Source organism: Saccopteryx leptura, chromosome 1, assembly GCF_036850995.1.
Source record: "Saccopteryx leptura isolate mSacLep1 chromosome 1, mSacLep1_pri_phased_curated, whole genome shotgun sequence".
Lineage (NCBI taxonomy): Eukaryota > Metazoa > Chordata > Mammalia > Chiroptera > Emballonuridae > Saccopteryx > Saccopteryx leptura.
In genome coordinates, this window is record NC_089503.1 from 288,961,888 (window position 1) to 289,033,976 (window position 72,089).

Below are 72,089 nucleotides of genomic sequence, written 5' to 3' on the forward strand. Positions count from 1 at the left end.
TCCAGCTAGTAGAGGGAGTCTGGAATATCGTTAACTGAGGATCCAGGCTACCCTGATCAGTTTCCATACATTGATCAATGGCTAAATTTAACATTAGATCCGCCACAATGGCTAAAGGCTTGCTCAGTACAGAAAGGGTGATACATCTTCCTAGTCTGGCCAGACTTATATTTAAGACAGAAAAGAGATTTGAAAGAAAAAATTAGAATTCACTTAGGAAGAAATCAATGTATGTATTACAATAGGGAATACAGTCAGGAAAGTACGTATTTCTCCAGCCTCTAGGAGAGAAGGCTGGCAAGTGAGTGATTTAGGTGAGGGAAGAGAAAAAAACCAATCAGGTACGCGCGGTGTGTGGAATGATAGAATGGGGGTGCGGCTGCGGAGAAGCAAATGTGGACATGCCTCCTCCCCCCTTAGCCACGCTCCTGCCCTCGCCACCACAGCGCACTCAAGTGAAGGCAAACATCAGGCAGAAGGCCGAGCACCAAAAGGCGAGCCCCACCGCCACCTCCAGATGCATGGCTAGAATAGGGTTCAGCTTGCTGTGTGCGGGGCAGGGGAGAAAGAGCAATAGAGAAAGGATGAAATAACTAAAATACAAAATAGAAATTGATTTCAAATGTTCCCCTGCGGAGAAAACAAAGGAGATTTTGCCTATTTGGAAAGTACAGAGTAGGAATAGTATTAAAAATCAAAACTTTGCTTTTAAAAAATCTTAAAAGAGAGAAAGAGAATTTAGAATTTAACAAACCGTAGGACCTTGCTAGTTAATTGGCAGTTTCTTAAATTAAATTGCAGTTCCAAAAGAAGTAATAGAAACATAAGTAATAGAATTATTAGAATAAATTCTCCGTGGGTTGGGGATGATGGCTTGTTGCCCTCCGCTGGTGCAAAAATGAGGGAAAAGGTTCTAAAACTCTCTTACGGGCCGAGGGGGTGGTAGGATCTCTGCCAAGCCTCTCAGGACATGGAGTTCATAAGGAAGACCCACTGCATTAGCCATAAAAGACAAAGTTGTAAAAAGAATTTTCAGGGAATTGTGGGAAAAATTAAAAACCTCATATAGGCTAAAGCAGCTCACTATTGGGAAAATAACTTTGTAAAATTTGTATTTCAATTAGCTGCTCAAAGCAAGGCAGTTAGTTTACAGGTGGCAAATTGATTCAAGTCCTCCTTAGGAGAAGTCTTATTATTTTGCTAAGGAGCTTGACTACAAACTGCAGAAAGAAAATAAAAGGCAAAAGCCGCAGACTCCACTTTCAGTTCTTGGAGTCTGCCTCCCCCTCAGGCGTCATCCCGCCCCTCATGATTGATTCAGTAGTGTAAATTACTGTAGGACAAAAGAAAGTTAATATCTCTTTGCCTGCTGGGTACTTTGTACCAAGAATCCCTTATTGTGTAGAAAGTAGTTTCCGTGTTAAAATGTATGTGTTATTTTAAAGGCCTTTTGTTAATTTTTTATTTGCTGTTTTATAGCCCTATAATATTAGAATCTTAATTTAAATATTAGAAATTTTTAATAATGTCTTTTTATGTAATATTTAGTTTATTATCATTTTACAACAATATTGTTTTATGCTAGGTAATATAAGAAAAAGAAGTCATGTCCTGGAACTCTTGTGAATCTATTTTATCATGCTTTTGTGAAATTTATTTTGAATACTAATGTATTGAGTCATTTAGCAGCAAAGAGACTCTGGAATTCTAAAGGAGGCACCAAAAACTTGTTTTTCTTGATTTAATCTATCTACTAACACTGTTTTGTCCTTTTTCAAGAGTTTATATGAACAAAAAGGACCCTCAAGCTCCTCAGTGAGATCTTCTGAGCATGGCTTTTAAGGTCTATAATGACCAAGGTAGTAACAGAAAAGGCAGATAAGGCCCAAAAGAGGTCAGGAAATCTTTTGGCATATGCTCTTAAAGGCTCCAGCTCCCTAAAGGGCTTCATAGGAATCCATCAGGCCCTACTTCAAGAGTGGAAAGAAAGGTCATTGAGCAAAAGCCTAGCCTGCCAGGCTTCTCAGCCCCACCGGAGGACATGTCTTTGCTGTGGAAAAAGGGACACGAGAAGGTAAGCTGCCCCCTTGCTCCATGGAGGGAGGGTTCAGTCTCTTCCAGCTCTTTCCAGCTACCTGTGACCTGTCCTTGCCCAGCATACTGGGAATTGCCACTAAGGCTAAAAGGTGCCCAAGACCTGCCATTGGCCCCATCTCACAACATCATTCACGAGCCTAAGGTGTTTCTTCCAAGTAGCAGGTAAACTGATCTCATTTCTTGTGAAAACAAGGGCCATTTACTATGCCTTGCCTGAATATTTGAGTTTTATTTATCCCTCGAAGATCTCTACTGTGGGTATTGACAGTCTGATTTTATTGCTTTATTTAATGTATAGTGTCTCCTTTATTCTTCTTGTCTCAATGCCCCATGCCTATTGTAGGCTGGGACCTGCTCCTAATTCCAATTAGAAGCAGTGGTCATTAGGACTTAGACTCTAGCTGCAGAGTGTAGAATGTGACCACAACTCCAATTCCTTGTGGATTTTTCCTGAATATGTGTAACTCCTGTTCTTTAGAACATTTCTCAGACTAAAGTGGAATTAAATTACATTGGAAAATAATATAAAACAATGAGAATGTCAACATAGACTTAGTTAAATTACGTTAACATGTTAAGAACATTTATAACTGTAAGAATTTTTTTGAATCCTGTTATATTAGTTAAAATTTTATTTTTGTTTAATAATCTAGTAGGATTTAGTCACTTTATTGTATTAAGATGCTTGTTATAGTATTTGTTAATGTTAGCTATTATAATTTTATTGTTACTTGTATATTTTTCCAGTCTGCCTCAAATCAGAACATAGTAATTCAAATGAATAGATGCCACCCAGAATCAGTGGGAATTTGAGACCCTTATGGCCAAAGGTTTATTTGAAACCAATTAGAAAATATTTAAAAACAGGGAAGAAAGAAATTTTCTCAGGTAAACATTTGAAGATAAACTTTAATAAATTGATTGACAGTTGTTAGGAAATTGCTATACATCAGGGGTCTGAAACCTATGGCTCATGAGCTAGATGTGGCTCTTTTGATGGCTGCATCTGGCTCGCAGATAAATCTTTAATAAAAAATAATGATGACGTTAAAAGTATAAAACATTCTCATGTATTACAATCCATTCATTTCCTACCGCTCATGTTCATGGTTGCGAGTGGCTGGAGCCAATCACAGCTGTCCTCTGGGACAATACCACATTTTTATTGGATAATGCATAACGTTCATGGGTCATTGTATGGCTGTCATGGAATTACATTTTAAAATATGTGGTGTTCATGGCTCTCTCAGCCATAAAGGTTCCCGACCCCTGCTATATATAGTTCTTTTCAGGTTTAGCTTGCCCATTCTAGTATTGGACCTGCATTCCTGTCCACAGTCTCAAGGCTAGTAGGAAAGAAACTCAATATTAATCAGAAGCTAAATTGAAGTTACATTGTGCCTACAGGAACCCAAAAGGTTCAGGGCAAATAAAATGCATGAATCAAATAATAACAGAAACATGACCACTCTTTCCCAAGTACTTGCAGGATTTACAGGTTATTCAGCAAACTGTTCACAGGACTGTCCAAAGGTGCTTCTAGCAGATTCAGTACATCACCCAAGGACTAACTCCCACGCAGACGGGACCACACACCGTGATCCTGACGACTCTACTACTGCCAAAAATAGAAGGCATCAACCACAAACAGGAAACTGGTTGGTCTACCAGTTGGTGAATATATGAAATATGGTGAGTATATGAAAAAAAACTAAGGAATCTTTTTAATCAGACTTTGGGATAAAAGGGAAACTAGGGTAAAACGAAAGCCAACTTAATTGTCACTAAAGTTAAAGGTTTTAAATGAAAAGTTCTGACTAAAAGTAAATTGTTATAATGGTCGGTTAGTTTAAGTAAATTGCAAAAGGTTTGTGCAGTTTATAAGAAATGAATCAATAACATTTTATTTTTAGTGAACTGTATTGCTATTAATGCAGTCTGTTAACTATCTACTACATGTTATAAGTTAATATTTCTAGACAAAAGCCTTATGCTCACAGTAAATTAAGTCAAAGATTTGACTTAGGAAATAAAATCAGTGGGGAATGTTGTAAAGTGCCAAAAGCTACAGAATTAATATTAATATTTTAGGAAATTTAAAGAATATTTTATTAATTTGGGCTAGGTGTGCAGAAAGGTTTTGTAAGTGTGATTTCTATGGTTGTGTGATTAGCATCAAAACTAAGATGGCCAACGGCATTTTGTTGTAAATGCAGAAGAGGAAGGAGACTTGGATTCCCTGACCTTCCCCCATACCCATGGGAGGAGGGGTGAATAGCTAGCCAGGTATGGGAAGAAAAAAGATTAAATTAAAATCTTTTCTTATGCTGATGAATCATTTACAGGCATCTGTCTCTATGGAAACCACCCCTCCCCTCCTGAAAGCATGTAGTTAATGTATATATCTCTAAACAAAAGGTATAAACTTATGCCATGATGTCAGGTTTTCTCGCCTCCCATGTATAATGAGGAATATATAAACAACTCCTGAACTGTTTTGGGGGGCTGCACAATTTGTCTCTGTTGCCCTGTGTCAGCCATATGCGGCCGGAGTATTTAATACATTTCCTCCTTTAGTAAAACTTTTAAAAACTCATTTGGACTACATGTCTCTATGAACACACGTGGATTTGTGGATTTAGCTACTTTACAACAGTAGTAGATACTTCCCATATGCACCTTGACCAGGCAAGTCCAGGGTTTCGAACCAGTGACCTCAGAGTTCCAGGTCGATGCTTTATTCACTGCACCACCACAGTTCAGGTCATTAACCATTTTAAAATGTACAAGTTAGTGGTATTTAGTACAGCTCATTCAGTTTTAAAACAGCTCTGAAGGAAATAAATATTTTAATAAAGAAGACTAGAGAACTGAAGTACCCACATCTCTAAATACTCAGCTGTACAGTGCACCCCAGTCCTTGTGTTCTAACGATGCCTTTTCTACTTGGTGTGTTATACTGCTCACAAAAATTAGGGGATATTTTGAAATGAATATGATGTTATAAAAAAGAAGCATTTGATTTTTTTTATTAAACACAAACATCAGAAAAGCAAATAACAAGTCAAAGAAAGTTGTTTGAGTATGCAAATGAGATGCAAAACTAATTTTTATTTCATTGGTGAAAATGCGAAAAGGCTGTAAATACTGAAGTATCTGCACGTTCCCTGATCCCCTAATTTTTGTGAGAAGTGTATCAATCTGAGCAGACTGCTCACCAATTCAAGTTATTAGTGACTTATATTTGTGCAATTGAACTTGTTTTAGGTGTTAATCTCTAATTGGAATTCCTTTATTTTTTTTCTTTTGTGTTGCCTGTGATTGTAAATTCCCAGTAGGCAGGTAACATAACTACTTTGCTCACTACTGCCTCCCTAGAGAAGAACCCAGTATGTAGGCTACTTAAAAAGCATATGCTAACCGGCAACCTTTTCATATTGGGATGACACTCTAACCAACCAAGTTATCTCCCTCCCTTCCTCTCTCTCTAAAATCAGTTTTTTTAAATACCATATCCTAATGATTGCTAACGTAGCTCTGGGATTTTTATTTCCACTTATTCCTCATTGATTCCTTCATGTCATAGCAGTGGTCAAACTATCTGGTACACCTAGCAAAAACTTGGGGCTGCAATTGTCCCTGGAAGGAACTAATCAAGCAAAATGTCAAGTGCTGGCCATTTTCAGCACCAGTGACAGCCGCTGTTGTGGAGTCGGACCTGAGATGGCGCTGTTGCACTTTCTCAGGACCTACCAATTTCACCTGGACTGACGTTTCCTTTATGCCTGACATCAACCTGTCAATCATGAGGGAAGGAAATGAGTGTGTAGATCCGTAACAAGTCCAGCTTTCACAGTTTCAGCAGAGGTTTCCGGCTGGCTAGTGTGTGGTGAGCCCCTGAAACCTCAGTGCCCACAGACTTTCCTTGTGGGAAAGCCCGCCCAGACTCCATCCTTTGTGGCAGCCACGCCCCTCAGGGGGAAGGAGGGACTGAAAAGCATTTTCGTGAGGCTGGCACACCTTGCCCTATCCAACCTGAGTATATCTTTTCTTTTCTTTCCTTTCTACTCTTTTCTTCTCTTCCTCTTTTCTTTGCTTTCCTCCCTCCCTTCCTCTGTCCCCCTCTCTGTTATTTCTTCCCTCCCTCCTCCCTTCTTTCCATCCTTCCTGTCTTGCTGGGCCAGTTCCATCTGAAACCAGAGTGGCTGGAGGAGGGTCATGGTAATGAATGGGAGTTTGGGGCTAGGAAGGGTGGGAGGAAGCAGGGATGCAGCTAAGGGTGGACTTCCCATTAAAGAAGAAAGAGAGGGAGGCGGCTGAGAGTGGGATGGTTGTGAGCGGCTGTTTGTATTTCATGTGAACCAACAACTAACCAGGTGAATGAATTCATATTTCTTTGGAACAAGCAACTTGTGGGTTTTGCCTTTAATGTTTTTATGACAAGAGCCTAAACCTGCCTCAGTGATTTTGGCAAAGAGCAGCAGCAGCCGGGAAGCCCAGTGATGAGGGGCCTCCTGTGTATTCCTGGAGGGGGCAGTCAGGAGCCGGGAGGTAGAAACGGGCATGGGACAGGAGTTAGTTGTCACAGGGCTATGTGGTTATGTAGATGTGTGGCCTTGGGCTCACTGCCCATAGTTCCAGCTTCCTCATCTGTAAAGTAGGGTCACTGTGACATTTAAGTGAGATAATACCTGTAATCATGCTTAAAAACTGAACAGTGTAATATGCCATTTCCTTGTTGACCAAATTTCTGTTTTCTCTTTGTCTGTATCCTTTCTTATTAGTCCCTCAACCTCAGCCCTATTTTTTTTGTCTCCTTTCTCTCTCTCTCTCTCTCTTTCTCTTTACTGTATTGTCTCCTTTTTTTCCCTTTCATTATTGTGATTGTGGCCTCCTGCTATGATTTTTTTCCCTATCAGAGTTTCTTTTATATTTTATTTATATGTTTGTTTATATTTTTAATTTTTTAAGTCAGAGGAGGAGAGATAGAGAGACAGACTCCTTCATATGCGCCCCGACTGATATTCACCTGGCAAACCCTGTGTAGGGCCGATGCTCGCAACCAACTGAGCTATCCTCAGTGCCTGAGGCTGATGCTCGCACCAACTGAGCCACTGGCTATGGGAGGAGAAGAAGGAGAGGGAGGGAAAAAGAAGCAGATATTCTCTCCTCATGTGTGCCCTGACCATGAATCAAAGCTGGGATGTCTGCATGCCAGGCCAATGTTTTTCTCCCATATTTTATGCCAAGTTTTCTTCCCCCTTCTTAGACCCATCAGTCACAGAAATGAAGGCTACTGTACTGTGTAGCACACCCGTCCCAAACTGCAACTGAAAACAGCTTTGTGCTGTCAGCCTCATTTACCTTCCTCAGTACACTAGAGTCTCCATTCAGCTAGGGGCCATCTGGGTTTTCAATGAGACTTGACAAAGTATTTGATCTAGTGAGAATCATATACCCTTTGTACAGAGCCTCCATCACTGTACTGGTGTGCTAGGGCTGCCATACAAAGTAGCACTGAGTAGTTTAAACAACAGAAACTTATTATCTCATAGTGCTACAGACTAGAAGTCCAAAACCAAGGTTTTGGCAGGGTTGTGAAGGAAAGAGCTGCCCCAGGCTTCTTTCTTTGGTTTGTACATGGCTGCCTTTATGTTCATAGGTATGTATGTGTCTGTCTTCAAATATTCATCTTTTAAGGACACCAGTCAAATTGTATTAAGACCCACCTCAATGACTTGGCTCTTTCGATTACTTCAATTATGCCCTAATTTCCAAATAAGATCACGTTCTGAGGTACTGGAAGCTAGGACTTCCAACATAGGAATTTTGGGGCAGCACACTTTAGCCCATAACAACGACTAGTTCTCTAAGTATGCACATACTCAAAGGTAGTTAGAGCATCACATCTATTTCAGTATTCTTCTGCAGAAACTTGGTTTCCTCATGTTCCTCAATCCCTCTCAGTCAGCTCCTGCAAGCATGTGCTCCTACTGGTGCATTAACAAATTACCACAAACTTGGTGGCCTCAAACAATCCAGATGTTTATCTTAAAGTTCTGGAGGCTAGAAGTCTGAAGTGGGTGGGTAGGTAGGTCTGTGTCCCTTCTGCTGGCTCTAAGGGACAATCTGTTTCTTTGCCTTTTCCACCTTCTAGAGGCTGCCTGCATTGCTCAGTTCATGACTCCCTTCCTCCATCTTTAAGCCACAGCAAGTCTTTCTCACATTCCATATGTTGTCACCAACACGTCTGCCTTCTTCCACATTTCAGGATCCTTGTGATGACGTTGGACTCAATAGGTAACTCATAATAACCTCCTTATTTGAGGTCAATTTATTAATCCATCTGCAATCTCAATTCCCCAGTACCAGTTTAACACTATTAAAAACCAATGTGTATTCATAGTTCTGGAGATTTGGACATAGACCTCTTTGAGGGGCTATTATCTGCCTGCCACACTGAACTTTCAATGACTGGGTTTTCTTTATTGAGTTTGTTCTGTTTTCACTCTGAGGAAATCAGTGTTTTACTTTCTAGGTGAAGTAAAAAAATTATATCCCTTTAATAGAGAAAAAAAGCATCCAGCCTAGTGATAGAACTAAAATGGTAGAGCGTCGGCCTGGCGTGCAGGAGTCCTGGGTTTGATTCCCGGCCAGGGCACACAGGAGAAGCGCCCATCTGATTCTCCACCCCTCCCCCTCTCCTTCTCTGTCTCTCTCTTCCCCTCCTGCAGCCAAGGCTCCATTGGAGCAGCCCGGGCACTGAGGATGGCTCTGTGGCCTCTGCCTCAGGCACTAGAATGGCTCTGGATGCAACAGAGCAATGCCCCAGAGGGGCATAGCATCACCCCCTGGTGGGCATGCCAAGTGGATCCAGGTCAGGCACATGTGGGAGTCTGTCTGACTGCCTCCCTGTTTCCAGCTTTGGAAAAAAAAATAAATTAAAAAATAAATAAATAAATAAAAATGTTGCTCCATTGGGCAGAAACCTGGGTACCAATGATACTTCTCATGTAATACTGCTAAAAACTACTCCCCATCCCCACTTATATCATACTTTTAGCATTACCTAATTATTTTAAATAGGTTATTTTCCTATAAAAATTGATTTCTGATACAGTACTATCTTTACAGGTGAATTTAGCTATTTATTAACTGAAGAAGCATACAAATATCAATATGTGCCAGACACCAGTCACCCTAGGTGCTAGGGCCATGGCAATGAAAACAGAATACAGTGATGAAGAAAATTGTCCAAGTCTCTAAATTCTTGTTCTCGTGAGGGTTTCTTGCTTTTTCTTCTAACTCAGTCATTTCATTTTTGGTTTCCCACCAACCCAGGTTGAATGGTCCTAGTTCCCCAACATGCCATCTGACTTTAGATGTGGCTACTGCCCTGTGCCTACTTCTTTTATTTTTTATTTTTTTATTTTTCTGAAGTTGGAAACGGGGAGGCAGTCAGACAGACTCCCGCATGCGCCTGACTGGGATCCACCCGGCATGCCCACCAGGGGGCGATGCTCTGCCCATCCAGGGCGTTGCTCTGTTGCAACCAGAGCCATTCTAGCACCTGAGGCAGAGGCCATGGAGCCATCCTCAGCGCCTGGGCCAACTTTGCTCCAATGGAGCCTCGGCTGCGGGAGGGGAAGAGAGAGACAGAGAGGAAGGAGACAGGGAGGGGTGGAGAAGCAGATGGACGCTTCTCCTATGTGCCCTGGCCGGGAATCAAACCCGGGACTCCTGCACGCCAGGCCGACGCTCTGCCACTGAGCCAACCGGCCAGGGCCTGTGCCTACTTCTTGTCTCGCCCCATCAAGGACCTAAAGAAGCTGACTGTACCTTTAAGGAAATTATTGTCTGGTTGGGCAAACTAATTCAGTACTGAATAAATCGGTTGCATATTCCGTGCTCTATACTGGCAAATCATTTCTTGGACACAGTTTCTAACTGGGGAAAATGAAAGAAGGAAATGAATGTACACAAAGGAAAAGCAGCTAAATGCTCAGATATCAGTGTAGAGTGGAGAGCGTTTTATCCTGAGGAGTCCAGGAACCTGCAGTCTGCTTTAAGCTCTGGCATTCCTTTTGTGAGCTAAGATCAAGGCACTCACTTCAGTGTCCTTAGTTATTTTATTATTATATTTTTTTCTTTTAGAAAATAAAGGGTTGAGGTAGACTGGGAGATCTCAGGGAATTCTCCCAGGCCTAAGAAAAAGATGAGTCGTTTATTTTTTAACCTCTCATAATATCTCTGAGTTTCCTAACCAGAATAGTAATAAGGAGAAAGGTTAGAGTTTAGTCAACCTCTGGATATGGAAAGAAAAATGGAGATGGAGTGAAGGCATTCTTATTCATCCCAGACTTGAGCTTCTTTTCCTGAATTTACTCATGTGGACTTCTCCACTTTCCACTCCCTACAACTCCAGCTGAATTGGGCAGTGTGGATTCCAGCTTTGTCATGCTGTGAATACCACATCCTAACAGGGAGTCTTCAGGCAACAGAAGACTCCCCCTTTTGTTTCCACTTTCTATAGCTCTCATCAGTCTCAGCGGTATCTCAGCTTCTAAGCATTGTCTGACCCCCAACTCCATCTGTTTTCTCACGTATAATAATAAGCCTAGACTCTGCAGTGGCAAGGCATACTGAGAGCCGATTCTTTACAATTGCCGTCGTCAAAGCAACTTGAAGATAGTGATTGCATTGTTCAGTCCTACGCTTTTATACTTTTGTGGACTAAATTACTGGCAAACATTAGAAATGAAAAGGAAACCCATTTTAATGTTTTCTTCTACAGCAGTTAATATCTTACAGCCTCAGTCATAATAAGCTGAAACCTATCTTTATGTATTTAACAGTGGTTCTTTTTAATTATTATTAAAAGAGGTGAGAAGGCAGAGACAGAGTCCCACATGTGCCCCAACTGGGATCCACCCAGCAAGCTCCTACCAGCTGGTACTCCACCCAGCTTGGCATCAGCTCCATTACTTGGCAACTGAACTATTTTAAGCCTGAGGCTGAGGCCATGGAGCTATCCTCAGCGCTCAGGGACAACTTTGCTTGAACTATTTGAGCCATGCTGTGGGAGGGGAAGAGCAAGAGAGAGAAAGAGAAAGAGAGAGAGAGATAAAGGTGGGGAGGGTTGAAGAAGCAGATGGTTGCTTCTCTGGTGTGCCCTGATCAGAATCAAACCTGGGACATCCACATGCCAGGCTGATGCTCTACTGCTGAGTCAGCCAGCCAGGGCCTACCAGTGGATCTTAAAGTTGACAGGTAATAAAATACATACAAATATAGTGCTATTTTTAGAATATTGATCTAAATTAAAATGACTATATGTATATAATTTTAGGCAGTGTGAAAATTCTACTAAGAACAAATTGTAACAGATGCTAAAGGCTAAGAAAAAAATGTTTCAAAATGTACATTTCAAAGGGTATATAATACACATATGATACTCATATTTTAAGCCAGATTGCTTTCTGGAGAACGCTTTGAAATTATTAGCTTTTGTCTTATAATCAGTCGTTGAATGACCTAACCAGTTATACGATATTATTGGGTCAATGCAGGGTGTTATGCTGAGCAACTCCAGAAGGTACTATTTATGTTATGTTATGTTCATGTGCTATCAACTGAATGATGAAAAATATTTGCCCCAGATGATAATTTGGAGTTCACAGATAATGATCCGAAACATGGTTGTTTTTTTTTCTGATAATAATCAGCTATCAGAACCTATTGTATGTTGAAGCCATGCCTAGTTTGTGTCTTTATTATCAACTTCTTCGAAGTCCCTTTTTAAAAAATAATTTAATGGGGTGATATTTGTTAATAGGATCATATAAGTTCAAGGTGTACATCTCTATGATACATGATCTGTATGTTGCACTTTTGTCCCTCACCCAAAGTCAAATCCTCTTCTTTCACCATATATTAGGTCCCCTTTACCCCCCATCACCACTATTGTCTGTGTCTATGAGTCTCAGTTTTCTATCCCACATATAAGTGAAATCACATAGTTCTTAGCTTTTTCTATCTGACTCATTTCACTTGGCATAATATTCTCAAGGCCCATCCATGTTGTTGAAAACGGCATATTTTGTCTTTTCTTAGGACTGAGTAGTATTTTATTGTATATATGTACCATATATTCTTTATCCAATCCTCTAATGAAAGACTCTTTGGTTGTCTCCATGTCTTGGCCACCATTGAAAAATTCTGTGATGAACATGGGGGTGCACATGTCTTTGTGAACAAATGGTTTAGGAGTTTTGGGGTAGCTACCCAGTAGAGGGATTGCTGAGTTAAATGGTAATTCTATTCTTAATTTTTTAAGGAACTGCCACACTGTTTCCCATAGTGGGTGTACCAGTTTACATTCCCAGCTTCACATAAGATCTGACACAATAAATTACATGGAAGAAAACACAGATACTAAACTTATGGACCTTGGCCGTAGAGAACATTTTATGAATTTTACCCCAGAGGCAAGAGATGTAAAAGCAAAAATAAATAAATGGGACTATATCAAACTAAAAAGTTTCTACACAGCAAAAGAGACAGAAAACAAAACAAAAAAAGCAGTCAACCGAATGGAAAACAATATTTGCGAAGTCCCTTTCCAGTCAAATAAGACCGACTGGGCCCGGGCAGGGAATGCTCCATTTGATCTTTGTGTCACTGCTCAGTGATGCCCCTTCAGCTGACGCACAAATTTAGGGCTGCCTCTGGCCAGTTAGAGGAAAAGACTTGTTTATCTGAGTAGTGAAAGTGACAGACTTGGCTTGTGGTTCAAGGGAGGAGGGGGACTAAAAGAATGCTGAAAATCTATTATGACTGCCGGTTTCCCATCAGATTTATAAATAGATGCCACAGAGCTAGTCAGTCTGGTCTGAACCTGCCTGCCTTCTATGTCTGTGGTTTTTTCCTGATGGTCTTGTTGTCTGACCCCTTTAGCATCCTTTGGGGCTATCTTAGGATGAGTCAAAATGAGTTCTCCGGGAGGATGAAGAAAGAAGCAGAGTAGTCACAAGAATAGTCTTTAAAGTCCTGCATGCCAGCAATGAAAATACTGTACAACTTAAATATAAAGTTTCTCATCTTCAACCTTGGACATATATGGGGTAGATTTCCAGAGGCTAGTCCAGACACAATTATGGCCCAAAGTTCTGACAGGCAGAAGAAACTATGAAAGTATATGCACATTAGAAATTTCAGGAACGAAGATCTTTCTCCTTATCCTCATCCTTACACAACTTAACTACATAAAAAGAGACCAACTATCCAGACTATCTCTTGAATGATGAAAAATGGTAGTGAAAGAACCAGGCAGGCATTTAAGACACAAAATACTCATCTTAGCTTAAGTGCTAATTAACTGTTGGAAGACACCTAAATTTTGCAACTCAGTTTCCTCATCAGTAGGTTAGGTTTTTTTGGTTGCTTTTAAAGGGCTCTCTGATTGTAGAGATTTAGAATTCTATGACACTTGTAGAGCACGACTTGCATTCATACTGTGCTTGTCAGGCAGAATAAAAAATGGAAGCGTTGGCTGCTGTTTTTATTGTTTCTTTAGCAGGGAGGTATGGCTAGAGTGGCACAGAGATATGGCTACTTCATTTCAGTGTGCGGAGACAATAGCTCTTTGACACCGAAAGGTGAACTCACTGTCTTTGCATCCCTTCCTGGAGCCAAGCAGCTTCCATAAAACACTGAGTGACCTCGATGTCACTCCCTACCTTCCTTGTCCTCACCCATGTTCTACTCTCAGGATGGTCTGATAATGGATTCACAGTTAGGAAGTCCCACATCTGATTAGATCTCTGATTTATTTTTTTACCTTGGGCAAGTCACCTTTTCACTTAGATCTTAGTTTCTACATGCAATATGAGGTTGTTAAAACAGCCATAGATTATTTTGAAGTGGCTTTCTATTATAAAGTTAAAGATAACTTTGAAGGATAATTCAATTTTGCAGAATTAAAAAAAAAAAGAAATGTTGAAAAACCAAATGTGATTTTATAATTATCTATAAATCTTCCTTTCACCATAACTACTTTTATCATTCTAAATCTACTCTTCTTGGGGTGATTATTTTTAATTCATTGAGAATTAGAGGCAAGCTGACTTAAAAATGAGAGTATGAACTTAGGTTACCTACAAACTGATTAGCAATAAAGATTTGATAGTATCAGCAAGGCCATAGGTTGTGAGTTTATAGGAATTCAGATAGTTTGTGAGATAAATCACTCACAAAAAGAAGTTCAGTGAACACTGAATAGAACTTTCTCTGCTAGATGAAAATCCCCATATATTCATACCTGAGTTATGGGGTTCAAAATTTTTATATTGGGGACTGAAACCTTATGGTTTTTATTTAAACTTTAATCAGATATATTTTGGGTGCTCAGGGAGCAGTAGTCTCTGTAGGTTAGATATGTAGAAACATGTATGTCCCACCAATTCATGGCAACCTGAGAAATTTACAACAACTAAAGTTTGTCAAAGAAAATGAGCTGGGTTCTGAAACTCAGAGCTACAGAATGTGGTGCTCTGTGTACTTAGCCAAATCTGAGAAAGATCAGTGTGGCCATGGCACTAGGTGTAGATAGCATGTCTGGCCAGCCTTTGGGACGCATGTATTGTCCAACCTGTTCTAGAACTGATTTTCTTAAAGACAGAGCAGTCTGTGATATCACCAAATTATACACAAATTCTTGTTTGATCTTTAAAGGCTACAGAACTATAAATGTTATTATCAATAACAAATGAGACTTATACACTGAAACTATAAAATATCATGGAAATAAAGAAAATGTAAATAAATGGAAAGACATACTGTGTTCTTATGTACAAATACAACCCTGTTAAGCTGGCAGTATTCTTCAAATTGATCTATATACATATCTCCACAAAAATTCTAGAGGGCTTCTTTTTAAAATACAGAAAGGCCAAGCTGATTCTAAAATTCATATAGAAACATAGGGGACTTAGAATATCAAAAACAGTCTTTAAAAGGAGAACAGAGTTGGAAGACTCATACTGAATAATTTTTTTTTGTACTTTTCTGAAGTGAGAAGGGGGGAGGCAGAGAGACAGACTCCCATATGCGCCCAACCGGGATCCACCTGGCATGCCCACCAAGGGGCGATGCTCTGCTTATATGGGGCATTGCTCCCTTGCAACCAGAGCCATTCTAGTGTCTGAGGCAGAGGCCACGGAGCCATCCTCAACGCCTGGGCCAACCCTGTTCCAGTGGATTGTTGGCTGAGGGAGGAAAAGAGAGAATCAGAGAGAAAGGAGAGAGGGAAAGGTAGAGAAGCAGATGGATGCTTCTCCTGGGTGCCCTGTCCAGGAATTGAACCCAGGACATCCAAACACCTGGCCAATGCTCTACCACTGAGCCATCTGGCCAGGGCCCATACTGAATAATTTTTGAGCTTATAATAAAGTTACAGTAATCAATTGACCAGGTGGTGGTGCAGTGGATAAAATGTCAGCCTGGGACACAGAAGACCCAGCTTCAAATCCTCAAGGTCACTGGCTTGAGTGTGGGCTCACCTGGCTTGAGCGCAGGGTTGCTGGCTTTAGCATGGAACCATAGACGTGACCCCAAGGTCACTGTCTTGAGCTCAAAAATTGCTGACTTGAAGCCCAAGGTCACTGGCTTGAGTCCAAGGTCACTGGCTTGAGCAAGGTGTCACTCGCTCTACTGGAGCCCTCCCCCCCGCCCCGTCAAGGCACATATGAGAAAGCAATCAATGAACAACTAAGGTGCTGCAACAAAGATTGATGCTTCTTATCTCTTCCCTTCTCTCTATCTGTCCCTGTCTGTCCCTCTCTCTGTCTCCCTCTCTGTCTCTCTCACTAAAAAAAAAAACAAAAAAAACAAAACAAAACAAAAAACACAGTAATTAAGACTGTGCTATTGGCATAAGGATACACATATAGATCAATGGAATAGAATTGAGAGTTCTGAAAGAAACTCATATGCTTATGGCTGTTTGATTTTTGATGGGGTGCTAAAACAATTCATTAAGGGAAGAAGAGGTGTTTTTTTTGTTGTGTTTTTTTTTTACAGAGACAGAGAGTCAGAGAGAGGGACAGACAGACAGGAACTGAGAGATGAGAAGCATCAATCATTCGTTTTTCATTGTGCGTTGCAACACCTTAGTTGTTCATTGATTGCTTTCTCATATGTGCCTTGACCGCGGGCCTTCAGCAGACCAGGTAACCCCTTGCTCAAGCCAGCGACCTTGGGCTCAAGCCAGTGAGCTTTTTGCTCCAACCAGATGAGCCTGCACTCAAGTTGGAGACCTCGGGGTCTCGAACCTGGGTCTTCCGCATCTCAGTCCTATGCTCTATCCACTGCACCACTGCCTGGTCAGGTGAGGAGTTTTTTTTTTAACAAGTTGTGTTAGAACAACTGGATATCCACATGCAAAAGAATGATGGTAAACCCCTCTACCTCACACCATATGCAGAAATTAACTTAAAATGGATCAAAGACCTAATTGTAAGAACTAAAACTATAAAATTCTTAGGAAAAAATGTAAGTATAAATCTTCATGATTTGGGTTAAGCAATAGATTTTTAGTTGCAACACCAAAAGCATAAGCAACCGAAAAAATAGATAAATTGGATTTCATCAAAATGAAAAATTATTGTGCCTCAGAGGACACTATCAAAAGTGAAAAAAAAAATTTTTAAAAGTGAAAACATAACACAAAATGGGAGAAAATATCTCAAGTCATATATCACCATATATTAGTATTCAGAATATATAAAGCAGTGGTCCCCAACCCCCGGGTCACGTACCGGTACCGGTCCATGGGCCATTTGGTACCGGTCTGCAGAGAAAGAATAAATAACTTATATTATTTCTGTTTTTATTTATATTTAAGTCTGACCAATGTTTTATTTTTTAAAAATGACCAGATTCCCTCTGTTACATCCATCTAAGACTCACTCTTGATGCTTGTCTTGGTCACGTGATACATTTATCCATCCCACCCTAAAGGCCGGTCCGTGAAAATATTTTCTGACATTAAACCGGCCCATGGCCCAAAAAAGGTTGTGGACCACTGATATAAAGGACACTTACAACTCAACAATAAAATACATATAGACAGTGATGGGATTCAAATAATTTAACAACTGGTTCTTTGCCCTAATGACCATTTTAAGTATAAAAAAAGATACACCAAAAGGTAGTTTATTATTTTGTGCATTTAATCATTAAATAAGAACAATAAAAGGTACACAAAACTAGATTATGTTATAAGAAAGAGTTTTAAAATATTAATGAAAAAATATTAAATAATACCTGACAAAACACAATAAAACTGTTATTTAAGATATTTCTATATTGCATAACACAAAGCTGAACCAAATAATAGCTTGTCACCCATTGGTTGTTTGGCACTTTTTCTCTTTATGTTATATGTTGGTTTACTGAAGTAATGAATGCGAGGGAATTAAAATGTAGTATTTCATCAAAGGTATAATAAATTTTATGAAATGAATAAATGTTGCAAGCATAGTTTCATCATATTTTCTTCACCTATGGACAGAGTGAATATTAGTACAGGCACTTAGAATACGCTGTTGCTCAGATGAACAAAACAAGGGATGTAAATTTGTGATTTCCACATTGGACAGCTTCCCAGGCCCCTACCTTAGAGAGGACCCTGATACAAGTGTCATTTTAACAACGAGTTTGCTGAACTCAACAAAAATTAGGTATCGATTCTGCTGAACCAGTGTGAACCAACTGAATCCAACCACTGCAAATAGCCCTATTAAAAAATGGGAAAAGGATTTGAAGAGACATTTCTCCAAAGAGATATACTAATGGCCAATGAACAAAGGAAAAGATGCTCGGTATTATTAATCATCAAGGAAATGCAAATCAAAACCACAATGGAATACCCATTTTCTATCAGTTAGGGGGAGCTATTATAAAAAAAAAAGAAAAAAGTTAGCAAGAATCAGTAGTGTATGTGGTGAAACTAGACCCTTATATGTCGCTATTGAGAATGTAAACTGGTACAATCTCTTTGGGAAATAGTTGGCAGTTTTTCAAAATTTAAACAGTTACATATGACCCAGCAATTCCATTTCTAGGTAAATATCCAAAAGAAGAAAGAAAATATATCTGCATAAAAAAGTAAATATTTGTACATGCATTATTCATAATAGTGAAAAAATGGCAACTATTTTAATGTCCATTAACTGATAAATGGATAAACAAAAAGTGGTATATCTATCCATACAGTGGAATGTTATTCAGCCACAAAACAGAAAGAAGTGCTGATTTATGTTACAACATGGATGTGATGGTTAATTTTGTATGTCAACTTGACTGGGTTAAGGGATGCCCCTCTAGCTGCTAATACATTATTTCTGGGTGTGTTTGTGATGATGTTTCTGGAAAAGATTAGCATTTAGACCAGTGGACTGAGTAAAGAAAGCATGCTCTTATCAGTGTGAGTGGACAGCGTCCAAACTATTGAAGGCCCAAACAGAACACAAAGGCAACCTATGATGTCCATCTTCCTGCCACTAACACTGGAGCTCCTGATTCTCAGGCCCTCAACCTTGGACTGAATGGTGCCGCCTGTTTTCTTGGTTTTTCATCTGGCAGGTGGCAGACTGTGGGACATCTTGGCTTCCAGAGCCTCATGAGCCAATTCCAATATTAAACCTCCTCATTTTAATATGTATACCCTATTGGTTCTGTTTCTCTAGAAAACCCTTCCTGATACAGTGGACAAAACTTCAAAACATGTAGAGGTAAAAAGAAGCCAGATACAAAAGGCTGCAAATTATATGGTTTAATTTATAAGAACTGTCCCAAATAAGCAAATCCATAAAGACAGAAAATAGATAAATGATTGTCAGGGATTGGGTGGGGAGGGAAGTAGGCATTGGGGAGTGGTTGCTATTGGTACCAATTTTCTTTTGGAGGTGATGAAAATATTCTGAAATTAGATAGCAGTAATGGTTACACAATTCTGTGAATATACTAAATATCACCAAATTGTATATTTTAAAAGGGTGGATATTATAACATTGAATTATATCTCAATCAAAGAAACAGAATCAATATTAAAGATAATTCTAACTAAAAATAAAATTATGAGAATCTACCTGGGAAGCAGTATAGTACAATGTAAGGTCACAGATTCTAAAGCCACAGGACCTGGGTTGAAGTTCCAAATCCTTGCTTACTGGCTCTGTGGTCTGGACCAAGGTACTTAACCTCTGTGATCCAGTCTCTCTATCTACATGTAAACTGTTTGGAACAGTGCCTAACACATGGCGAGTGTTGTATAAAAATGTTTGTCACTTTAACTAGGGGCCATAAAATATAGAAGGTCACAGTGAAAAGCAAAAACCAGTATCAAGGAAGCTGTACTGAGCATAAATGTCAGTTAAGGAGGAGCTGAGCAGGGTGGAGTTTAAAGCTGATTGCTCCATTTGGTTTATTGCTTGAACTCTGCTCCATTTGACTAATGGAAAGAGACGGAGTCAGTAGAAAAGGAGGAAGAAATAGTAAAGCTTGAGGATATAGCACCTCTTACCAATGTCCAGGAAGAAGGTCCAAAAATCTATTAGGAGAGGCACACAGAGGAGGAAACCAGAGTAAGGGATGGTGAACAGTACCCAATATTGATATCTTTGTTGTTCAATTTAAATGAAGATTAGGCTTTTGAGGGTTTTCTTCTGGATTTTAGACACTAACCTTATGATCTTTATTCTGTCCTGTCTTTATTGGAACCTTTGTTTCATCTTCATTTCAAAAAGTAGTATCAAACAAATATTTTTGAAGCTCATGCCACTGTCACATTTTTATTTTCAGGACAAATGAAGAGCCAAGCAGGATGGCAGTTTTGGACTTTTTTTTTTTTTTTTGTAGCTCTTGTTTTTTTTGTTGATAGGTAGCATACAGAGATTGTATTATAAGAACCAGTCACATACCCATTTTGAGAGATGGATATAAGGTGTTGAAGTCCCATTTAAAAGGGTAGAGAAACACTGTTGTCCACCTTTCTTCTCATTTTACACTTCTGAATTCCCTTGTACGAAAATATATTTTGTATGTATGCTCTTGGTTTCATCAGTGTTGTGCTTTCTCAGATATTTCCCATTGAATATCAATAAATACCTTGTATTTTTACTCTTTATATACTTCACAAGTCTTTATATACAAACCTCTTCTAACATAGAGTTTTAATTGGCTTGCTTAAGGTTACACACAGGAAGTTGCTGACCCAAGGCTATAACCGAGATCTCATTACTTGTTTGCATGTATTGGGACAGAATTATTCCCTTTCACTGTACACTTCTTCTAGAAACTTCTTTTTCTATTTTTGAATTTTTATAAATTAATTTGAGCCAAACCAATGACATATGCTGGGGAGCAAGATCTCAGATGCTTCTGAGAATAACAGTTTTCCAGTTTTTTTTATGTATTTGTAATTATAGAGGGAACTAAGGAAGATGACATGGAGGGGGAAGAAAGCAAGGTGGGGACTGGATTACAGAACAGATAACAACATTATGTTCTCTCTTGAGTGTAGTTGTTTCAAAGGTATGTTAACCTAGTTGTGTAGAAACAATGGACAGGGCTTGCTTAAGGCAAGGATACCCTTTTTAGTAAAGAAGTTATATGCTGGGGGCATGACTACCCACCATGACCAGCCCAGTTAGGAATTTATGATCAGATTGTGCAGTGAGGTTACTTTCCCGTAGAATGCCTTTATTTATTTATTTTTTCATTCGGTTCCCTTTTTTGGTCATAAATCAATCTGGGGGCTGCAAGATGACCAATCTTTTGCTGAACAGTGTGGTCTCACAGCACTAGGAAGGCTCCTTTCACCTCCTAGACTGCCTATTGAGAAATAATGTGGGTGAGGAAAGTATGGCAAATTCCTGGGCAGGAGACAGCTGAGGTTTAAAAGAGAAGATTACTGTTAAAAACAAGCAAACAAAAATAAAGTGAAAATTGTTACTTGGATCTCATTACACTGAGGTTCATGCTAGCACAGAAATAGTATTATTTAAAGTTTATTTGGCCCTGGCTGGATAGCTTTGTTGGTTAGGGGATCATTCTGATGAGCAGAGGTTGCCAGTTCGATCCCTGGTCAGAGCACATAAAATAACAGATTGATGCTTCTGTCTCTCTCTTTCCTCTCTCTCTAAAACAATCAGTCAATAAATTAAAAAAAATAAAGTTTATTTGATCTCAGATTTTTTTTCAAAGTGCACCTCATTTTACTTTTCTCTACATGCATTAATGTTTGTCTCTCTAATAATCATTAGTGGTGATATATGAAAGGAGAAAAAGTATGATCAATAAATGATAGAGCAATAGATTGAGTTGGATTGAAATACTTTGAAATACCATAACCTTAACCACAGCTTAACAAATCCCCCAAACATTTGCTATAGGAAAGCTTTAACTGTGGGAAGAGAGGATCTTAAAAAGAGATAGCGATGGGCATGGGTTGGTAGGGAAAACGTGGTGATTTTATCTTGGATCTGAACTATCTTAATTCTGAAAGGTCCTTTTACATGTTTTATCTCACTTGTTTTATAAAAGTGTCCCTGGTTAGTAGTATAAGGAAGGATTATGATGACCAATTATGCTATAGATTAGGAATTAAAACCCAAGGAAGTGATAAAACTGGCCCCAGATGACATAAAAACACAGAGGTGAGGGGCTGCCAATTTTGCCAATTTAGAAGCTTTTTAGAGCTTGGTGAATTTCCTCTGCATTAATTTAGAAAGGAAGGTATGAGGCAGCGTTCCCTAATTTGGCTACACATTGAAATTAAACCTTGGGGGCGTTAAACAGATTCCTGTACCCAGTTCCCTTTCCCAGAGTCTGATTCTGACCTAGCTGGTGCATCCTGGGCACCAAGACGTGGACAAGGCTCCTCAAGGACAGCCACACTGGTTTCAGTTTGGGGAGTTAGAGTCTAGGAGGAGAAGTCCCAAATCTGCTACATCCAGTTTTATTGTAAGTGTGTAATTTAATTTTAAATTAAAAAATTACAAAGTAATTTATAAAATAGAACAATAGCATGACAACTTAAGATTTAAAAGAAGCAGATACTATGCAGAGGAAGGTGAGAAAATGATAGTAGAAGCCTACCTAAGATTTACTGTAAGGACACATTAAACTTAGATCCCAGGAAATAATTCTCTTATTCCCGTGTGATATGTAGACATATGAGTATTTTAATTATGGTATTATGTCATGATGTTGATGCTGCACAGGATGAAGTTCTCATCCAAAGAAGAGGTCATTTGAAGATGTCATAATTAGAAAAGTGATAATAATAATTGTTACAAGAATATTTTTATTCCCATAATTATTATAGAAATAGTGACATTTACTATGTGCTAGATATTGTTCTAAGTATTGTGTATTTTTTACATTGACTTTTCATGGGATAATACTGTAAACCCATTTTAATAGATGAGAAAACTGAGGTTTAAGAGAGGTTAATTGGCTCAAGTGTACACAGCTAGTTAGTAGTAGAGATGGTGTATTGAATTTCAGAAATGGACTGTGCTATGCTTCTGAAACTTGTAACAAAAATGTAAAGTAAGCAGAATCTTAGGAATATGCATTTTTGGCCATTATTGTGGAAGATATAAAAGATCTTAAGGAAAGAAGTGTCTGAAAACAGCATCTCTCCCACATATAAATTAAGAACAGAGAAAGTAAAAGATGAAGACAGATGGCTAAGGTTGGGCCAGCTGTTGGGCCATGGTGTGTTTATATTAAGATAAGGAACCAGTTATAGTAGAATTGCAAACTTCTACTTAAGGAAACACTCACCCACACACCTCACACACCCATATCTACTTTCACGCACACACATGGGTTCTGCACTTTTTGCTCATTGAATTTGTTTTCCAATTGTTCTCTCTTAGTATTAGCAAGTCCTTCACACTTTCCTTGCATTACACATGTTTGCCAATTCTTCGAAGGAAAGCAACACTTTTTTGAGACTATTGTGGTGGAGCAGTCATAGTTAAAGTTGGAGAACCTAAGTACAATGTAATAATCAGGAACACTAAGTTGGAACCCTTGTTCTGAAAAGTAATTATAGTACACAAATGCAGTCTTGCTTAGAAGAACATGTAGCTATTACCACTGAAGAGCACAATTTCATTTCATCAATTTTCACTGGAATCCTTTGAGGTAAGAGGGCACGATTATCTTAGTTGTATAAATTAAGAAACCAAGGCTTTATGAGGTTAAGATGAATCCATCCTGCATTTCTGGTCCTTGTGTTCTTTGTTCTATACCAGAGTTTGATGGAGATGATACATTAACTTTGTTCCTGGGAGTTCCAACTTGGCTGTCTCCCAGGTAAGAAAGGTAATGCCTTTATCAAGCAATAGGAAGAACTAAACTCCAGGCCTTCACCTTGATTTTAGGCCAAGAGAGCTTTCCAAGAAGCCATAAATCTTGATTTAGTGATTCTCCCTCATGTTTAATTCTTTTTTATTAATTTATTGATATTTTTTTAAAGAGAGTGAGGGGGGTGGGAAGGGAAAGATAGAGAGAGAAACATTGATTTATTGTTCAGTTTATTTATGCATTTGTTGCTTGATTTGTATATGTGCCCTGACTGGGGATCGAACCCACAACCTTGGTGTATCAGGATGATGATCTATCTAATTGAGCTACATAGCCAGTCTCCCCTTATCTTTAATTCTGATCATTAGATCTTTGGAAGATTTTTTTTTTCCTTCTGTGTTTTCTATCACCCTCAGTCAATTTTCTTCTTTTGATGTCTCCACTTGCAAATTGTTTGGCCTTCCAAACTTTCTTCTTTCCATTTCCTTATTATAAAATAATTAAGACTTAATTCAGCTATATCTGATTGGCACAGCTATAGGACAACCTCCAGATCTGGGAGACAGGTGAAGAAGGGAGGGAGGAAGGGAGAGAATGACACATATTTATTGTCTGTAATGGGCCTGGCACTGTACTAGGTATTTTACATAAATCCATATACCTCTTGTGGACAAAAAATAAAAGTACGATGGAATGTAACCTCACAGGGTGATTTGATCATAGATTCCTAACTGAGCAAGTCATACTGAGTAGTCATGCCCCAGGTATAAAACATTTTAGGAAAAGGGTTTATCTTTGCCTTAATCAAGCCTGTCTATTGTTTCTGTACATTTAGATTAACATGTCTTTGAAATAATCACCCTCAAGAGAGCATATAATCTTGTTCACTATCCTATAATCCAATTTCTACCTTGCTTTCTCTTCCCTCCTTAATAGCAAATGCATGAAAGAAGCTGAAAAACTGTTATTCTCTGGAGCATTTTAGATCTTGCTCCCTGGCATATGTCATCAGTTTGGCTCATATAAACTCATAACAATTTTCTACAGGCTTGGATTTTTTTAAGATGATTTTTATGTCAACACTTTCAAGTCTTGGAAGGTAGATATTTGTGCTTTCATTGATCACATTTTGTATGTACCCTGACGGAGAATCAAACCCACAACCTTGGTGTTTTGAAACGTTGCTCTAACTGACTAGCTAATTAATCAGGGCCAAAGGTAGATATTATTGTCTCCACTTTACAGATAGAAAAACAGAGGCACAGAAAGTTACAATACCATATACACAGTCATGATGAAGGTAGAACTGAGATTCAAATAGAAGCCCACAAAACTAGGCCACCAACTTACATCATATGCAAGAATAAGCTCAAAATGGATTAAAGAGTTAAAGGTAAGTCACAAAACCATAAAAATCCTGGAAGAAAACATAAGCAGTAAAATTTCAGATATTTCTTAGTAATATTTTTGCAGATATATCTCTTTGAGCAAGGGACACAAAGGAAAATATAAACAAATTAGACTACATTAAACTAAAAAGCTTTTGCACAGCAAAACAAACAAAAAACTACCACCAACAACAAAAAAAACCCATCAACAAAATGAAAGGAAACTCACTGACTGAATGGGAGAACATATTTGCCAATGACACATTTGATAAGGAGTTAAAATCCAAAATATATAAGGAATTTATACAACTCAACACCAGGACAACAAACAATCCAATTGAAAAATAAATTGCCAAAGGCCCTGAATAGATACTTCTCCAGAGAAGACATATAGAATGCCAATAGACAGGTGAAAATATGCTCAATGTCACTAATTATCAGAGAAATGCAAATTAAAACCACAATGAGATATCACCTTATGCCTCTCAGACTGGCTATCATCAGTAAAGCAACAAACAACAAGTGCTGGTGAGGATGTGGAGGAAAGAGAATGGTGCACTGTTGATAGGAATATAGACTGGTGCAACCGCTGTGGAAAACAGAATGGAGTTTCCTTCAAAAATTAAAAATGGAACTGCCTTCTGACCCAGAGATCCCACTTCTGGAAATATATATGAAAAAACTCAAAACATTAATTGGAAAGAATATATGCACCCTTGCGTTCATTGCAGCATTATTTACAATAGGCAAGATCTAGAAACAGCACAAAAGCCCATCAGTGCATAAGTGGATAAGAAAAAAGCTGTCGTACATTTACACAGTGGAATACTATGCAGTTGTAAAAAAAAAAAGAAATCTTATCTTTTGTGACAGTGTGGATGGATGTGGGGATTATTATGTTAAGCGAAATAAATCAGTCAAGGAAAGACAAAACCATATAATCTCACTTATAGCTGGAATCTAATGAACAAAATAAACCGATGAACAAAATAAAAACAGGGAGATGGACAGCTGTCAGAGGGGAGGTGGGCTGAAGGACTAGAAGGTGAAAGGATTAAACAAACAAACAAAATATATACATATAACACATAGACACAAACAACAGTGTGGTGCTAGCCAGAGGAAAGTGGGTGGCAGCTAAGTGGAAGTGGGCAAAGGGTGGGAGAAATAGAGACAGAAAGAGCTTTGCTTGGGGTGACAGGAGCACAATGTGGTGTGCAGATGGTGTTATATTATATGAGTTGTACACTTGAAAACTGTATGGTTTTGCAAACCAATGTCACCCCAATAAATTCAATTTAAAAACAAAACAAAACAAATAGAAACCCAATTCTAAAGCTTTTTAAGTACTATCCTTTAGGAAATTATAGGTAGGGTAGGGATGGGAATGAAACTTCTGAAATTCTGGGGCTGCCATGGTACAGGTATGAAGATGAAGGTCCTGGGGAGCCCTCAGGATTGGAGAGAGGCCAGGTGGAGTAACTGGTTGAGGGGACAGTCGGTTGGCCTGCCGTCTGCTCTGTGATTCATTTCCTGCTGCTCTCTGTAGGTCTTCACAGCCTGCAAGAGAGTGTCTTGGTCCTTAGAAGGGGAGGAATGGCACCTCCAGGTGATATGCCAAATACTTGATGAGTTACTTACCAGAACTAGAACTTTTAACCTCTGACTGGGTTATCAGTGATTCCTGCGGCTCCTGGGCTGCCCCACCCCCGCCCCCAAGCACGCTCACACTCACCCACTCCTACCGGGGAATCTGCTCTCTGCTCCTGCTTCTGCTCCTGCTCCTCGCCCTGCAGAATTAGATGGTTAAGTGTTCCCAGAAGTGTCTTTTTTCTTTCTTTTTAAAATCTTCCACATATTTGTTTTATTTACCTGGGATTACATTTCATGTTTAGAATCTTTACAGTGTCACGCCCTGTTTGACACAGTACATACTAAGGTAAACAGCAGCTGATTGGATTTCCTGATTGTGCAATCTCCTGGCCATTGGTCTCCCTGCCTGCTGGGTCCGGGGCTCATTTATCAGAAGCTAAGAGACTGTGCGCGCGCACCAGGACGCATGCCTCTGAGCGTGCGTGTGTATGAGATCCTGAAATCTTTTGCAAAGTCTCTGTTCTCCACATCTGGGGCCCTCCTCTCTGCCAGAGAGCAGTGTGCTATAGAATAAGCTGGGGAGAGAGGCCAGAAGACAAATTGATCTCCTTTCTTATAAGGGCAAACAGCAAAAGATTTTTAATGTACCAGAGTCCCCCCATCAGAAGAAAAAGTGGAGCAAGATGAGTCACAAAGAGGGAGACTGATCCTTGAAAAAGCAGTGTGACTGGCAACAGTGGGAACAAGGTATGTGAAAGAAGCTGGAAGAGCAGCACGTGCAGACGTCTTCTGAAGTGTCCATCAGGTAGGACAAAGGAGACGGATGGGTGGGAGGTAAATCTGTGTTTAGAGCAGGGTGCCCTTTGTGTGTTCTTGACTTTTCCTTCTTCTTGACAGCTTTGATTCCGGGCTGGGAAAATTGCCTGTTGATCAGTAATCCCAGAAAGAAGAAATAATCAGAGGGAGAATATCTAATTTAAGATATATTATTTCTGAGTCAGACAGAGAAACAAAAATCCCATAAGATTTCCTTATATGTAGAATCTAAAAGACAAAATAAAACAGAAACAAACTCATAGACAAAGAGAATATTATGATGGTTGTCTGATGGGATGGGGGTTTGGGTGGATGGGTGAAAGAGGAGAAAGGATTAAGATGTACAAGTTATCAGTTATAAAAATAGTCACGGAGAGGTAAAATATAACAGAGAATATAGTTAATAATATTATAAAATTATATTAATAATACTATTGTAATAACTTTCTTGTGTCAGACAAGTACTAGATTTATCAGGGTGATCACTTCATAAGTTATATAAATGTCTAATCACTATGTTGTACATTTGAAACTAAGATAATATTTTATGTCAACTGTAATTGAAATTTTTTTAATTATAAAAAGAAAACTGAGCCTCCCTTATTCTTTTATCCTCCCCCCCAAAAAAGCATTTTTTGACATTTTTGGGAATTATAACCCATTTGAGAATCTAATGAAAGCTAAAGAACACCTGCTTCAAAGAAATGAAAATATGTACAAAAATACACATTTGGACTGAAAGTTAATGTTTTGGTAAATGCTCTTTTGATGACAAAATAAACCAACAAATAAAATTAATTTTAAAAAGCCCTGGCCGGGTGCTCTGTTGGTTAGAACATCATCCTGTATGCCAAGATTGTGGGTTCCATCTTTGGTCAGGGCACATACAAGGATCAACCAATGAGTGCATAAATAAGTGCGACAACAAATTGGTGGTTCTCTGTCCCTCTCTCTCTCTCTCTTTCTCTTTCTTCCTTTCTCTCTCTAGTATCAATACATAAAAATTTTAAAACAACAAAAAATATTTTATTTCTGGGTTTTTGAGGTTTGAATGTAGTAGATGCACAATTGTGGAATCAGGAACATGATAGGATGACAATTATAATAAAAATAAATAATTTGAATTTGTATAACACCTCAAAGGTAATGAAATGCGTTCACCTATGTGATCATACTTCAAATCTGATGCAGCTTGTGGTGTTAGCACTGCACTTCTGATCTACGTGTTATGGGGCCTGTCTGTCCTGCAATCACTTTGCTCCGTTACTGAGTTAACTTTCTAGGAGGAGCCAAGATACAAATTAGCCTTCCTCGTCTCTACTGTATATTATCTGTGTTTCAGGAATTCTTGAGATTAGTTACAAATAAGAAGCAAGAAACACTGGTAACTCTCGGTCTTATTGCCCAAAGAGCTTTCTTTGAACAGTGTCAGGACTCCAGCCACCGTGGCAGAGCCTGTTTCCACAGTCCCTCTGGGTAATGCACCTTAGGAGGTATCACCAGGCATAAAGCAAGTTATCAACATAAGTGTGATTCTCTGGATGTAAGGAATGTCACTTATTCAGTGTGCCCTTCCAATTATTCTGTCCTCTAACAAATTTGCTTCAGTAGTGTCTTGGCTGATTAGCTTGGTTGGTTTGAGTATCGTCCTCATATGCAAAACACTGTGGGTTCGATTTTCTGCCAGGCACATACAGGAACAGATTGATGTTTCTCTCTCTCTCTCTCTTCCTCTCTCTCTATAAATAAATTAAGAAACAAAAACAAAAAACAACTTTGCTTCAGTAGAAAGGTGGAGAGTCTGGGCCTCTGTGTGAATCAGCATGATGGGGATGTGCTCAGACCTCTGGGACTTCTGGCCCTTTCTAAACAAACCTTTAGGCTCACCATGAAAGATTGTTAGTCCTGGAAACTAGGCCCTTTCCTTCAAAAAGCAGAAGATAGAAATAGGATCCAAGAAACTGAACAAAGAAAATGATCCAAGGTTCCATACTCTGGTGAGCACGGGAAGATTTCTGATTCTACCCTTATCTTCAGAATACATGTTGAAGACAGATACGCAAGTATCGTCTGTCCCCCTGTAAGACCTTAGAGAAGACACAGGCAGAGTCTGCTCATCTGTTCTTTCCAATTCATGGTATTTTTGTTGATGAAATTTGGTTTCAGCATTCTGGTTCCCATGGTTCTTTCGGTTTCTGACACAAACTCTTCTTAACACTATGGATCTTGTCCATTTGAATGACAAGTACATATAAAGAGAAAGTTGTCTAAGGAACATTGGGGTTGTAATTAAAGGACTGGAGTGTGGAACCTTAGTCTGCCATTTACTTGCTGGTTTTATTTTTTAACCTGGCTAATTCAGAACTTCCTGTCTTAATCACATAATACCTGGCATATTGTAGTTGTTTAGTATATATTTATTGGATCTGAAAATAGGAGGGACATCTTGTTTTCAGAATGATGGAGTGAAGTAATTCTGAAATGCTTTAGATCTGAGCAGTTCTGTATTATGCTTGCAACTTAACATGTTCATTAGAGGTTTTTGTTTGTTTGTTTTTGTTTCTTTTGCTAGATAGCTCATGGGTAAGAATGAAAGGGAGAGGAGAAGGCTGAGTGACAGAGCTGTAAAGCAGAGTCTCAGCCTGGGGGCTGCTGTCACCATACATGTTAAGCCCCTCACTTTAAGTTTTTGCGCCCTCTTCCCAATAGTCCATATCTATGAATAACTGCCTTAACCCCGTGTGGCACCATCTAGGAAGGTCAGTCACTTGTCTATAAAAAGAACATGGCTGGTAGATTCACTTGCATTAATTGATATGCAAGTGGTAAGTTAGTGGGTGAGGCTAGCATTGCAGATTTAATCACACCTTCAACAGCACCAGATGTTATACAGAGGTCAATCAAAGAATTTCTCTCAACACATAGGCAGTGTATAAGAGTATGAATCTAATTTTTCCAGTTTTATTTGTAGTTATATTTTGTAAGAATAGTTTCTTCTGAACACTCATGAGTAAATGGCTGATTATGTCTGGAAACAAAATGTGTTAACCGGACAGAAATGTCACTAGTGACAGCTGTGTTATTGTTGCAGATAGAACTATCTTTGGGTGTAAAACAGGTGTAGCGATGCAATGTGTCATTGTGTTTGCATTGTGAGCTTGTATAAGAGGTTGAAGAGTTAATATTACTATTTAGTTCAATTCTAATTATAATTATTAACTTCTATCATCGCCAGACTATACATTTGCAAGGATTTGGGGTGAATTTCACCTCCCATTCCACTCTCATCCTCTTCCTCTCTGTATCTCATTCTTCATTGTGCTATTCCCCCTGCTAGATTTTCAACTCACGAGAGGGGATAACCTTTTAAATATGCTAACAGAAAGTCAGAAGCAAGTGGGTAAAAATAAGGAATAACAATCACAAGTGAAGCAATATTATTTTTAATTAGATTCCTGCCTGAAGAGCTTTGGCACTGTAAATATGTATAAACTGTAGGTAAGCTGTGCACATATTTCCCAACTCTTAACTATAATGATCAGAATAAACAATTTCACAACTTCACTCTATTCTTAATTCCAGTGTCCAGAATTTCATAATATGTGGCACTTAAGTGAGAACTACAGAATCAGCCAACTATTTATTCATTGTCTCAATTAGTGTTGTATAAAAAGGAAATATTTTGTGTAAAAAATAAGTGACATGCGCCTGACCTGGCGGTGGCACAGTGGATAGAGCATCGGACTGGGATGCGGAGGACCCAGGTTTGAGACCCCGAGGTCGCCAGCTTGAGCACGGGCTTATCTGGTTTGAGCAAGGCTCATCAGCTTGGACCCAAGGTCGCTGGCTCAAGCAAGGGGTTACTCAGTCTGCTGTAGACCCACAGTCAAGGCACATATGAGAAAGCAATCAATGAACAACTAAGGTGCCACAACGAAAAACTGATGATTGATGCTTCTAATCTCTCTCCGTTCCTGTTTGCCTGTCCCTATCTATCCCTCTCTCTGACTCTCTCTCTGTCTCTGTAAAAAAAAAAAAAAAGGTTACATGCAGCTAAAGAAAATTAGACTTGCATAGGGGCTACAGAGGAGGTAGATCTTTCCCTTGTGACCCATGGGCACAACTGCTCAGACTGGTGTTGTGCACCTGTCATTGAGCATTGGAGCAGGAGCCTTGGGTAGGAAGGGAACCTTTAAAGATACTTTGATAAACAATGGCATGGAAGGATAAGGCATATGGGATTATGTTTTATGTACTTAAGAATTTAACAGTCCAGGTAAGAGAAGAAGCAGTAGCCAATATATATATATTTAAATCTAATTCTTCTATTTTACATACTTTTTTCTTTATTTATTTTAGAGAGAGGAGAAAGACAGAGAAAGAGAGAGAGAGAGGGAGAGAGAGAAAGGGGAGAGCAGGAAGCATCAACTGCCATATGTGCCTTGACCAGGCAAGCTCAGGGTTTCAAACTGGCAACCTCAGTGTTCCAGATCAGGAACCGTGCCACCACAGGTCAGGCTACTTTTTTTCTTAAAAACAAGAAAACAAAAACAAAACACAGTGAGAAACTGTCTGGATATAATTGAAGGAGACAGAGTATTGGTCATATTGTACAGAAATATTGGTCAGGAACATTCTTTTAATAGATGGGTTAGAATCTAACCCACTGGAAGAATCATCCTAGGTTTTGGAATTAATCCATACTGTTTTTCAGCATGACACAGAATAGGCAGGCAAAGTCATGTGGTAATTGAAATACTAATTACAGGAAGAAAAATGATATAGAGAAGAATATTGTTATAAGTGCATATGAGCATCTTCTGGTAGAAGTTCTTTGGTAGGCTTTGTGAGGTAAATTGGTTTCCTATATAGAATTTCATGGATATATGGGTATGCCTGGTGCATATACCTTAAAATATTTAGATTTATTTGGCATATTCCATATGCCTAGACCAACTGTAATCTTTAGAAAGAACTGATTATACAAACAGCAGGAAAACAATTTATACATTTATTTATATACCACACTATACCTTTATTTCCTTGTTTCAGCATCTAGTTTCATTGGGAGTCTAGGTGTTATTAAGACTAACCTCTTTAGGCTCTGGGCGGGTAGCTAAGTGGGTAAAGCATCAACTAGGTGCACTGAGGTCACGAATTTGATTCCAGTCAGGGCATGTAGAAGAAGCAATCACTGAGTACACAACAAAAAATGGAACAACTAAGAACAATGAGTTGATGCTTCTCTTTCTTCCCCCACGTCCATCTCTCTTCCTTTTTCTCTTTCTCAAATCAATGGAAGAAAAAAAAAAGACTAACCCTTTTAAACTATCAATGCACAAATAAAACCAATATTGAGAATGTTTTTTTTAGGAAATACTATAAAAGGGCATATTGTATCCAAAGATGGGTGTTCTGTAATAAACGTGTTCTGTCTAGGTGCAGGGGTATAAACACGGATATGAGACCCCAGGTCTAGGCATGTTGGCCATTTGCCTAAGGTTGAGAGTGGCCACTGTGTGCAGCTGTGTGTGCGGATACATGTGCACGCTGGGCTTTAAACGACTTCCTTCAGTTTGTGTCGGGGCGTGTGGTTTGGACCTGGGCAGAGGTCACAAGCTTGAGCTAGTTGCTGCTGACTGATCTCGCACTTGCACTATGGTCAGACAGTTTGCTCGCAGGACCTACTCCTCAGGGAGCCGAACTCATTACACTGGCTGCTCCCTGAATGAAAATAATTACATTTGATAATGTGCTGAAAAGGAAGTAAGAGGAAAGAAAAACAAGGAGAATGGCAGTGAGGAATTTTCCAATAGCTCCTGAATTCTTCTGGGTGAATGTATTTTATTTTTAAAACCTTCTTCATTTCACTCTCTCCAGGCTGTTTGTTGCCCTATTATTGGCACTTTTCCTTCCATGTGGTCTTATGGAATTGTAGAAACTTTCTCGATCTCTTTCACCTTGCCTTTTTGGTTTACAAACTAAATAATAAAACTTTGCTGTTTTATTATTCATGGACTTCACCAATTCCTTGCTATGTACAAACCCATGGATAAGAAGTTACTTCTCATCTCTGCAATTTTTCTCCTTCAGGCTAATCCTCTGTTTACTTGGGCTTCTGACCAGTCACACACCTGTCTGTTTCCAAGTTGTAAAAACAATTTTTAACTCTCAACCTCCATACATGCTCACGGAAAGCCAGGAATAGTGAAAGGGGGCTTGGCTGGAGCTGGCAGTTTTCTTTACATATGTGTTTCAAGCACTACAAGACTCTGCCTCAGTAGATGGCATTATGGTTATTAGTATCAACAATAAAACACAATATGTATTGTAATATGGCTAATGTAACACATGTACAATATAGTGTATCATATAAACTACAATTCTAATTTTCAAATTTTACCTTGTTATCAAATCACTACAAGAGTAGATCACATATATAGGACTACCTAGACAGTGGAAAATCACTTTATTTTGTTTCAGATCAATTATAAATAGAATTAAATAAGTAGGCATTGCTGATCATAGAGCCAGGGGAGACTCTTGTTAACGAAAATAAACTTTGTAAATATGTGGAAGGGTGGTAACTCCCAGTTCTCTTCAGAAAGAAAGACCCAGAATTTTGGAGGTGTCATTTCAAATATATACTTATTGTATGGAATTAAAAGTGATTCACATAAAGAATCTCTGTAGTGACTGTAATGTACTTGAAGAAGAACTAGGAATTGGACAAATGGAGAAGGATGAGCTGAGAGAAAAAAAGTTATAATATATAGTTTTGCATTTTTACTTTTGAATCATATGATTATATTTTCTTTCTGAGTGAGAGAAGAAGAGAAAGAGAAAATGGCTTGATACTAACACTCCTTTTAATCTATATACTGATAAGAATGAATGTCTGTGTTTATCTACTCATAATGGGCCAGGGCGACTTGAAGCTCTGAGAGCTGCAGGATTAAATAGCTCTTATTGATAAATGCTGTCTGTTCATTGGTTGTGCAGTGGGAGAATGTTTCAGAGAACGAAAGAAAATTTACAACTCATCTTTCTTGACATCTGCCAACTATTCACTGTCTTCATTCACTTTCTATAAAACAGAAATGAAATGAAATACAGGGCGGTACAAAAGTAAGTTTATAGTTGTGACTATATAAAGCATTGCTTTTTCTTGTCTTATTATGTATTAATTATTGCATTATTTTCCGTACAAACAAGTGCTCAGACTGGTGCTGTGAACCTGTACTTAACACGAGCAGGAGTCTTGGGTAGGAGGAGAGCCTTCAGAAATACTTTCAGAAGCAATGGCATGAAAGGATAAGATCCAATGAGGGTTGTGCTTGTATATAAAAGAAAAATGCCAGGAAAAGAATAAAGTTCATCCAGCCTGAATATTAAGTGGACGGACAGAGATGAATGTAGGGCTCGGAAAGTTCCAGGTAGCCATTTACTAAATATCTAGTGATCTGTGGGTGTGTTTTAAAGTTTTCTGTGTGCTGCATTTTATTTTTTTTCAGAACGACTTGATCCTTGGAAATTCTTCTCAGCCGTGCTCTGTTCATCCTCTGTGGATCAAGCATAGAGGTGGACAACTGTGTGGCAATGGGAGATGAGAGGGGCATGACACGAATGCTACTGGAATGCAGTCTCAGTGACAAGTTGTGTAGTAAGTATAGATATCTATGTTCTGAGCTTAGGATAATGAAGACTGAGGTCTGGATAGATCCAAGGAGGAGGATATTTTGATTTGCAGCAGGAATGAAGACAGTATTGGTAAAGAAGTGGACACTAGAGGCTATTTAAAAACTTTTTTTATTCATTGATTGATTTTTGAGAGAGAGGAAGGGGAGAAAGAGAGAGAGAAACAATGATTTGTTGTTCCACTCATTTATGCATTCATTGGCTGATTCTTATATGTGCCCTGAATGTGATCAAACCCACAACCTTGACATATGGAGACAGCACTGTAAGCAACTGAGCTACTCAGCCAGGGCAAGGTCATTGTTTTTGAAAGGTGGTAAGTACCAGTCAGAGAGCGAGATGATGCATTCTTTATCTTAGTAGGAAAAATAAGAGAAGAGGCACAGAATCTTTTTGGGCTAAGAAAGAGTATTGGCATTTTTAAAATTTGTAATATATATATATATTTTTAGTGAGAAAGACAGAGAGAGGGACAGATAGGAAGGAGAGAGATGAGAAGCATCAATTCTTTGTTGTCACACCATATTGTTCATTGATTGCTTTCTCATATATGTCTTTTCTGGAGGGTTACATCTGAGCCAGTGACTCCTTGCTCAAGCCAGCGACCTTGGGCTCAAGCCAGTGACCATCGGGTCATGTCTATGATCCCATCCTCAACCCAGTGGCCTCACACTCAAGCTGTTGAGCTCATACTGCCAATTTTTGATTAGAGCGATGCCCCAATAGGGTTTCTATTGAGTGGAAGTAGAGTGGAAGATAAAAGAGATGAACACTTCAAGTATAATGAGCTGAGGACTTGTGGGTAGGGGAACTTGGTAAATATCGGGTCATCTTCTTTACTCTCTTCTCTTCCTGTTTAATTTCCTACCCAGTTGTCTCGCAGCAGCAGAATGAAATCATCATCATCCCAGCCCTTCTTGTTGGCATCTTCCTCATCATTCTTGGGGTCATCCTGTGGCTTTTTATCAGAGGAAAAAGAGCTCAACAACAGTCTCCTGGACGCCAAGGTAAAGCTCAAACTGGGGCTGGACAGAGGCTCAGGGAAGATGGTGATTGCAGAAAAATAAAACCCAAGTCTAAGTTGGTCCGTGTATAGAGGTCTAGGTCCCTGTAATAGAAGAGGAGACATATATCCCCTCCTGTGGAGTAGAAATAGGGATGAGCTCTTTTTTAGGAAGTAGAGAACTCATGAGTAGAAACTCCCTATATGCTTGTTAGGTGAAATCTGAGTAAGCAAAGAGTCCTCATGTGACCTCTGTTGTCCTCTATGTCTTATTGCATTATCAAATCCTTGGCCATCTGAATCTCTAAGGATCCGGGAGAAAGACCTAGCTGGTAAAGCCGAAGGCTTTGTTATCACCTTTGAAGGATGACATCTTACTTTATAATTCATTCCAGCCTTACTCTTTGCCCCTGGAATACATGACGAAAAGGGCTAGCTTTCATTATAGCCTTTGAAGTGTTCAGTAGGAGATTACACACTGTTCTGGAGTATCACTGAGCATGTAATGAAAGACAATTAGCTAGCACATGAAACCAAGACTAAAGACAAAAAAAATAACTTGCCAGTAATATTAAACATTATAGTGGCTGATCCCTAATCTCTCTCTAAATCTTATCCCAATTCTTCTATAGTTCATAGTTGTAGAAAATTTCTCAAAGAAACTGTTTAAACTCACTCTCACCATTACTTGTCACATTCTCTTTTGAATGTACTAAAATAAGGTCTTTAACCCCACCACTCCACCGAAACAACTCTTCCCAAGATCACCAATGACAGCTATGTGGAGTCTTCATCATTTTTGACCTGTCAAAACATTTGAATCAATTTTGTAGTTCTTGAAACACTTTTTTCCCCTTAAAAATCTCTAGTCACTTTCTAAATGATCTCATTTTGAGTTTATAGATTCAAATGCTTTCTCTATTCTAATTATAGTCCTTCTTAAACTCCAGATTCTTATATTAAACCACCTACTTTGCAGTTGGGACCTAATATATATCTCATATGCAATATGTCCAAAACAAAGGTACTGAAATTCCCTCACAAGCATCCTCTGCCAAGAGTCTTCTTGATCTTAGTAAAAGGCAAACCTAGTTTTCTATATGTTCAATCTAAGATATTAAAGATGTCCTTGAGTCCTCTCTCATTATTTAAATCCAATCCGTAGCAAATCCTGTTACCTTACCTGTAAATTAAACTCATACCACTCTCACCACTTATAGATCATTGTAATACATTTCTACCTGGTTTCTTTACTTCTGCCCCTATTGCTTTATGGTGTGTTTGTGTCAGATAGTAGAATGATTCTTTTAAAGTGTAATTCAGTCCTGTCAGTTCTCTGCTTGAAACTCCCCAGTAGCTTCTCCTCTTAGAATGAAAAACGGCAAAAGTCTTTCAATAGCCTTACATAATCTGGGCTTTCTCTGGCTTCCTCGCTTATAATTCTCCAGTTATTCCACTTGATACCAGCTGCACTGACTTCATTAGTCTTCCTCAAATATGCCAAGCATGCTTCTTCTTCAATATTGTACTTTTGTACTTCCTGTTCCTTGTGTCTATAATACCCTCCTGATACCATATGGTTTACTTTCTAATTGCTTTCAAGTATTTCTCAAATGTCATCAGAAAGGCCTTTCCTGACCTTCAAACATGAAATAGTATCATTAATGCTTCTTATTCCCGTTTTCCTCCATAACATTCATCACCTGGTATAGTATTATCTGTTTACTTTCTCCTACTACTAGAAAGTAACCATCATAAAAATCTTGACTTGGCCCATTCCCAACACCTAGAACAGTACTTGGCATGTAGAAGGTGATATCTGTTGAGTAAACTGATAAATTAATGAATGAATGGAGGCATAATACAAAGAATGAGTGTCTTTATTTCAATAGAGAAAAGTTGGCTAAAGAAGGAAGAACATACCAGAAGAGTTTTGAATGAAACTCTACGAAATGTGGAATAATTTGACCATGGGGACAATTTGAAGGAGAGAGAATAAGCATAGCTTAGAGTTGAATAGTTATCCATACCTCCCTGATATCTTTAGGAGCCATTTGATAGACTTAAATGACAGTCCCCACTGGCAGTTACCACCACCTGTGGGCATCTGTGGTTTTAATACCTATTTAGGAACTTCCTCAATTGTCTCCATATTATATTTACACTGAACTTTGATCCTGAGAGACAAAGAAAGAAAATGCCATTACCACTTTCCAGAGATCATCTTGAGGTGTCTTAGCAGTAATGAAATTATTATAAAAATTCTGCAAGGTTGGTATTAATGCTGGTTCACAGAGAAGCACCAGAAGATACCCCACAGTGGCTGGAAAAAAATTGTTAAACGAACTTCCTTGAAAGTTTGTTCCAAGTTCTGCTTTCTTGGAGTCTGGAGGGTAGGAAAAAGCTCGTTGGCATCATCTCTTTGTTCTAGGCAATGCCTCTGTGCCTCCACCAAGGAGCCAAAATGATGAAGCAGGAGGACATGGAGGAAGTATGCTTGTGCCACTTAAGGAGACATCAGTGGAAAGCCTTCTACAAACTTCCACACATGCCCTGGCTAACCTGCAGGTGCCCCGGGAGCAACTCTCTGAAGTTCTGGAACAGATCTACAATGGTAGTTGTGGGGCCATCTATCGAACCAAGATGTATACTGGGGACCCTGCTGAGTCCAAGAGTATTGTCCTCAAGGCTTTAAAAGGTAAAAATAGTTAGACTTCTCTTTCCCTTTTTATTTTTCCAGTGTGAGCTCCCCCCAACAGTAAACACTAACCAGCTTTGCAGATATTAACATGTTAATCGCCCCTGGCCAGTTTGCTCAGAGGTAGAGCATCAGTTTGGTGTGTGGATGTCCAGGATTCCATTTCTGGTCAGAGCACACAGGAGAAGTGACCATTTTCTTCTCCACCCCTCCCCCCTTTTTCTTTCTCTCTTCCTTCCTACAGCCATGGCTCAATTGGTTCAAGCACATTTGCCCTGGGTGCTGAGGATGGCTCTATGGAGCTTCCACCTCAGGCGCTAAAAATAGCTTGGTTGCAAGCATGGTCCCAGACAGGCAGAGCATCAGCTTTAGATGGGGGTTGCCAGGTGGATCCTGGTAGGGATGCATGCGGGAGTCTGTCTATTTCTCCTTTTCTCACTGGGAAAAGAAGGAAAACAAAAAGCAAAAAAAGAAAACAAAAATACATGTTAATCAATAGCTAGTTGTGATCACAGTAGTGTGCAGAATAAAAAATGATTAGAAAGTAAAAATTCAAGACAGCAATGTTCTTCTTGGAGTCTTTCCTTAACTCAACCTTGCCTATCAAGTCTGTTCAAATTGATTTTTCCATATTGGCTATTACTTTGATTAGGATATTGAGGATGATTTTTCATTTTTCGTCACTATAGTATTTGATATTTTTTCCCTGACATTATATTTGTTTCTTTGTTTGTTTAGTTATTTTATTTTTCTAATACTCATGATATGGGACAGTGATGGTGGATAGAACAAGGGTAGGATAAAGCAAGGTTGTTAATCAAAAGACCTAGATTATGGTAACATATTAATATGAACAAAATAGTTGCCTATTTGGGCAGATGAAAGACTACCTAGTTGAAAGACCTATACTTTCATGTTACCATTGACATAAAAGATCACTGAGGATCATCTTCTAAGTGGTTCCCTTTTTGTTTACTTTTTGTCTATATTCATTTCCCTTTAGAGCTTTGAGAATTAGCTGAGGTTGTATTCTTCCCATTTCATCCAAGAAGCTCTCACTCTTCACTGCCCATGGCTCTTCTGTTCTCCACAGAACCAGCTGGGCTCCATGAGGTACGGGATTTCTTAGGACGAATCCAATTCTATCAGTACCTGGGGAAGCACCAGAACCTGGTACAGCTAGAAGGCTGCTGCACAGGAGGAGAGCCGCTCTATATGGTGTTGGAGGATGTGGCCCAGGGGGACCTGCTCAGCTTTCTCTGGACCTGTCGCCGGGTGAGCAGTAGGGTAGAGGTGTTAGAAAAGAAAGCTTTTACCTGTCTGATTAACTGTTCACGTGTCAGTTAGCCTGGAAAAAGACAAAGTAGAGAGACATTATGATAGCATAACAGAGCAATTGAGTATCACCATCCAAGATAACTTTTTATGATGATAGCAATGTTTTATACCTGCACTGTCCAATATGGTAGCCACTAATCACAAGTGTCCGTGGAACACTTGAAATATGGCTGAAGTGACTGAGAAACTGAATTTTTAGTGTTACTGTATTTTCTTTTAAAGATTGTATTTATTCATCTTAGAGAGGGGAGAGAAAAAGGGAAAGAGAGAGAGAGAGAGAGAAGGGAAAAAGGGGCAGAAAATATCAACTCCCAAACATGCCTTGATCAAGTAAGACTCGAGTTTCGAACCAGCAACCTCAGCATTCCAGGTTGATGCTTTACCCACTGTGCCACCACAGGCAGTTTTATTTTCTTTTAAAGTAATATACATTTAAATAGCCATGTATTTAAATGTCTACAATGTCAGGCAGTGCAGATTTAGAGCACGACTTCAGGTTCCACCTCCTCCCAGCTATATGGATTTGGGCAAGTCACCTCTCTGAGCCTGAGTTTTCTGAATCTGTAAAATGGGAGTAATAATAAATTATTATTAACATTAAAAGAAAATATATATGTAAAAAAAAGCAGTGATTGGGCCCTGGCCAGATAGCTTGGTTGGTTGGAGCATCATCCCAAAGCACAGAGGTTGACGGTTCAATCCATGGTCAGGGCACAAAGAGGAAATGATTGATGTTCTTGTCTCTCTCTCTTCCTTCCTCTCTCTTCACTAAAATCAATAAAAAACAAACAAACAAAAAGACCCATAGCGAATACTCAAAATGGTAGCTGTTATAATGATAATTACTGACAACATAACTATTTAGTACTGTTTACAATTTTGTTGTTATTGTTAAGTGTGTTTTCCATTCTGTAACATGACCTTATTATGCCAGGGCTGAGCTGAGTAAAAACTCAACTTTTAAGTTTTGGTACTTCAAACGCATATTTAAAAACACTTAATTTCCAAGCATTGGCCAAGTAGTCAGTTGGTTGGAGTGTCGTCCCATGGCCCAGAGTTGTGAGTCAGGGTGCGTGCATGAATCAATCAGTAAATGCACAAATAGGTGGAGCAGCAAATTGATTTCTTTCTCTCTCTATATATTTCTCTCCTTTCCTCTCTCTCTAAAATCAATAAATAAACTATTAAAATTAAAAAAATTGATTTCCAGACTAAACTGCAAATTCTTTTTCTTACAATTTTTCTACTTCTCTATATATTCCTCTTTCTGAAGTTCTGCATGTTTCCTTAGTTCTTTAATTGCCAGTGAATAAGTTCAGTACTAAACAAGCCTCCTCAATATAATGATTATTCTACTACTAAATGTGTCCCCAAAAGGGACCCTGTTGACATCTTTCATCCAGTGATAGAACAATGTGCAAGTCTCCAGACATTTTAAATCTTTTAAAGAGTTTATTCTCTAACTTGTTCTGTGCTCTAACCTCATTAGATTCTTTTTTTATTTCAAAATTATGCTTCTCTATTTTTAGATCACCTTTGCATACTTTTCTCATGACACCAAACTTCTCCCTTCTCTTCTTTGTATAGTCAACGCCCTCTCATCCTTTAGATCTCATCAAATGCTTCCTTGTTCCTCAACTGCATCAGCCCTCTTTCTCTCACCATCATATGTGGTTCTTTACATTTCCTTCATGGCGCTTATAGATATGTAATTACATATTTTATATGATTATTTGATTCTGAGTCATGCTGTAAAATCCAGAAGGCAACAAACATGTTTATTTTGCTCACTTTTATATTATGTGCTCTTAGGATGGAATCTGACACACAGTAGGCACTCAATAAAAATATGTTGAGCAAAAATATGCTTAGTCTCTCCCCCCTCTCACACACACACTACCTACCCCAAGAAAATTGATGCTTTATCCAGTAACTAAAGCATTATACTTATCTTTCTTACCTGCTATTCTGTTCTTGCTTAATTCTTCTATTTATCTACATCCTTTATTATTTTTTCCAGTCCAATAAATCATTGTATTTCTCTGCATATCTGAGAATCTCTAGTATTAGTCTGTTGTTGAATCTTACCATTCTATGTTGTTGTGTCTATTTCTGAGCTTTGATATCAGCATTTATTACTGCCTGTGAGTTATTTATAATAATTAAGATTTGAAAGCAGTCCAACCAAGTATCTATGAATAGATAAGAAGATAAAAAAATCTGTGATACATCTACACAATGAAATACTACTTTGCAAAAAAGAAAGAAAGAGAGAGAGAGAGAGAAAGAAAGAAAAAAAAGAAAGAAGAAAGAGAGAAAGAAAGAAATTTATCTTTTGCCACAGCATGAATGGACCTGGAAAGTATTATGCTAAGTGAAATAAGCCAGGCAGAGAAAGAAAAATACCACATGATTTCACTTATATGTGGAATCTAATGAACAAAATGAACTAACAAGATAGAAACAGACTCATAGATACAGAGAGAACAGACTGACAGCTGTCTGAGGGAATGGGGTTGAGGACTGGGTAAAAATGAAGGGATTAAGCAAAAAATAAAACAAAGAAACAAAAAACCCCTTCATAGATACAAACAGCAGCATGATGATTACCAGACAAAAAGAGAGATGGGGAGAGAAAAAGAGGGTAAAGGGGAATAAATGGTGATGGAAGGAAACATGACTTTGTGTGGCAAACACACAATACAATATGCAGATGATGTGTTATAGAATTGTACACCTGAAACCTATATAATTTTATTATCCAATAACAAAAAAATATCTCTGCCTGAATTTTTTTTCAAATATGTTCATGTCATTTTGACATAATACTTTTTACTCTGTCTCTTCAGGATGTGATGACCATGGATGGCCTTCTCTATGACCTCACAGAAAAACAAGTATACCACATTGCAAAGCAGGTTCTCTTGGCTTTGGTAAGCTGGGCAAAATGACAATAAACAGTGGGGATTTTTCTTGTTAGCCTGCTATTCAGTGTCATTTTTTTCATACTGATATTCCCAAACAGGTTATATATTATAAAGAAAATAAGATGGAAATTAGAAAGCAGTAACTCACGCACTGATAAAAATTATTTTCAGTTCTTTCTTTATGAAATCATTTCAATAATATATTACAGGATTGGTCATTCTGGGTAGAAAGTAGTCAACTAGGGTTTTTAGAAGGAACAGGAAGGGTTTTAAAAGGTTTCTCAGTCTTAAAGTGAAAAATCAGGGCTGAGAACTATTGGTCCATTTGCTTGATACTCTTACTTCCCCACATGTACTAATATTAATAGATGTACAGGAGCAACTAGAGAAGCAAGTTGGGAGACAACATGAGAAGATAGGCAGAATGGGCAAAGGGATGCAGAACCAGAAGGAAGTACAACATTTTATACCTGAAACACAAGAAACAATAGTCAAGAGCATATTTGGTTGGAGACTTGCTTTGACATGAAATGTGACAAAAAATAAATGCTTTAAAAAGAAGGGACTAGTGGAAGAAAGGAATAAGAAGGGGCAAAAGTGAGATAATTCCTTTATTTTAAACCAACTTAAAAAGGCAGGAGAAAGAACTCAGGGTTTAAGAGAAAAAAATTACCTTTACCAGTACTCAGGAAACTTAGATGCCTATTTCTATGAAATTTTTTTATAATCAGGACTCTGTGAAGCTACTACTATAAGTATATTATGTATCTTGCCATCTGGAGGTGTGAATTGTACCAGGGATCTAAATGGAGTAAGGGAAAGCTTAGAAAAAAGAAGTAGTGAGGTGAGAAAAGAGCAGGAGTTAGAGTTAGAGTTCCCACAGGCAAGGGAGAAAGCACGTCTCATTAATGAATATTACCTCTGGTGTCTGGAGGACCTAGTTGGTATGTTTCCTTGATAGAGTTAGGGTGTCAGCATACAGCCTACCTTGTTTGTATTCTGAACCCCGATTGTAGAAGTGCTCCATTGGGATGCATTGATCTCATGGATGCATTCATCAGGGCCCTAGATTACCTGTTACAAAACAATATCATGTTATTTTTTCTTACTTTTCATAACCTCAAAGTCACTGCATTCTTTAATTCTTCTCATTACAGTAGAATTTTTTTATACTAGAAAATTGCTAGTCACTGTTTTATTCATCACTAATGATTAGAAATTACCCTTTATCTTTCACTTTCCTCATACCATCTTGTTTAGTAAATATAGACATCCATGTTTTTCCCTTTGGTCATGTATAGCTTTCCAACTTCTCCATATACCTTGAATAGCTTGGTTTCAGGGAAATGATTCCAGCAAAGTAATGTCATTCAGGTGCAATGGTTCTCAAATGCCCTTGTTGGCTGCTCTAAAATTATTTTGATTACTTCTTAAAAATTTATACTGATGTAACTCCAATATATTTAATAATAAAAATTATTAATGATAAAAAAGTAAATCTGGGGTGGAAATCTTATGTTTTTAAAAGCTCTCAGGCAATTCTGACTTTCAGTTTGGCTTAAAGAATTATTAATAGAATTTGTAGTATATCCTATGAATCAGAATACCTGGTTCTGGTCACTACCACTGAATACCTGTGTGGCCTTGTGCAATCATTTAGTTTATCTAAAAGATACTTTCTTAACTTACTTCATCTAGTTATTTTAGGGACAAAATGAAATGATATAAAACTTCATATTAATGATTTATTATGATACTCAATTTTTCTATGTATATAATACTTAGTTTTGAGGACTGCCACTAGAAACTTGAAACCTACTCCGTTTTCCAGTTTCTAGCTGGATCCTATGTAAGGGAAAGGTGAAAGCAGGCAGGGGGCAGGGCTTGACACACAGTAGGTGGTCAGACATTCCAAACCCAATATAAATGTGATTTGGATTAATTACCCAGTTTTGTAATCCTAAGCATTTTTATACCTGAAAACAAGATATTCTAGTTTAGAACATGGTTGGTTGGAGACTTGCAAAATGTCCGATTCATTATTATGTCTTAGAAGTGATATGTCAATATTGAGACTTGTTTGAAGTAGCAAATGTCCTTGTCTTTTTGGTGATTCCTTAGCCCTGCTTCTCCTTGAATGTGATCCAAGCTGTGGCCTCAGACAGCTGATCTATCTTTAATCTTACACTGACAGGAATTTCTTCAGGAGAAACATCTGTTCCATGGCGATGTGGCAGCCAGAAATGTTCTGATCCAATGTGACCTTACTGCTAAGCTCTGTGGACTGGGTCTGGCTTATGAAGTCCACACTCAAGGGACAATCTCCTCTCCTCACACCGTACCTCTCAAGTGGCTTGCTCCAGAACGGCTTCTGCTGAGGCCAGCTGGCATCAAAGGGGACATGTACGTCTTGTTCCTGCCCTTTGGATTTCTTTGCTTCCTGATCCAAGTGTCCTCTAGTCCCTAACCACAACCAAATCTGTTGTCAGTTACATAAAAGTGAAATCTCCACTTACAAGTCAGACAAGCTGTCACGCAGAAGTGTGTTGTATGTGACAGAGCTCAGATTTGGCATCTGGCTGCAGTCCTTTTGAGAGCCTTTAGAAGTGTTCCTTCTGTATTAGATTAGTATCCTTAATTAGGGAAGCAAAAGAAAAATGAAAACATTATTCACACTGATATCAGAGGACTTAGTCTAGTAAAGTCCCTTTTATTTGAAAGAGGTGGGTCCCCTTATCCCTGGTCGGCAAACTGCGGCTCACGAGCCACATGCGGCTGTTTGGCCCCTTGAGGGTGGCTCTTCCACAAAATACCACATGAGGGCGCTACCTCAATAAGGAATGTATCTACCTATATAGTTTAAGTTTATAAAATTTGGCTCTCAAAAGAAATTTCAATCATTTTCTGTTGATATTTGGCTCTGTTGACTAATGAGTTTGCCGACCACTGCCCTTAATAATCAAAAGTTCAGTTAAACCAGAAATTATTAAAATAAAAAGGAATACATAAACCTCAAATAATTTATTTTAACTTAAAACATATAAATGGATATTCATTTATTCATCTTTTGGAGGAGGGCCAAGGCCTTTTTATTTATTTTTATGAAGGTGGGCCTGCTAAAGGATGTTTTATGTTGTTTCCTGTATGAATATCCATAGTGAATTATTTTTGAGTTTCAGTTTGTGATGCCTCTTTTTTTTTTTTTTTTTTTTTTTTTTTGTATTTTTCTGAAGCTGGAAATGGGGAGAGACAGTCAGACAGACTCCCGCATGCGCCCGACCTGGATCCACCCGGCACGCCCACCAGGGGTGACGCTCTGCCCACCAGGGGGCGATGCTCTGCCCCTCCGGGGCGTCGCTCTGTTGTGACCAGAGCCACTGTAGCGCCTGGGGCAGAGGCCAAGGAGCCATCCCCAGCGCCCGGGCCATCTTTGCTCCAATGGAGCCTTGGGTGCAGGAGGGGAAGAGAGAGACAGAGAGGAAGGAGAGGGGAAGGGGTGGAGAAGCAAATGGCCGCTTCTCCTGTGTGCTCTGGCCGGGAATCAAACCCAGGACTTCTGCACACCAGGCCGACGCTCTACCACTGAGCCAACTGGCCAGGGCGAGATGCCTCTTAAGTAAAGTTAGAAACTTGAAAACAGTGAAGCAATTTGATTGCATTTATTTTTCCTAATTTTTTGCAGTTGTGCCACTCACACAATTTGATACCACTTTCTATTTAGCAGCTTATTATTATAGACTATTTTCAAAGCATTCAACTTACTTTTCAGGGAGAAAATACTTTTATTTTTTTGCATTTATATTTAATCAGCTTTCACAATATTTTATTTTTCTTATCAAGTAAGAGGCAGGGAGGCGGAGAGATAGATTCCTGCATGTGCCCCAACCAGAATCTAGGGATCTACCCAGCAACCCCATCTGGGGCTGATGCTCTGCCCATCTGGGGCCACTGCTCTGTTAATTGGCAATTGAGTTATTTTAGTGCCTGAGGTGAGGCCATGGAGCCATCCGCAGTGCCCAGGGCCAACTTGCTCATTTGAGCTTTGGCTGCAGGAGAGGAAGAGAGAGAGAAAGAAGGGGAAGAGGGAGGGGTGGAGAAGCAGATGATTGCTTCTCCTGTGTGCCCTGACTAGGAATTGAACCCGGGACTTCTACACACCAGGCTGATGGTCTACTGCTGAGCCACTCGGCCAGGGACTGCATAATATTTTATTGATCACATAATTACATTTGCACACATGATTGGCATAAACAGGACCATAAAAACTCATAATTGACTTTTGGCAAACATATAACTCAACTGCTTAGAGAAGAACATAGGTGTAACAAAGACTATTTTACTAGCCATGAATGTTATGAGCAGGGGAGAAAATTTAGAATGTCAGTTAATATAGCAAGTCAATTAAGAGACTTCTGTTGCTGCTTTGCTGATAACCTGTTTAACAATAGAGGTCTGGGAATAATAAGCTTAGCTTGGAAATAGTGCTCATTTAATGTTGATATTATATATACAATAGAATAGTAAAATATACATCTCATATTGTTTAGGGAAATATGTTTTACAATTATATATAAAGTTTGTTCTGTTAATATTTTTCCTAAGTTTGGGCAATGAAATTTACTAAAGAAATAGATAAATTATAACCTCCACTTGGCCTTGTGCTAAGAATAGAGGCTGGAATTTCAGTAGGGAGGAATGGAAAGGATGAAAAATACGCAGAGGGAAACTTCTCTGTGATCGTGTGAATGTGTTTGTGTTTGCATAAATACACATCCATAACAGTAAATGTCCAGTAATATGAAATATATAAAAAAGAGACATAAGTCCAGTTCTCAAAAGGATTAGACTCTAAGAAGATAGGGTAGAAATGTCTTAAAGTGGCACTATTACTTGGCTTATTTTATCAGATATCTTCTGTTCTTCATTGCCTTCTTTATAAAGTTCAACCTGAAGGCCTCTCAATATTTGAGTTCTCTTTAAGAAAGGCAGAAACAGAAATTAAGTAAGTGATTTTGTTTCTTTTCTAGCTGGTCCTTTGGGATCCTGCTTTATGAGATGGTGACTTTAGGTATGTATCTGTATGTTTACTTGAGTGATGGATGGCATATGCTATGAGAAGGGGTTTCCATACAATCTCTGAAATCTGAACTGGGCTGACATGAAATCCTTCTGCTCCTTTTAACTTTTTTTTTTTCTTTTCCTCAACACTTGACCAATTCTTAAGGATGTTTTAGAATCCGAGGGAAAATTCCCAGAGTGATCTTGCATAAACATAAAATGTTGTTTTCAGATTTATTAATCCATTTGGTAGAGAAACTGTAGCACCTTCCCACATTTGGGGAGTGAATGCAGGTGCTGTTCTTCACTTTGCTTATTTTACTACTTTCCCAAAGACTCAATGAACGGTTTCTTAAATTACCGGTTTTTTCCCCCAAACATCTATTCCCCCCCACAAATTTCTCTGAACTATATCTTTACTTGATCACGAGGGATCAACTATATTGTGTCTAGTATTTTTTCCTCTGGCTTATATTTTCTTACCTTTTGCAGGCAATTAGCCCAGGTGGGTGGAGAGTAGTGTTAATTATTGTTCTTATTCACAGAGGACCTCTCGTTTTTTTATATACCAACAGGGGCACCACCATATCCTGAAGTCCCTCCTATCAGCATTGTACAGTATCTCCAAAGAGGGAAGATCATGGCGCGGCCCAGTAGTTGCACACAAACCATGTAAGTAGTTTTTATGGCCTGCTCTTCTCTCATTTGAAATCTTTTTGTTATTTTTGCTCCCTATCAATCATGCCCTTTTCAGAGATGATCGCCATCTGCCCTTTATGTGCTAATGTAAATCCCTATGCCAAATGTATGCAGTAAAACACATCTGCTTCTGTCAACATATACATACACAGATACATACTGTGACACACATATACACACACAATGTTGAGGCAACCACTGAGAATTGTTAGAAATCTAAATTTGATAAAGCTTAGTTGTTCTAGATATTTCTAAAATACAGTAGTTAAGAAGCAGATCAAATCCAATGCAAGTAAAGTAGTGTTTTATTTGTCTAAATGTCAGTTTTATTTGTCTTAGAGACTGCCAGCCTCAGTTCTAACACAGCTGCCATAAAAACCCTTGCTCTAGAGCAGTGGTAGTCAACCTGGTCCCTACCGCCCACTCGTGGGCGTTCCAGCTTTCATGGTGGGTGGTAGTGGAGCAATCAATGTATAAATAAAAAGATAGATTTAACTATAGTAAGTTGTTTTATAAAGATTTATTCTGCCAAACAGTGAAAGTCTGACATAAAGTACTTGGTAAGTAATTATTATTATATGCTTTAACTTGCTGTAACTCTGCTTTATAAATTTTATAAAGTAAAGTTACTTCTCTACTTTATAAATCACCATTACTGTGGGAACAGTGGGCGGTTAGAAAATTTTACTACTAACAGAGATACAAAAGTGGGTGATAGGTATAAAAAGGTTGACTACCCCTGCTCTAGAGGTTTTCACCAGCGCTTACTTAGTATTTAACTTTTTAAAATTACTGACTCTCTGTTTCCAGCTCCAAGCACATTAGAAGCCAACCAGGAAAAGAGGGTAGGAAGAAACTGGAAAGTCAGAAGAGGGATCCAATATTGTCAGCAGAATGGAACAGCTGGTGAACCAATGTAGATGCAAAAAATGGAAAAATTAAAAATTACACTCAGAATTTTATAGCCAATAAAGTACAAAAAGGGATGGTCACAGAACATAAGAAAAGGTTAAATTATTTATAAGAAAGCAGGAGAGAATATACTATATTAACATACATTTCTATTAAAATTGTTGCTATTTTATAAAATTTTCACCTTTTAGTGGGTAAATTTCCAGCACGGTTGCCCTATAATAAACATTTACTGTTATCAAGAAGATTATAAATATTAACTCTCATAACTGTAAATACACACACAGTATCATGATACTGGCTGGGTATACTAGAATAAAATTGTTGACAAATATTTCTTGCAGGCTTTCTATGTATAAAATGCTGTCTTTGTTCCTGGGGGAGACACTTAACTGATAAAGTAGCTAATCTTAACATTGAATGAGGAGCTATCTGAAACATGAATATCACCATAAAATATGAATAAGCAGAATGGTTAAAAGCTCACATTCACCTGGCCTGTGGTGGTGCAGTGGATAGAGCATTGGCCTGGAGTGCCGAGGTCACTGGTTTGAGGTCGTGGGCTTGCCCAGTTAAGGCACACATGAGAAGCAATCAATAAACAACTAAAGTGAAGCAACTATGAGCTGAAACTTCTCATTCTCCTTCACTCCTCTCTCTATAAAATCAGTAAGTAAAAACTTAAAAAACAAAACAAAACTCAGATTCATCTCAGAGTCAAAAAGGCATCTGCTCAGTTCTGGACCTGGCACTTTATTATATATTGTTTACTTATCTTAAAATAGGTACAATGGTCCTACCTCAAAGTTATTGTGAAGCTAGAATAAAAGAATACATGTTAAGTTCCACTGCCATGCCTTACATAGTAAGTTCTTGGCAAATGTTAGCAATATTATTAAAGTAGCATCTTTTACACACTCTCACGGTACATTAATGCGTGTGGAAAAAACAGCTGGGGGGGGCACTGAGGCTTATAAGGGAAGGTTTCACAGAATTGAGATTTAAAACCAACCGATAGAAAATGGTGATCATGGAGAGGATATTCAAGGACTTAGGCACAGCGTAAGAAAGACAGTTGTGTGTTAATAACCACATTGAGGACATAGCAAGACACTGCGTTGGCTGGAGGAGAGGGCTTCAGTTAGGGAAGGCTCGTGTGGTAGAGAAGCTGGGAGGCAGGAGGTCAACTTCATATGGAAGGTAATGGGAAACCACCGTAGGTTGTTCAGCAGGGATGGGACATGATGAAAGTGTTGGAAAACAGACAGCATTATACATTCTCTAAACTGGATAGAAGAAAAGATAGATGAAAGGTTGTGAGTAATTTTATCTAGATTAAAGCAATTTCCTGAAGAAGGTAAATTATAAAAAGGAGAAATTACCTGGATTAATGGAAGGAAAAACCTAATTACATTATCCAAAATTAATATGAATAATATTAGTCCATAACTTCTCATATATAGTTTTTATAATTAAATATTTTTTCAATTATAGTTGACATACAATATTTTGTTTCAGGTGTACAACATAGTGATTTGACATTTATGTAACTTATGGAGTGATCACCTCAATAAGTTTAGTATCTGATAACCACATATGGTTATTACAATATTATTGACTATATTCCCTATACTGTGCCATAACTAATTTCCCCAGCTGTAAAATACCTTTTACTGGTAGGTAAGTTGGTTAGTAACATCTAGAGGTGAGAACACATCTTCTGAAAGAGATTTCAGAAACAGAATGGAGAAAAAAAAAAAGACTGTTCTGTCAAATTGAGTGTACCCTGAGAGATCTTCAAATATCCTACTATAAAAAGGGTTCTAGCCTGACCTGTGGTGGCGCAGTGGATAAAGCGTCAACCTGGAAATGCTGAGGTTGCCGGTTCAAAACCCTGGGCTTGCCTGGTCAAGGCACATATGGGAGTTGATGCTTTCTGCTCCTCCCCCCTTCTCTCTCTCTCTCTCTTTCCCTCTCTATAATAAATAAAATAAAAAAAGGGTTCTATTGAGAAGATGATATTAAGAAATTTAATATTAAGAGGATGAGATGAATATTCATCTCTGAGAAGAATATAAGACAGGACAATGAGAAATAGATTAAAGAATTGCAGGTTTTTTTGTTAAGGTTTGTAAGGCGAGGAGATATGTTCCATATACATTTGCCTTATCAAGAAAGTCATTTTCTCTTGTTTCCCTTTCAGGTATAGTCTTATGAAGGCCTGCTGGCGCTGGAAAGAGGACAGCCGCCCCTCACTTAGAGAGTTACTCTCGCGCCTAGAAACTGCCGCTCAAGGGGCAGATGACAAAACTGTGTTGCAAGTACCAGAGTTGGTGGTTCCTGAACTGTATGCAACTGTGGCAGGCATCAACGTGGACAGCCTCTCCCACAGCTACAGCATCCTTTGAAGATCCTAGAGAAAGAAACATTTTGGGTGATCAATACTCTTGGAAAGAATTTCTCTAAGAACAGAGGATGGACTTTCTAGGGGGACATAAAGGGAGAAGTGGGACACAAACCTGGATCTTTCTCTATACATTCCCCTATACATATGTGAAATGATGATGGGTGGGACTCTCCACACCACGTGCCCCTGAGGTTAAGAAATACAGTTTCATTTATGTTGTCCCAATCTGAAAGACTCAGGGTAGAAGTGGTAGACAGTGTCACTGCAAAGAGGTTTTAGAAATCTGCAATTGGGGGGGGTGGGCACATGGCACAAGTAAGTTGGTCTCTCCCACCACAGGCTAGCTTCTCCTGAAGTATACTTCTATCTAGACTATTATAAGGTCCAGAGAAATTCAAATCAAATGAGAAAATAGAAATCCAAAAAAGAAGTTGATGAGAAAAATAATTAAAAGTTCTATTTGCTCAGGGATGTAGATGTGGACAAAGGATATCCTTCAAAGAGAAGGTGGAGGAAAGAGGTGAAGTTTCTCAGTAATGGTCTCTTCATTCAGGGCTGGAAGAGAACCATGAAGGAAAATTTCTGAGTTTCCCCTGGGTATAGGTTAGAAAAAGATGGTCCCCTTTTATTTAAGGCCGAGACAGGCAAACCCTGTTGGCATTATTTTTAACTAGATGCTAGAGGAGTCATTTTATCATTAAGAACATTCAACATGTATTTTTCATCAGGCTAGCTTTCTGGTCCTAAAGACTAAAGAGATTGAGTCTAGAGAGTCATTTAGGCTTATGAAAAATATAGTGTGTGTTTAATAAATAGGAAAGGGGGAAACCAAGCAAGAATGCTTAGTAGGCCAGAAGTTCTTTAACAAGACCTGGTAAAGGATATAATTTGAGACAGAAAGATGGTAGCTCTTGATTTTCAATCATCCATTGATGTACTGTGAAACTTATCTCATTGAGTTAATATTTATTGAGTAAAAGTGGCCTTTTCAGGTAAACAGCTGCCAAAATCTCTATATCAGGGAGGATAAAAGTAAATAAGTAGAAGTTAATGTCAATAGAATAATTTAAGACATAATCCACATTATCAGGAAAAGGTAAAATGGGCATAAAACTTACCTCACAGGGTTGTTGTGAGGACTGAATAATAGTATGTATTTATACAGAATTTGGCACATAATATATGCTCAATAAATGTTAGTTCCTTTTCTTTTCCTCTTCCTTCATATCTTTTTCACTTAAAATCTACTGGGGTCATCAGTCACACTGATGTAGGATATGCCTAAAGACAATGGTATGATTCATGTAGCACATGACTAAAATGTTGAATCATCACTTTTGTGTGAGCTTCTGGATGATTATAGTAGTCTTCCAGTATTGCAAAATACTGAAAATATCATGACCATTCAGTTGAACACGTGACCTGTGATTTTAAAGAATATTCACTCTGAGTGCTCTGGGAAGGACATCTAAGGCTGCTGGAGGAAAGATGACTGGCAGTTGAAAATTTTGTAGAAGTTAGAATCTCAATGGAGTCATGACGAGTCATCCATCTAAATAATAATTATTATACCTGCAGTAATACCATAATGACTAGTCAGAATTTAAATGGGTGGTAAGTGGCAATAGAGAGAAGAGAGGTTGAGTGGCTTGGAACAAGATGATAAAGTCTTGTGGAATTTCATCATTGCTTCTAGGCTTCATTTAAGTAAAATATACATACCATCTCTTTATTTATTCAAATATATATTTAAAACTGAGTGTTAAGGACATTGCCAGACATTGTGCTAGGTGTTGAAAAGAAATAGAGCTTTTGATTACAGTCTAGAAAGTAAGAGACTTTATATACATATTTGTGAGAGTATGTGTAAATTGCATTGTGGTAAGTGCTATGAAGAAAAGTATAGGATGGGAGAAGGGAGTATACAATGAGGAGCTCACTGACCATATGGCATTTAAACTGAGACCAGAAGGATGGGTCAGTAACCCTACCACTGAGGAGAGACTTCCAGGACTATAGGTGTGAAAATCGTGAAGCAAAAGACTGCCGAACCGAAAGGAGGTAAGTGCAATGGGAACATAGTGAGGTAAGAAGAAAGTGGAACATGAAATTGCTTTTTCATACCGTATGTGAGTATTTGTTTTTGGAAGAGGAAAAAGAGCAGACAATTGTTATATTAGATTTTTACCCATAATTTTGTTTTTCTGAAATATAGGTCTAAAAACCTGGATACAGTAATTATTTTTCCTAAGAAGACTGGGTAGGGAGCCAGTCTTTTTTTCAAAAGGGGAATATATTTCTGGCATCTTTGACTTACCATCTATACCAGGTATTTCCAGGATTCTATCTTTTTATTAACAGTGTCTAACCATTTTTGGCACATAGGACAGCCTGTTATAAAACTCATTATATATAATGCTTCATACATTTTAAATCTTATTTTACATGCATTGTCTCATTTGATCCTCTCAACAATTCCAAGAACTTGGCCAAGTTGACTGTAGTATATTCATTTGGTTGATAAACAGATTTAGAGACAGTGACTTAACTGAGGTTTGGTCGAAGTAAATACTGGGAATGAATTCCGTCTTCTGACTGCCACTCTTTTTACTAAAGCCCACTCAAGGTTAAAGGTCATTGACAGGCAGGATTATTCTGTTTGGTAAAAGGATTACGATCAATATCACTTCAAATATACATTTTGAGCAAAAGCTCACCTTGTTTTTCCTCATCCTTCAAAACTGTTCCCACATGGGGGCATTCCTCACTTTGGCAATTTCTATCTAGTAAGAAATGTGCGCTAAACCGTTTGATTTCAAGTTACTGTCACAACTTCACAGGCCACTAAAGACAAACCTTTACTTAATGAAAGTTTTACTATGTGTAAAGCCAGCAGCCAGGGCCAGCACTACAGGAGCCGCCTGGCCCATGCAGGTTCACATTGGATTTGGATAGTCAGTAAAGAAACAATGGAGCCAAAAACTGGTGGGCTATAGTCTTTAATCCTAGCTTGCACCTGGCGGGCAAGCAAAAAACACATACTGGGCTCCAAAACCCACTCACATTCAGTGCTCACAAAGCTACTGACTTATCCGAGTTTTCTAGTGTTGGGCAGATAAAATGTATTATGCTCACTTTGTTAAAGATAACACGAGGAGGCCGTCGCCCAGGTGATATTAATGTGTGTTGGGGTGGGCTAAAGGCAGGCAGAATCCTAGTAGCCTAGGGCTTGGTTTTGGGATTAAGCCTTTCCTACCCTTTTTGATGTGGGCTGGTACAATCCAATCATGCCTCAGAAAGTGACTTTGTATTGGAGACTTCCCTATTTTGTATATTGGATTAAGTGTTTGGATTTCTACACTATAAAATAGGGACAGAGCGGGAGTTTGGGCTTTTGGTTCCTGAGATTAGCAAGAGAGAGCAGAGGAGAACAGAGAAGGGCCATGTGGAGGAGGCCAGGAGAAGCAGCCAAGATGGCGGAGTGCTGAGTGAGATGCCAGTTTATGTGGAGTTTGTATCTGGGATAAGGAAGGAGATGGGGAACTGAGGAGAATAAGTCTGGTGAGCTAGAAACCTTTGATTCTAGGAAACTCGGATAAGTCAGTAGCTTTGTGAGCACTGAGTGTGACTGGGTTTTGGAGCCCAGTGTGTATTTTTGCTTGCCCGCCGGGTGCAAGGTGGGATTGGAGGCTATGGCCCACCAGATTTTGGCTCCATGGTTTCTTTGCCGACTGTCCGAATCCAATGCGAACCTGCATGGGCCTGGCTGCTCTGATGGTGGCCCTGGCCTTGGATACTGGCTTTACATTTGGCGTAGTCTGTGGCAGGATTCGATACAGATCGGCAAGGAGCCTTTGAGTGGTGGAGTAGAGGACTGGCTAGTGTTAGGGTTCCCCATGGCTGTCCTTTTGGGGATTGTAGGCTGCCTGACTTTTACAGCCATGCGTGAGGAAACTGAGAGCTCTGTGGAAGAGGCTGCCCGGGACCTGCAGACCGAGCAGCGGAAGGAGTTGGAGCAAATGCGGGAGAAACAGATGCTGACCCTGGAGCTGGAGGAAGCGCTGGAGGAGGAGGCCGACCAGGTTGGCGAGATTCGCCTGGAAATGGAGCAAACGCTGGAGGAGGATTCAGACGTTCATGAGATGCAGATTGCCCTGGATGTTGCGGAGAGCCAGCAGCGGCGGGAGGCCCGGGCTGAGGCTGAAGCTGAGGCCAGGTCCGGAGCTGCAAGTTCTGCAGAGCAGAAGGCTGCGGCAGCCTGGGACTTGAGCCCGGCAATGGGAGCTGGTATTTTCAGTTCCTCTTTGGAAAATGAGAATCCGGCAGGAGTTGCAATCCGCAGTCTCCGGAAGCTGAAAGCCCAGCTGGAAGGAGCACTTACTACGGCCCTGGTAGGTCTGCAATTTTGGGACATAGGGCTGGACATGCTATCTGGAGCAGAGATGGAAATGCTGACTGCCATTGCCACATGCCCCTCTTTGGGACAGTGTAAGACCTGCTAGGATGGCAGGGATGAGGGGGGTGGCTGACACCCCATGTGCACGGACTGATTTCCTGGACTACGACCGAAGTGGGCATTGGCTCCTTTGTTGGATGGACTTACGGATTATGGATTTTGGACAATGTAAAATACCCTGATGGGGGTGGGGGGTGGCTTTGCTGGAAGCACTCCCCTGCCCCGGGAAGCTTTTCCCATAGGCCGAGGACATTTTGCGCTTTGGGCAAAGTGCTCAGAGACTAGTGAAGTGTACCTTTGTAATTGTTGAAATTGTAATTTATGTAATGTGCCTAATTTCCTTGCACAGGGATGCCAGTGGTATAGATTGTGGGTAGTAAAGTGAGCATAGGGGTGGATTGTTGGGCAGATAAAATGTATTATGCTCACTTTGTTAAAGATAACACGAGGAGGCCGTCGCCCAGGTGATATTAATGTGTGTTGGGGTGGGCTAAAGGCAGGCAGAATCCTAGTAGCCTGGGGCTTGGTTTTGGGATTAAGCCTTTCCTACCCTTTTTGATGTGGGGTGGTACAATCCAATCATGCCTCAGAAAGTGACTTTGTATTAGAGACTTCCCTATTTTGTATATTGGATTAAGTGTTTGGATTTCTACACTATAAAATAGGGACAGAGCGGGAGTTTGGGCTTTTGGTTCCTGAGATTAGCAAGAGAGAGCAGAGGAGAACAGAGAAGGGCCACGTGGAGGAGGCCAGGAGAAGCAGCCAAGATGGCGGAGTGCTGAGTGAGATGCCAGTTTATGTGGAGTTTGTATCTGGGATAAGGAAGGAGATGGGGAACTGAGGAGAATAAGTCTGGTGAGCTAGAAACCTTTGATTCTAGGAAACTCGGATAAGTCAATAGCTTTGTGAGCACTGAGTGTGACTGGGTTTTGGAGCCCAGTGTGTATTTTTGCTTGCCCGCCGGGTGCAAGGTGGGATTGGAGGCTATGGCCCACCAGTTTTTGGCTCCATGGTTTCTTTGCCGACTGTCCGAATCCAATGCGAACCTGCATGGGCCTGGATGCTCTGATGGTGGCCCTGGCCTTGGATACTGGCTTTACATCTAGAATCAAAGGTTTGTAGCTCACCAGACTTATTCACCTCTGTTCCCCATCTCCTTCCTTCTCCCTGCGCAAACTCTGCACAAACTGGCCTCTCACTCAACACTCCGCCATCTTGGATGCTTCTCCTGGCCTCCTCCACATGGCCTCTTTCTGCTCTCTGCTCTGCTCTCTCCTCTAATGATAATCTCAGGAACCAAGAGCACAAGCTCCCACTCTGCCCCTATTTTATAGTGTAGAAATCCAAACCTTTAATCCAATATACAAAATAAGGAAGTCTCTAATACAAAGTCACTTATCTAGGCATGATGGGATTGTACCACCCCACATCAAAAAGGGTGGGAAAGGCTTAATCCCAAAACCAAGCCCCAGGCTATAACGATGGTGCCTGCCCACAGCCCACAGAGACACACATTAATATTACCTGGGCAACGGCCTCCACGTGGGCAGCGCCATCTTTAACAAAGTAAGCATAATATATTTTATCTGCCCAACACTATGAAAAGGAGCTCTTTTTACACCAGGACTGATGGGATTTTCAGTTTCAATGTGCTAAATTTCAGACCTCCTGTCTGATGGGGTATTTCTACCTTGTCTATATTATTTATAGGCTTCAAGTTGCCCATACTAGCATTGTCCAAAAGGGTAAGCCCAGGGTTCAGAAACCCAGCAGAAACAGTTGTATCCAGGTCTAACATTCTGATTCTGGGCTTTCGCTCGCTATATTCCTGGAAGCAGTTAAAGGGAAGTAATGCCTTCCAAGGGTCCCCAAACTACAGCCCCCTGAGGCCATTTATCCAGCACCCCCCCCCCCCCAGTTCCGGAAGGGGCACCTCTTTCATTGGTGATCAGTGAGAGGAGCACTGTTTGTGGTGGTCCTCCAACGGTCTGAGGGACAGTGAACTGGCCCCCTGTGTAAAAAGTTTGGGGACCCCTGTGAACACCATGGGAACTAGAGACCCAAAAAGTAAAGGTGAATTGCAAACCTTAGTTCTAAGCCCATAAAAAATACCATCATGCTTAACCAGGCGGTGGCACAGTGGATAGAGCGTCAGCCGGAGACACAGAGGACCCAGGTTAGAGACCCTGAGGTCACCAGCTTAAGAACTGGCTCACCATTTGAGAGGGATCACAGGCTTGAGTGTGGAATCACAGACATGAGCCCCACTCCTCAGTCACTGGCTTGAGCCCGAGGTGTCTGGCTTGAGTAAAGGGTGACTTGCTCTGCTGGAGCCCCACTGCTGTGGAGGCGTCAACACCTCCCACCCCATCAAGGCACATATGAACAACTTAGGTGCCGTAGTGAAGAACTGATGCTTCTCATCTCTCTCCCTTCTTGTCTCTCTCTTAAAAATTTTTTTTTTCACACTTCTGTGTTTTGTTAATACGAGTCACTTAATTTTGAAAACAACATGCTTCCACCCCTAGTAACGCGAAGTTCCAGTCGCCGCTACCCTCTCCCCAAGGCTTTCAGGTCTCTCACGCCAGAAGAAGCCTCCCCACTTTCCTCCCGGTGGGGCAGGCGGGAGAGGCTCACCGCAGTGAGGCATTACCCGCGGATGACGTCATCGCCAAGCGCCCGCGGCAGTTGGCCAAGCCTTCCGCGGGCTTTCTGGGAACAAAACTTGCTCTGGCCAGGGATTTAATCTGCGCTACTATGTATGGTACAAGGCAAGTTCGGACACGAGTTTCTGGAATTCGAGTTCCCGCCAGGCAGTGAAGGGAAAAGCACGGCTGGCGCCACACCCAGCGCGGTGCTAAGCAGCTAGACCGGAGCAGGACGGGGCGGGGCTGTGGCGAGGCGGGCAGACCGGGGCGGGGCGAGCGGAGTGTGGGGGGCGGGGCAAGCAGGGCGGGGGCGGGGCGCGCGGTGGAAGGGCCGGTGAGGGAGGAGGGCTGGGACGAGGAAGCCCTGTGGGCCTGTGAGTATACAGCGGGGGCTGAGGAAACTGGTTTAGCCGAAATAAATAGGAGCTTGAGAATACAAGAGGCATAAATTCATTTTGTGCATAAAAGGAAATTGATCGGTGTCAACTCAGAAAAGCGAATCCTGGCAGATACTAAAGTTGAACTTAAGGTGTTAAGTACATCGTAGAGGCAGCTCACTGGAAGGAACTTTAAAGGACATCTGGTTCATCGACCTAATACTTGAACATTTTAAAGAACATTCCCAACAGGCAGTGGTCCAATGGATGCTTAAAATCTTCCGGTGACCAGTAACCTCTGAAATCCCAATTCATTTATTTTATTCATTCGGGCGTTCTACTAAGCGGAATGTCTAGAAACATGAATGAGACTCTCTGAAGGGGGGAGGGCATATAGAAAAATGAGTGTAATGATGTGTTTTGGGTATGTAAGTATTAAATACAGTTTTTCTCCATAGGATGCATTAAGTGGACTAGCAAGGGTTAGTTCTACATGAAGGACTAGGGAAATCTTTCTGGAAAAGGTGACAGTTGAAGTGACTCTTGAATAGGTGGGAAAAAAGCAGAGCAGTATGAGCAAAGAGCGAGGTAAAACTGCCTGCTGCCCATAAAGTGTGCAGCAAATTTTATCTTTTGATATCTCTTGTTATTATATATGAAACCCTTCTTACAACAAGGGCAATCCAGCTGAGCAGATTTTTCTTTTTAATTTTATTCATTGGTTTTGGAGAGAGGAAGGACAGAGAGAAACGGGGCAGTGGTTGAGCAGGAAGCATCAACTCTAGTAGTTGCTTCTTGTATGTGCCTTGACTGGGGCAAGCCTGGGGTTTTGAACCTGTGATCTCAGCATTCCAGGTCAAGACATCTACTCTGCCACTACAGGTCAGGCATTTTTCTTTATTGAATGCAAATTATGTGTTGAGCAACATGTAAATTGAGGGCACAGTAATGAGTAAGACTCCTTAATTTCCCAAAAGTCATTGTCTTGGTGGGTGACACAGACAGGTAACTAACCATAAGTCAATATGGATAGTAAGTATTACATGCAATATTCATGTTTTGGACAACGTTCTGTGAGAGCAGGAAAGAAAAATTAGGGGAGGATCACATATTAGAAAAGGGGAAGAATATCAGACATTTCAAACAGAACTCAAGGTGACGACAGCCCTGCAATTATTTAGAAACCATAATTACCTTATTCTCTTTTGTTTTTCCCATGGTTCTTCTAAGTTTAGCTAAGGAGCCAATTTATATGAAGTCTCTGTTTTTTTTTAATATGATATTGTTTTCAATGGCTTTGCCTATGAAAACAGCTTTTCCATATCCCTTTTAGCCAGTCACATAAACTAGTCTAATATCAGGGAATTGTCATGCCAGAACAGTGGTTCTCATCTATTCTATTTATCTGCCACCACACCATCCACACATTTCCATCAATAATGAAATAATGAGTCACAAAGGCAGTGATCCCTAAGGGGCTTGCCTCATTCGGTTTCCCTATCATTTTAGAGCAGGGGTCCCCAAACTACGGCCAGCGGGCCACATGTGGCCCCCTGAGGCCATTTATCCGGCCCCCGCTGCACTTCCGGAAGGGGCACCTCTTTCATTGGTGGTCAGTGACAGGAGCATAGTTCCCATTGAAATACTGGTCAGCTTGTTGATTTAAATTTACTTGTTCTTTATTTTAAATATTTGTTCCCATTTTGTTTTCTTACTTTAAAATAAGATATGTGCAGTGTGCATAAGGATTTGTTCATAGTTTTTTTATAGTCTGGCCCTCCAATGGTCTGAGGGACAGTGAACTGGCCCCCTGTGTAAAAAGTTTGGGGACCCCTGTTTTAGAGGGTCAGGAACACATTACATGTGTGTTTGGGTAACTTACTAGCCATGAGGAGAAATATGCATCCGGGAGTACAAAGTCATGATGGGTTAAAATTAAATATAGTCAGCTAATAAATTGGCCAACTTTTATCTAGGAGCAGCACATAGTTTGTATACTTCCTAATCACACTTCTAAAATATACATACATTAATTTGAAGGAAAATAATTAAAAGAGAACATTTTCGAATAATGGGGAAATCATGAGTGTTGAAAGAAGGTAGTTCTAGATCTGAATCTTATATGACCCTGGACAAGTTATATTACAGTTTTCTTAACTATGAGTGAGTCTGTACCATCACTTATTGGTGATTGTAAATATACATACTGTAAACAAATTTTTTCTATGCTTTCAAAGTCTTGGATTTCACAGTTATAAAAGTAGCCTAATAAAGCCTATCTGATAAGTGTATTTTAGGGATTACAGATAATATCTATAAAGTCCCTAGCAGCAGGGCCTAACACCCCAATCAGGACACATAAGAGAAGCAATCAATGTGTGCACAGTTAAATGGAACAACTCAGTGAAACAACAAGTTGATACTTCTCTATCTCTTCTCCCCTTATACTCCCCTCAAATCAATGGAAAAAAAAAAAAGACTTGCTATCAAAGAAGGTGGGAGTGTATTTATTGATTCCTCCCTCCCACAGATTAAAATCTTAATCTGACAACTATTAATAATAATGCCCAAGTTTTATTAGCTACTTCTTCGTAAAATTCTGGACACTCACAAAATTTAAAAGAAACCCTTATTGGTTATTGGCCTCATTAGTCCCATATCACCTCATTCTCCCCTTGGGTTTAATCTTCAAACAAGTGGGAATAATCCAGTATAGTTTAGTGGCTTTAGCTACATGTCTTCACAAGTTCTGTGCCCCTGTCGCACATAACTTTGTCTTCGCCTGAAACATCTCTCTGCCTCCAGTTATTTCTGTCCACTATTTCCCTTTAAAATGCTCTTTTTCCTATCACTCTAAATTGTAATAGCTTATTTATTTGCTTTACTGGTTTGAATATAAGCTCCATGAGAACCTTGTGTATCTCCAAAATTAGCACAATTCCTGGCACATAATAGATGCTTTATGAATGTTTATTAGAGGAGAAGAGAAAGACATGAATGCCTAATAACTGTTGAATGCAAAAGTCTATGTTCATAAGACTGACCACATACTTTTAAACTATCAGATTTATTTTCCCACAGATAGTGAAGATGTGACCTTGGATTATAATTGGTACATTGTTTTTTAGAAAGCAGTTTGATAATTTGCTGCAAAAGCCATTAATATTTCATGAATCTTTTGACTCATCTTCACCTGAGTAATTTCATTTCTGAGTCTATTCTGTGGACATATTCTCAAGTAATGAAAATGTTCTATTTGTAAAGATGGTCATTGAAGCCTTATTTATAATTGGAAAAATATCCAAATGTCTAACAAGGAGAGAATTGTTAAATTAACTAAAAGTTATTTGTGAATTTTTTTAATGTAATGGAAAAAATAATGTGAAAAAGGGCACAGGGAATAATTTTAATTATTAAAGAAACAGAGACACTAAAATGTTCATAGTTATTTTGTGAGAAGTAACATTATATAGTATTGTGAATATTATTTTTTCTATATAATTTTATGTGTTATACAATTTTGTGATGCATATTTATTTTATAAGAAAATAAACACTTAAAATATGAAATGAATACTGGTGAAGAAAATTATATTTTTTCTCTTACAGCAAGGAAAGATGCTAATCCTAGGTTATTTTAACTTAATTGTTTTAGATTTTTTTGTTTGTTTTAGGAATTAACTTATAGAATTATGTTGTTGCATTCTAGGAACAAAAAAGTAAGTTTTACCTTTATAAATTTTAGGGGTCCTGAAGGCCTCGGAGTATTCTATTTGGTACAGGACTCGAAATGTTTAGTTTATTGTCTTATTGGATCACGTTTCAAGATTAAACCAGTCTGAATTATATGTTTTTTGAAGCTGTTTTTATATTTAATTAAGGTATGGGTAAGGGAGGGTTTATTTGTCATTTAAAATATTGGGATTTTTATGAATGTGAAGCAAACAAATATTTTTGTATGCAAATTGTTGCACTCGCCGGGTAAAACAAACACTGGAGACGTTTGGAGAGTTTCAGACAAAGTTTTATGGCCAAGAGAAAAACAAAACAAAACAAAACAAACCTGCGCAGGGGTGAGCTCAGGTGGTAGTCACAAGAGTCACACCGAGAGCCTACAGTCTAGGGGTTTTTATAGCGTAGCAAGCAAGCGGTTCATACAGAAGCGAATTTTGCGTTTAGCAATTGGCTAGGGAGGTCGTGCGCAGTTACAGGGGGGGTATTATTCAGTGGAGAATTTCAAACATAAACTTCTGATAAGGGTCTCTGACTCAATGCAGGATGTTGCTGAACTCTTTGTTCTCAGCGTCACAGGGACCTTGTACACTCTTGGCAGCCCCAGCATGTCAGTACTCCCTGAATCTAACATTCATAATCTTAAAAAAAAATATGCTATTCTCTATCAGCCTTTATTTAATAAACAATTCAAAATCATTAATACAATTTATAAACCTACAAAAAAAATATAAATAAAAAACAAATAAAAAAAATAAAATTTCGAAAAAACTAAAAAAAAAGGCAGCCAGGCTGCAGCTAACTAAAGGAAAAACGGCAAGCTCCCCTCACAGTTTCAGGCACTTGCCCCTCCCCCTTGGGCACCAGCTCAAGGGCTAAACCACTGCTTGGTCAGGCAAAAAATAACAATACAATAAGCTAAAGGTTATCATCACTTTGCTACAGCCCCTGCCCTCCTCTGCTTTGGCTCCGGGAAATCCCCGCCTCCTATCTGGAGCCAGACCCAAGGAGAAAATTTAGAAAATACGGCCCCTTCTAAACCCACTGCTTTAGCCATAATAAAATTATATAATCTGTCAAATACAAAGACTTCCTTTTTGTACCAAAAATCTGTTATTATATTCCCAATTTTGCTCTCTTAACACAAATCAAAAACAAGAAAATATCTGAATAGTCTTAATGGTTTTCTTCATTTGTGTCTAAGTCCCATACACACTAAATTCTGTATATAAAAGCCACATGTTGTTGAATTTATTTACAGTAAAACTTACTAAAGCCTGGATGGAGAGGGCTTTTTTTTTTTTCTTTTTTTCAGGAGGCGATCTCCCTTATAATTTTGAAGATAATAAAATGTTGTTGTAGGAGGTACAAGCTATGGCAGAAATTATTTTAGATAGAAACATGTAGCCAGAATAAATGCAATTATAGATCATCTCTTAATTTTTCCATACCTGATGGGATTTAAGTTTTTGGTAATTATAGAAGTTGTTACAGAAGGTTCTGGACTTTTTACATTCATCACAAAATCCTCAGAGATTATTTACATTTAAATGTTTTTGGTATAAGCTATGATTTCCTCAAGGATCACAAAGGTAAAATCAGTACCCGAAGTTTAGGCACGTTGTTTATTGTGCCCTTATTCCTTATTTCATAAATATGTATTTTGTGTATCTGTTGGAACTAAAGGAGTTCTCAGTTTAAAAAAATTATTTAAAAATTAGATTTAGGTGTGTGTATCTATATTTTAACTTCTAATGAGCACAGGTCCCACTCATATTTCCCAGCTATCTTCAACCTCTGTCTGAAAGACTTGCCCTTTCATTACTTCTCCTGTCAACGTGCCCTAGTATTCTGTTACTCTTCAATTTGAACCTCCACTCTTTAAAAATGTGTGATCCTGGTAGGATAGTCTATTTGCCCCAGGGACAAGTTAGGCCTGACCTGAGGCTGAAATGATTAGTCTCTGCAGTCTGTTCTGGACTCCAGCAGCTAGAGACTTGAGCAACTCTGTCCAGTAAAGTTCTTTGAGATCATAGAAATGTCCTATGTGTCTGTTCTGTCCAACAGGGTAGCCACTAGCTACTCCATGTGGCTGTGAGTATTTGAGATTTCTCTAGTGTAACTGAGTTTATAGTCCTATTTAATTAATTTAGGACTATTTAATTAATTTAAAACATTTTTTCTCCAACATTGTATTAGAAAAAACTTCAAATATAGATTTGTAAAATTAACACACATATGCCAATCTAGATTCTATAATTGAATTTTTTAAAACCTGTAATAAGTCTTATAATAAGTCATATCCTATTGTTGATTTTTCACGTAAGGGTAGAATAACTAGTATAGTTGATGTTGATAGACCTGGTGGAGCTGGTGGTTGTTTCAGACATCCTTTCCTCAGCCTGGGGCAGGAAAAACAACAGACCTCTGTGGAATGAGAAGCCACTGAGGTTTGTAAGTATGACCAGAAAGCCAGATGGTGTGACAGAGCTACCTGATAAGCTTCTAGGTGGCCAAGGTAATACTGTCAGGAATGAATGTGCACAATGTGTGGTTTCTCAAATGTAAAAAAGCTTTGCAGCAAAAGAGCCCTTAAGTAAATAAAGCAGTCCTTTATATATCCCAATTATGTTTTCATAAATGTGTTCTGCACAATAGTGAATTTGGAAGACAAAGTATAAGAACATTCAAAATATTCTTCAAATTTCTCATCTTTCTGTCTTGCTAACAGTGGTTATGAAGTTTGGTGCTTCCAATTTTGTGTGTTTGGTCAAAGGAGTTTCAGTCTCATCTGAAGTTACTACTGTTCTCTTCTGATGCTGGCTGTCTTCTCATTTAGGAAGCAATCTGCTTTTTCCAAAAAGGAGAGCTTAAGGAAACAAACCAAACACAAAACACTTAGAACTTTGAACATCTACACAATTTTTAATCATTAGTCCCATTCTACCTCACTCTGAAACTATGAACAATCTAGATTTTGTAGCCAATTCCTCTTCAGTTTAACCACCTTGCTCACCAAGTGCACATGTAGCATTGAATCTCTTCTATGTGCTGCAGGGGCAGTAATGACCACGAAGATATACTCACCCTGAGGAGTTTAGATAAAAAAACAGACAACTTTGTCCATGTAGAAAAGTGTTCCTTACCTGTGTGGCCTCCATCATGGGACCTACCCACCCTCCCATCACTATAAGGATGTAAATTAAAACAAAAGATTCAACATCACCAATCTCCAAGTGCAGTAAGATATGAATGACCAGTTCTGAGGTCACAGAACGTTGTTTTAAGGTAAGCAGTCTGCTGCTGCATGTTTCCCAGCTCCCACATTGTATTAATGTGCACTCCCCTAGCCCCCAACACATATGCTTTCTTTCAGGCACCTGCTCTCCAAACCTAACATGTTGGGATAGAAACCCTAACTCAGCATCAGAATTTCTGGTTTGTAGATTGGCTTGAGAGAGAGAAAAAAAGCATTTATTTTGAGGTCTAAGAAATTCTATCTGTAATGCTAATCTTATTGAATTTTTCCAAGTCTGTGAAGTGAGCATTATTCTTCTTGAACATATAAGAAAACAGAGATTTGGAGATATGGAGAGACTTGTGAAATTTTTATAGCTAGGCAGGATTTGAATCCTGGACTTCAAATAAATATCTCACAGTTAATGAAAGGACAGGTCTGCTTAGGCTCTTCATAGGACCTATCTCAATCCTCACAGAATCCTCAGAAGGCTGATCTGTGGTGAATATGAAGGTTTAGGGTAGTGAGTGACTAAACTCAAGTCACACATGGAAGCTCAGGCTGCCATTTAAGCCAGATCTTTCTCATTCCAAAGTTCATGCTTTGTGGCAAAAGGTTTGTTGAAAATCCAGGCCCCTGTAAATTCATAGTCTGGGCTGTGTGTAATCCTTAAGGCCTGATGTTAAATATGGGTCAAGAACTCGCAATGATGTGTCCTTTGGCAAGTCAGTTAACCTCTTATGGTTAGTATCTTTATTTGTAAAATGGGCCTAATAAGAAGGAGTTGTCAGCATTGGGAGGCTTCAGTATGCTTTTACACACAATAAGTTCAGTATGCTTATATACACAGCAGGTCCTACAATAAACAATAGTGTCTCTCCCTGCTACCTTTCCACAACCATTACTACTTCTCCCATTCTAACTCTCTTCTCCACCTTCTTTTCTAAGTGAGAGGAGGAGAGATAGATAGATAGACTCCCGCATGTGCCCCTACTGAAATTCACCTGGCAACCCCTATCTGGGGCCAATGCTCTGCCCATCTGGGCCATGCTTTCAATGGAGCTATTTTTAGTGCCTGAGGCAGAGGATCCATGGAGCCATCAGCCCCCTTGGGCCGATATGCTCAAACCAATTGAGCCATGGCTATGGGAGGGGAAAAGAGAGGCGGGGGAAGGGTGGAGAAGTGGATGGTCACTTCTCCTGTGTGCCCTGACCAGGAGTCGAACCCAAGACATCCACTCTCCAGGCTGATGCTCTATCACTGAGCCAACTGGCCAGAGCCCACCTTCTAATTCTCTATCTCCCTTCGGCCAAACTTTATGTATGTATGTTTATGTATGTATGTATGTATGTATATATGCATGTATGTACTATATGTATTTGCAACATTGGGATAGAGGGCTAAGGATCTTTTTCTGTTTTGAGATTGACAAAGCCATTCTAGGGGTAGGGTAAAGAGAGAAGCAAATGCCCAGCAGTTTGTATTCTGGAATATCCAGGTTCTATCCATGAAACTTCGATTACATTACTGTGTGAAATTAGTCTCTGGGAGGTCTTTGAGCTGACTTCTGCGTGCGATGACAAGTGGCAGACCTCAGTGATTCAGAGATTAAAGGTTGCTTTGGAGAACAGAAGGAGGCCTGTTGAGAGCCAACAACAGGCAGCATGACCTAAACTGTGTCCTCAGGGTTGGTGCATTGAGTAGACGGCATTTGTAATGAGTGTGGAGCAGAGTGAAAGGCAGCAAACGGAAGCACGCGGAGGCCGTCTCAAGCATGATATCTGTGGTGGCTAGAGGCTGGGAAGGGAAGAAAAGAACAAACAAGGGACTTGGTCACAACCTGTTAAAATAAGGCTGAGTTTGTTTCTGCATAATTAATTTCCCCTCTGTTTCCCACCTCACTGCTCTTTCCCCACACTCCCTATTAACCACTCTTACCTGATTTGAAAGGCAACTTAAATTGGTTTCATAGAACTGTACGTCAGAAGATTAACAAGGCCTGTATAAAATCAAAGTGAATATCTGGCTCACAGAAACAGTTATGGAAATGTATTTCTTTTAGCTGGTAGGTTGTAGATATTCATGAAGTAAAATTCATGGACAAAACTCAAGTATAGGAATAATTCACTGGTCTCTCTTCTTAAATAATCAAATGTGAACATGTTCACACAGAACTAGTGGTGTGTAAATGGAACTACTCTGGAGAGCATTTGGTAATATATGTCAAAGTTCTTTAATGTGTATAGCCCTTGACTTCCTAATTTAATGTTTAAAATTTTTTCTAAAAAGAAAAAATACTCAAAAATACAGGCCAATTTTTTTTTATATTAGCCAAAATTGCAACAACCTAAATGCCCCACAGTAGAAGATTGCCTAAATAACTTACAATAGGCCTGACCTGTGGTGGCACAGTGGATAAAGCATGGACCTGGAAATGCTGAGGTCGCCGGTTCGAAACCCTGGGCTTGCCTGGTCAAGGCACATATGGGAGTTGATGCTTACAGCTCCTCCCCCCCTTCTCTCTCTCTGTCTCTCCTCTCTCTCCCTCTCCTCTCTAAAATGAATAAATAAAAAAAAAATAAAAAAAATAACTTACAATATAATCCATGTGGGTAATAATTACATGATTTTTAAAATCATATTTTAGGCATATATATTGATATATATATTCAGGCATATTTTTTAAATGAGCAAACATTTATTAGAAAACAAGAGATAAAAAACATTGTGTATGAAGTGACACCGACACTAATATTTATTCTGTCATTTATTTATTTGTTTGTTTTTCTTAAATGAGAAGTGGGGAGGCAGAGAGACAGATTCCTAAATGCCCCCTGACCAGGATCCATCTGGTAAGCCCCCTATGGGCAATGATCTGCCCATTTGAGGCTGTTGCTCCATTGCTCAGCAACCAAGCTATTAATATTTTAACATCTAAGGTGAGACCATGTAGTCATCCTCAGTGACAGGAGCCACCTTGCTCCAACTGAGCCATGGCTGCAGGAGGAGAAGAGAGACATAGAGAGAGAGAGAAGAGACAGGGGAAGGGTGGAGAAGCAGATGGTTGCTTCTTCTGTGTGCCCTGACTGGGACTCAAACCCAGGATGTCTGCATGCCAGGCCAAAGCTCTACCACTGAGCCAACCAGCCAGGGTCACCAACACTAATAATAAATAGATCAAACATATATTTTGATAACGTGGATAAAAAATAGAAGAAATACACCAAAAATTTTATAGTAGACTTATGGATGTTTTAAAATAATTTCTTTTTTTTCCTTAAAATATTTTATTTATTCATTTTAGAGAGAATAGAGAGAGAAAGAGAGAAAGAGAGAGAGAGAGACAGACAGAAGGAGGGAGGAGCAGGAAGCATCAACTCCCATAGGTACCATGACCAGGCAAGCCAGGGCTTCGAACCGGCAACCTAACTGTTCCAGGTCTATGCTTCATCCACTGTGCCACCACAGGCCAGGCTTAAATAATTTCTAAATGCATTCATCTGCAATAAACATAATGGAAAAAATAATCTTTTATGTTTCTAATAGTAACATATAAAAAAATTTCTGACAGGCTAGTTAAAAGTTAAAAAACAGTCATGATATTTCTTACATTTACATATCTATACATACTTATATACTTACATTTTTATCATTTGTTTTTTCTAGTAGTTTCTTTTAAGTATGCTAGCTTTTGTTAAAGATATTAGTTCTTGGTTTTTTTTGAAAGCTTTGTTTCTTTGACTTTTGAGTCCTCAAATGTTGATTTTAAACACAATTTTGCAGAGTTCCAAATAGTTGTTTAATTGAGATGAAGGAGCATATGTATAGCTCATGACCACCTTTTCTTCCCTGTCAACATCAACTATCCTCATACAATTTCCTTTCAGCACTTTGGTCAAGAGCAGGGGCAGAAAATTCTGAGTTGGAGTGCTATTAAGAGACAGATCATTTCTGCCTTTTGTCTTATAGCCCCTCATGCACCCCCAGGATCCAGGGTTGGAAAACCAACACCCCCCAACGCATTTTCTCCACCTGCATCACCACACAGCACAGACACAGGTAACACCTGTTGTTATTCCCTCAGGTGTCTGTACCTGAGTATCTTTTAGCCCTCCTTATAAAGAAAGGAATCTAGGAAAAAGATTTTAGGAATGTGGTATGTTATTCATTACAAATGACTAGGTATGAGTATGAGATAAAATGAAAGCATTCATGACTGATTGCATTAGAACTACATTATCTTGAAGGGAATGTAAAACTGTAGTTCAACAATCACGGAAAGTTATTTTTTCTTTTCAGTGTGCTATAATCTGTGCTTATTGTTATCAAAATAAAGAAGAGAAATTTTGGGGGTTAATTACTTTTAATTTGGACTTGATGATTTACATGTTATCTTATCCATCCTGAAGGATTCTGTGATGAAAAACACTGCTTTTCTCCATAGGAAATGGGAGAAAATGTGAATAGTAAAGTTTAGAAAATTGTGTAATTTTAAACAAAAAGAAAGTTGCATGTGCAATTTGTTTATCATATTTTCTGTTACTTGCATATCATCTTTCACATTAATGTAGGAAGTAAGGTACATTTTAAATACTTATTTTTTAATACTTTTTCATATTGATACCCATAAATGAATTGAAAAAATTTAAAAGATTTTATCTATTGATTTTACAGAGAGAAGTGGGGTTGGGGAGTGAGAAGCATCAGCTGATAGTTGCTTCATTTCAGTTGTTCACTGATGGCTAGTCCTATGTGCCTGGACTCAGCAAGCCCAGGATTTCGAACTGGTGACCTTGCATTCCAGATCGACGCTTTATCCACCGTGCCACCACAGGCCAGGCACTCAATTGAATTCTTTATGCATATTACCTAGTGACTGATTTTTAACATTTCATTTTAACAGAGACCTCTCTGGCAACATCATACACAGGAAGATTATTTCTAAAATGTTAATGTGCATGCAGTCTTTTGGAATTAAAGATGCAGGTGTTTGGGCTCCAACCTGAGATTTTTATTCAGTACATCTCGCAGGGGGCACTGGAATCTGGAATGTTACCCAATTTTCAGTGTTATCTCTGAGATAATTCTTTGCAGATGGTGTGTGGGACACACTTGGGAAACTCATTGGTTGAGTCATGTTACAATTGAAAAGAATGTATGAATTTTTTAATATTTATATGTAGAGTCAATTGTGAGTATTATTTTTATGAGTCAAGATGTTTCTATTTTTTCAGAATTTCAAAAATGTAGAATTTTTGTTTGTTGAACAATTGTTTTAGAGGTGTTTTAGTCATTTAGGTTGGTACTAATTTTGCTTAATATTTGTATGTGTATGTTGAACATTTTCAGCTAGATTGGCTATGTGAATAGGACCCCCAGCCTATTTAATCTACTGATAAGTACTTTAAAAATTCCTTTCCTATTTTCTAATAATCATGGGTGTAATCTTATATTAATTTCTTACGTAAATCAGTCTCAATCTCTGTGCTTTAGGCATGCAAAGTGATTAATGAACACATTCATATCACAGGCAGAAACATTCACACTTATCTCTCATTTCTGATGCTCCTACAGACTGAGATTTTAGATTTTCTTTAGACAAAAATCATCTTGATGCAAGGTT

The 72,089-nt window shown here is 39.1% G+C and overlaps 1 protein-coding gene across 1 annotated transcript; it reads left to right on the plus strand.

The window, feature by feature from the left end:
- The first annotated feature begins 26,937 nt into the window (after positions 1-26,937).
- STYK1 (serine/threonine/tyrosine kinase 1) lies at positions 26,938-53,237 on the plus strand. The gene is made up of 10 exons (XM_066355639.1): positions 26,938-27,264; positions 34,790-34,938; positions 35,846-35,980; positions 38,408-38,674; positions 39,768-39,949; positions 42,862-42,945; positions 45,134-45,342; positions 47,967-48,007; positions 48,573-48,669; positions 51,812-53,237. Exons 2-10 carry the CDS (start codon positions 34,875-34,877, stop codon positions 52,014-52,016), a joined length of 1,284 nt encoding a protein of 427 aa, XP_066211736.1. The 5' UTR covers positions 26,938-27,264; positions 34,790-34,874; the 3' UTR covers positions 52,017-53,237.
- Positions 53,238-72,089: the final 18,852 nt, after the last annotated feature.

Coding starts and splice junctions, on each gene's coding strand:
- STYK1 (XM_066355639.1), top strand. CDS start 34,875: ATGGGAGATGAGAGGGGCATGACACGAATGCTACTGGAATGCAGTCTC. Junction 35,981..38,407: donor ACAGTCTCCTGGACGCCAAG/GTAAAGCTCAAA, acceptor TCTTTGTTCTAG/GCAATGCCTCTGTGCCTCCA. Junction 48,008..48,572: donor TTATGAGATGGTGACTTTAG/GTATGTATCTGT, acceptor ATATACCAACAG/GGGCACCACCATATCCTGAA.